The sequence below is a fragment of the Crinia signifera genome, chromosome 1, assembly GCF_055691185.1.
Source record: "Crinia signifera chromosome 1, ASM5569118v1, whole genome shotgun sequence".
Lineage (NCBI taxonomy): Eukaryota > Metazoa > Chordata > Amphibia > Anura > Myobatrachidae > Crinia > Crinia signifera.
Genome location: NC_139217.1, coordinates 130,181,854 through 130,253,942, shown reverse-complemented (window position 1 = coordinate 130,253,942; position 72,089 = coordinate 130,181,854). Strand labels below are relative to the sequence as shown.

The window sequence follows — 72,089 nt, the reverse complement described above, 5'->3', positions numbered from 1 at the left end:
GGGGGTCGGAATTAGCGGGTCCCATGTTATCCTATAGGGAATCTTTCCAGCTTTGCCTGGCAGTATCTCCGGTTCCCAGGGGGCTAGAGACACGGGGCTGGGCTCGTTGGAAAGCCCCATCCCTCAGCTACCAAATGGGCTAATGGGTGGTCCGGTGCACCCCCGGACCACCCCCTAGATTCGCCTATGGTCAGAGGAACAGTGCAGGTGAGTGCTATGAAGTGGACTTTGAAGGGGGAGTTCGGAGAGGTGGACATTAAAGGCAAAGTGAGTACTATGACGTGGACAGTGAAGGACAGTAGTGAGATCAGGTGGACAGTGAGACCTGTTGCTGGGCCCCCTGCAGGCCAATGTACAGTCTGTAACCCCAGATAGCAGCCCTGGTCACACGAAACAATGAGTAATCTGCTGTTCTGCATTAAAAATATGCCAACAGATTTAGAGTTGGAATGTGGAATCTTAATTCAGTAAAAGGTGAAGCTATCCAGTATATATGTTATTTGAGCAAAAAGCAAGAAGTATTTTCTATGCATGCACAAAATAAAAGCATTTTAGCATGGTTAGGCCAAGAACAATTTCTACCCTTCAGATGTATTTGATCCTAACTGGAAATTAGTTCTATAGCAGCAAAGCTAATTCACTATTGTGTCAGGGAGACTCCCTGCAGCACAGTGCACTATGTTTTTAATGATCTATATTATATTTGACAGAATATTAAGCTTGTGATCATTGCAAGCAATGCTGTAATTGATGGAAAGATAAGACATGAAAAAGCTCTGTACTGTAGGTTTGCAAAGTTTGCAGCTCCTGAATAAAGCTGGTAAACACCTATGCAATCATTGGCCAGATTACCTGATATCAGGTGAACAGGTTGACAACTGTATAGGTATGCATATAGACCCTTATTCAGATCTGAGCGCAGTACAAATTTGTTCTCAAAATGGGCAAAACCATGTGCACTGCAGGTGGGGCAGATGTAACATGGGCAGAAAGAGTTAAATTTGGGTGGGGTGTGTTGAAACTGAAATCTAAATTGCAGTGTAAAAATAAAGCAGCCAGTATTTACCCTGCACAGAAACAAAATAACTCACATAAATCTAACTCTCTCTATACATGGAACATCTGCCCCAACTGAAGTGTACATGGGTTTGCCCATTTTGAGAACAAATCTGTACTGCAATCAGATCTGAATAAGGGCCATTGTACCATTGCAGGAACAAATGCTCCAGATGTCCGCAACTCTGAGATACGCACACAGATATTGCCAACAAAGAAGTCCTCTGAGCTACAGAATGCAGACTTAGGGCCAGATGTATTAAGCTTCAAAAAGTGATAAAATGGAGAGTGATAAACAATAGCCAATCAGCTCCTACCTGCCATGTTACAGGCTGTGTGCAAAATTCTACTGCAAAGTATAATCTCCCTGAAACTAATTTTCAAAAGTAGGCAAGTATGTGATAATGTGATAATGTAATAATATACTGGGAATAGCGCTTAATGTAATGTGAAACTTTACACTGCGGAACCTTCATTTAATTGAATTCGGCCCAAAATACAGTATATACAACATCGCAGTAAAAAAATATGTAAACTATGGTTAGTATTAGAGATGTGTGGATTTCCCAGATCTGAGCCCGCACGAACGTCACTAATTCCGCGCGGGCAAAACGTCATTGCCCGGCACCGGATTCTCGTGAGATCCGGACCTCTATATAACTGCGAGAATCCAGCGCCATTTGTCTCATGAGTTAGGAGGGTTAGGGTTAAGTGTGTGCTTACTGTGCAAAGCTTTGTTAGGTTAGGTAGGTTAGGGACCTGTCTTTTTTTGCTAGTGGGGCGACATCCAGTGCCTACTAGTGCCACTGTCTGCTCTTCTCTCTGGTGTGTGCTCTGCACTGCCAGTGGCTGCCAGCCCAGCCAGCCACTTCAATCAGTGTATGACTGTGCACTGTTGTTAAACTTAACCACTTGTATACCAGTCTGCTTGTGCATCTGCTGTATAATACCTCCCTGCTGGTGTATTTACAGCCTTATCTAACTAGTAAACATATTCTCTGCTGGTGCATATACTGCAATATATATAATATCTCTCTGCTGGTGCATCTACTGCCGTATATATAATATCTCTCTGCTGGTAGATCTACTGCCATATAAATAATATCTCTCTGCTGGTGCATATACTGCCATATATATAATATCTCGGTTCTCTTTACTTAGTTGGGCGCCCGTCGCGGTCATCGCGGGTACATTTATGTCTGGCCGCGACGCGACCGACGCGATGCCCGCGATTTCCCATTGAAACCCATGTTAAACATGGAAATCGTGTCGGTCGCGTCGCGGCCGGCCATAAATGTGCCCGCGATGCCCGCGACGCGATGCTCCCGATTTACCATAGGAATCAATGTTAAAAGGCGCGATGGACCCGATTTTACTGTTAAATGGCTCAATGGACCCGATTTGGCCATAGCAATCAATGTTAAATGGGCCACAGAGCCCATTAACCCTTAAATGTCCCCCCAAATTTTTAACGCCACCCACGATCCACGCCAACCCGAAGCGTGGCGAGCGCAGCGAGCCCGCGAGGGGCGGCGGTACGCGTCCTCCGACCTTTTCATGCCCTACTATCCACTAGGGCGTGGAGTGAGAATATAATAGTGTGGCGAGCGCAGCGAGCCACCGTGCCCGAAGCGTGGCGAGCGCAGCGAGCCCCGCAAGGGGACGCGGATACCTTCACAGTTATACGCGTCCCCTCGCGGGCTTCACAGGTGTCCGTGGCGACGCCGACACCTGTGAAGCCCGCGAGGGGACGCGTCTACCTGTGAAGGTATCCGCGTCCCCTCGCCACGCTTCGGGCTCGGTGGCTCGCTGCGCTCGCCACACTATTCTATTCTCACTCCACGCCCTAGTGGATAGTAGGGCATGAAAAGGTCGGAGGACGCGTACCGCCGCCCCTCGCGGGCTCGCTGCGCTCGCCACGCTTCGGGTTGGCGTGGATCGTGGGGTGGCGTTAAAAATTGGGGGGGACATTTAAGGGTTAATTGTGCCTATTTGGGCTCTGTGGCCCATTTAACATTGATTCCTATGGCCAAATCGGGTCCATTGAGGCATTTAACAGTAAAATCGCGGTCAATCAGCCTTTTTAACATTGTTCCCTATGGAAAAATCGCCGTCATCGCGGGCATCGCGGGCATCCCGATTTACCCGCGATGCCCGCGATGCCCGCCATGACCGCGATTTTTACCCCCGACGCCCGCGATTTCAATCGCTGGCGCCCATCTAGGTAAAGAGTACCAATATCTCTTTGCTGGTGCATCTACTGCTGTATAAATAATATCTCTCTTCTGGTGCATATACTGCCGTATATATAATATCTCTCTGCTGGTGCATATACTGCCGTATATATAATATCTCTCTGCTGGTGCATATACTGCCGTATATATAATATCTCTCTGCAGGTACATCCACTGCCGTATAAATAATATCTCTTTGCTGGTGCATATAGTGCCATATATATAATATCTCTTTGCTGGTGCATCTACTGCAGTATATATAATATCTCTCTGCTGGTGCATCTACTGCCGTATTAATAATATCCGTCTGCTGGTGCATACACTGACGTATATATAATATCTCCCTGCTGGTGCATCTACTGCTGTATGTATAATATCTCTCTACTGGTGCATATACTGCCCTATATATAATATGTCTCTCTGCTGGTACATATACTGCAATATATATTATATATCTCTGCTGGTGCATCTACTGCCTTATAAATAATATCTCTCTGCTGGTGCATATACTGTCATATATATAATATCTCTTTGCTGGTGCATCTACTGCTGTATAAATAATATCTCTCTTCTGATGCATACACTGCCATATATATAATATCTCTCTGCTGGTGCATATACTGCCGTATACATAATATCTCTCTGCAGGTGCATCCACTGCCGTATAAATAATATCTCTCTGCTGGTGCATATAGTGCCATATATATAATATCTCTCTGCTGGTGCATCTACTGAAGTATATATAATATCTCTCTGCTGGTGCATCTACTGCTGTATATATAATATCTCTCTGCTCGTGCATCTACTGCTGTATGTATAATATCTCTCTGCTGGTGCATATACTGCCCTATATATAATATGTCTCTCTGCTGGTGCATATACTGCAGTATATATAATATCTCTCTGCTGGTGCATCTACTGCCATATAAATAATATCTCTCTGCTGGTGCATATACTGCCGTATATATAATATCTCTCAGCTGGTGCACATACTGCTGTATATATAATATCTCTCTGCTGGTGCATCTACTGCTGTATAAATAATACCAGTCGAATCTACTGGTGCATATACTGCCGTATATACTTGCACTACAGTGGTGCTGTCCTGTGGTGTAATATATGCATCTGGTGCATCTACTGCCATATATATAATACCTCTCTACTGGTGCATCTACTGCCGTATATACTTGCACTCCAGTGGTGCTGTCCTGTGGTGTAATATTTTGCATAACTCCACAAAAATAATGGAGATCCAAAATATGAAGAATCAAATAGGTAAGGATGAAGGGCTGCTTCCTCCTACTTCTGAATCTGCTGCAAATGCAAGTAGTAATGATGACATAGACGATGATATGCCATCAATGTCTTCTGCCAAGGCCGATGTCCAGTGTCAAAGTACGGGGCATGTAAAATCCAAAAAGCCATAGTTCAATAAAAGGAGGACCAAAAAAAAAAAATTCAAATCATTGGAGGATAAACGTAAAATTGGCAATGTCCCATTTATAATAGTAGCAAAAAGGGAATTTGGAAGATAGCCCTCAAAGGTATTTAGGTATAAAAGTGAATAAACCTTATAAAGATAAAAAATGCACAAAGTATCCAAAACCAAATAACACTCGTCAGAGATCACACAGGATTGGTATACAATAGGCGGAATGGATGATCCAGAGTAATTCATCAGATTCTCCCCTTATTCTGTGTACAGGATAGACATAATAAAAAGCAACATGGTGCAGATCAATAAAGTATAAAAGGTTTTAATTAAGACAACACACTTACAAAGTGGTGACTTGTATAAAAGCATAAAACAGTAGGTCCAAGGCAAACAGCAGGCATGTAGATGTCAGGAGAAGTCCTTCAGTCTGGGTCCCTTGGTCCGGAAACAAGGGGGGCTAAGTCCAGGAAACTCCACTGCCACAAACTTTGACCAAGAAGCCACACTGTCCATGTAGTACAGGATACACGCTTAACGTGTTTTGGAAAAGGGTTCCTTCGTCAGAAGCGTCAGAACCCTTTTCCGAAATGCACCTTTGGCTGCTGGTCAGGAGATTGTTATCTGAACGGGACCGTGGCATGGCCACAGCTCCTCCTTCATTTTCCCACACCCTTGGCTGCAAGGAAACAGCTGCGATTTCCCACACAACCCGCTGGCGGGGATGCAGGGCAGGCAGGAGAGAGTTTGGACATCTGGTCCAGACTAAAGGACCTGCCAACGATTGTTGACATGTCCACTGTCGCTGCATTGGATGCTGTCACCATTGAAAAAATGGTGGAGGATTACTTTGGTGACAGCATCCAAGTAGACATGTCAGACAGTCTTTACCTGTACTGGCAGGAAAAAGGCAGTTTGGAAGCCACTGTACAAACTGGCTCTATTTTACCTGAGTTGTCCCCCCTCCAGTGTGTACTCCAAAAGAGTTTTTAGTGCAGCGGGGAACCTGGTCAGTGAGTGTCAAAGGAGGTTGCTTCTGCAAAATGTGGAGAAGATGATGTTTATAAAAATGAATTATCAATTATTCAATGAAGACCAGGAATTGCCTCCAGAGATCATAACGGAACCTGTGATTGTGGAATCCAGTGGAGACGAATTGATAATCTGTGAGGATGAGGAAGTACACACTGTAGGGGGCGAGGAAAGAGAGTAGGAGGATGATGAGTGACAATGATATCTTGTCTTTGTAGAGACAGTTTATACAGGGAGATATGAATTGGTTTTTTTGTGTGGGGGCCCAAACAAATCAATCATTTCAGCCGCAGTTTTGTAGGCCCTGTTGCTGAAATGTTTGGTTTGTTGAAGTGTGCATGTCCTATTTCCGCAACATAAGGGTGGGTGGGAGGGCCCAAGGACAATTCCATTTTGCATTACCATTCATTAATCCCACTGCTGAGAATCATTTATATGTGAGATAAGTGGACTCATCATTAATCGCATACAACTGTTTGTGCTCAAGTGTTAATAATCACAGAGCTGAGCAATCCCACTGCTGAGAGTCATTGATTGCTGCACAAATTGCCCACTGCTCCTCGGCTGGTGGTAAACACGATCAAGCCAGATAGGGGTCTTATTGGATATTATACTGACAAAAACTGATATACACTCGCAGAACAACTCAGTGCTGCACGCATCACCCACTGCTCCTCGGCTGGTCGTCGCCAGGTTATATCTGGTCAGAAGGTTCCACTCCTTTGCAGCTCCGTAGTGCAGGTATTGCATTGCTGCACGAATCGCCCACTGCTCCTCGGCTGGTCGTCACCAGGTTATATCTGGTCAGAAGGTTCCACTCCTTTGCAGCTCTGAAGTGCAGCTATTGCATTGCTGCACGAATCGCCCACTGCTCCTCGGCTGGTGGTAAACACGATCAAGCCAGATAGGGGTCTTATTGGATATTATACTGACAAAAACTGATATACACTCGCAGAACAACTCAGTGCTGCACGCATCACCCACTGCTCCTCGGCTGGTCGTCGCCAGGTTATATCTGGTCAGAAGGTTCCACTCCTTTGCAGCTCCGTAGTGCAGGTATTGCATTGCTGCACGAATCGCCCACTGCTCCTCGGCTGGTCGTCACCAGGTTATATCTGGTCAGAAGGTTCCACTCCTTTGCAGCTCTGAAGTGCAGCTATTGCATTGCTGCACGAATCGCCCACTGCTCCTCGGCTGGTGGTAAACACGATCAAGCCAGATAGGTGTCTTATTGGATATTAAACTGACAAAAACAGATAAACATTCGCAGAAGAACTCAGTGCTGCACCAATCGCCCACTGCTCCTCGGCTGGTTGTTGCCAGTTTATATCTGGTCAGAGGGCTCCACTCCTTTGCAGCTCCGCAGTGCAGCTATTGCATTGCTGCACAAATCGCCCACTGCTCCTCGGCTGGTGGTAAACACGATCAAGCCAGATAGGGGTCTTATTGGGTATTAAACTGACCAAAACAGATACAAACTCGCAGAACAACTCAGTGCTAAACGAAAAGCCCACTGCTCCTCGGCTGCACATTGTAAACACGATCAAGCCAGATAGGTGACAGCATAGTTATCCAGCTACCTCGGTGCAAACTTTTGCCCTAAAAACAATATTGTGAGGTGTTCAGAATAGACTGGAAATTAGTGGAAATGATTGTTATTGAGGTTAATAATAGCATAGGAGCAAAAAAAAAAACCTCTGATTTTAGCAGTTTTTATGCTTTTAAAAAAAAAAATCAGAACCCAAAACGTTTAGGGGGTGTTTTGGCAAAACCCATTAGAAACCTGAAGGTAATCAGAACTCAAAACGCGAAAAGTGGCCGGCGCACATCCCTAGTTAGTATTGTTTCAAAAATAGCATCTGAACAATTCTTGTTTTGATGAAAGCGCATTAATCTTCATATATGTCTGTGACTATTAGCTCTCAGCACCAACATTACAAATAATGACCCTACATGATATAGGAGGAGATGCATGTAGCCACAAGCAGCTCATTCCCCAAACAATCTTACATAGTACTGCAGTGCAATATTTATAGCCCAACTTATATGCAATGTCAATTCTTTGGCCGCTGATAAGTAGAATGATTTTAATTCCACCGTATTACATTAGGCTACAAATCTTAATTATATGAGCCTTCAAGGTCAAAGTCAAGGTTTTGTCATAAGTAAAAATCTAGGCTCATACTATACAACATATATAAATTATATGGCATGAGGATGAGGTGTCAGGATATACTAGATTTACACAGAAAAGCTTATTGATCAAATGTTATATAGCTGTGAGGTACTTTATTTCCAGAAAGCATGTGAGCTGATGTGTTTTAGCATGTTTAGGTGTGTTATACTAGGTTTCTACAATTTGATTATTTATTTTTTTCTACTTCGGCCTGAGTTTTTCCCATCTGTTATACTGGTACCAGTACCATATTTTTTGTGGAGGAAGCCATAGATTTGGAAATATGACAGAAAACATCCACGCAGAAGATAGCAATTGTTATGGTAGTGATTCTCAATCCTAACAGTGCACATTTTCCTGACCACCCAATAGATGTTCAGGTGTACTATCAAGCGTCACATTTCATAGATCCACTAATGGCATGGGCCATCAGAGGACTGTGTTTGAGCAATATTTCCTGATTCTAAGTATTGAAACCACCTTACCAAGATAGCCACCACCAGGGGCAGGGTGCAATGTGCCCCCCAGGCTGCTCTAACAGGAGTTTTGCTGGGCCGCGGCTGTCTTACCTCCACCAGCTTTCAAAATACTGCCGCCGTCTACAGGAAAATGGCCGCAGGCCCCCAGGGCTATGTGGAGGAGGGCGCGGCCACCTGTTCCTCCTGATGTCCGGCAGTGACAGATGCTGATGATGCCGCCTGCCCATGCGTCTGTAGAGGAAGTGGAACTTAGATCTGGCAGGCGGAGGACGGGGACTGTGGCCGCGGCCAAATAAGTACTAAGCAGGGTAGGGAAGCAGTGAGCCGCAGCAGCGGGGAGGGAGAAACATTTCTGCTGTTACCTGTGGTGTCCCCCTTTTAATGTGCAGCCTGTTGTGTCCTCCTGTTATTATGCAGGGGGAGCAGCATGTGTCATGGCATGATTATTATATAGGGGGAGCAGCCTGTGGTGTCCTGTTCTTTTTATACAGGGGAGCATCCTGTGTTGTCCTGGTTTTATGCTGGGGAGCAACATGTGGTGTCCTGGTTTTATGCTGGGGAGCAGCCTGTGGTGTCCTGGTTTTATGCTGGGGGAGCAGCCTGTGGTGTCCTGGTTTTATGCTAAGGGAGCAGCCTGTGGTGTCCAAGTATTATGAATCTTATGGGCCTATGCTCTGGACTTGCCCCAAGGCTAAAAGTTGTTCAGTGGGCCCAATTCACTACTGACCATAGAAGTGCGGAAATCACTATTAGACAATGTTTGCAATTCGGTGCATGTGTAGCGCATGCAGCACGCCCATGAGCAAAGTCTCAAACTGCAGTTGCATCCCAGCAGGATGTAATCGCATTTTGAGTGGTGGTGGAGGGCGATGCTGGGCCAGTGAACCAGTGTTGGGAGCGCAGTCTGAGCAATGCAGGGGGGGTCCTGATCATTTTCATGGCATTTCGGAGTGTCTGCGTAATATCACACGCAGTCGATGCAAACCAAAACATGGTGGCGCTGCGCCTGCCATTACAGCCGGGCTGTGCAGACACTGGGCTACCACAGAAATACAATTGCATTGCATTTCTGAGATGCAATCACATTTTTGGGATGCGATTGCAAGTTTAGCGCATCACAGGGAGTGACTTCACTTGCTGGGCGGCCTTGCCCTGTCCCGAGCATGCCCCAGCGCTAGACTACAGTTGCAGTTTTGCTTTTAAAGCAAAACTGCGACTAATGATGAATTAGGCCCAGTATCAGCAAAAGCTGAACCTCTGGGTACAGTAGAGGACAAATGTGTCTGGCAGATCTGTAAGTGTACAAATAAGTGTGTAATTCTGGCTGTACTGTATAAGCCATCTTTAGTGAAACACATACAAGTGTTCATTACACAAATCACTGACTATTCAACTGCACTCAATTGTCAATCGAAAAATGGGACCTCTGTGTACCAGGTGGATTTCCATATTTGTCTTCTTTGCATTTCTTTGTACAGTAGATAGTTGTGTAAAACACATAATATCATAAAGTACAACTAATTATATAACAATATAGCGCAATAATAGTGCCGCAGACCCTGCAGTGGCGGGGAGGTGCTGAGTAAGTGTGGGCGTCGGGGGTCTGCGGGGGATATTGTTATGCTTCCGCCTGCCAGGATCTGCCTTACCCCATCTGTGGCACTGGAGTCGGGACACACAGATCTAATTGTCTTTTTTCCCGGTGCTCCTACTGACTCCTTATGAAAAACACTTTTCTAGCATCCTCAAAAATGGCCCGCTGTAATGGGGTGGCCATTTTGTGAGAGATGTTTTTCATAAGGAACCAGGAGGAGTGCCGGGAAGCAGACAAGCAGATCTGCGGGTCCCGCCACAGATGCGGAGGGGGCAAGGCAGAGCGGGGAGGGTTTTAACTTTACTGGAGGGGGGGACGCCAACATTTTCTGGCGAGGGTCACAAAATTTGGCGTTACGCTTGACTTGGGAAACATAACCAATCTCCAACATCTTGTGAAATAATATGAAATGAAACCAAGGATTTAGTGCTTAATTGTTATAAATTCAATGAGTTTAGTGGAAATGTATCATTTTTATATAGATTGTGTATGTATATAGGTTATATACAGAATTTCCTCTGCCCATTGCTACAAAATCTGCTCCATGTATGTTTTTTCATACGTACATATACGTATATATATATATATATATATCATAACATTAACTTCACAAAGACACAAAAAATGAATTGACAATAAAATCATCACCATTGCACCAGAGAATCCCTTGTCTCTTTTCTTTGTAGGTTTGCCTTAGGCAGGTGGCACTTTCTGGCTGGTGCTGCAAAGTGATCGAGCGCTACACTTACCAGGAAACAAGAGTTGCAGATTAGAACTTCTTAAAAAAATCTGACAACTGACTAGTGACACTGGCATATAAGGAAAAAAGGACAGCAAATGATGGATAAATCAATCAGCTCAGAGAGTATAGAACTGTCATAGAAATGAGGCCACTCTAGTGATCAGATCAGATTCTGTGGTGAAGAACGCAGACACTTGACATGCAGTAGAAGTGAATTGATTGCCAGGCCTAGTTTATGCTGCTGGGTAACATAAAAATGACCTACTTTCTGGCTGCATGGAGCTTTTATCCATGCCTTCAAATCTGTAATGAATAATGATCGTTACCAGCTTTATGATCTACATCGCTTTTATCAAATAGAAGAAAAACAGGAACAACCCACCCATGACCTGGAATCTGGCTGCCAATATATTTTAGACCTCCCTAACTGTTTTCTACAGATACATTCAGGCTTTCTGTAGTGTGAGACTCATATATAGCTTAGGTCTCAGAGTGATCGCAGTTGAACACAGCAGCTTTATAGCAAAATCAATAAAACAACATTACCCCCTACTATTTGTGTTTTATTTCTTCCCTTATTGATCTTATCTGTACCACCATTCATTCTCTTTCTTTGAAACCAAACCTTACCTTTATCTCCACAGATTCTTTAAACAAAATAATTGAATTATTGGTGCTCCTCAGCTGCTGTAACAAAATGGCCGCCTATCTTAAAAAGAGGTTAAAATCCAAAACACACATATGTAACCGCTGTGCCTGCTGCTGATTCTAAGCAGCTCAGTTCTGGGGAACCCTGCAGTCAAAAAATTAGGGAGTAAGAAAATCAGCAGGGTCTCGGCTGAAGAAAAACCAGTGTACTCCTGCTGAATATTGATTGGGTTAAATGAATCCCGATTTCAAGTTTAGCTCCTATTACAATGCATTGTCCCTGGAAAGAAGGATAGCGTGTGAAATAAAGTCAGGGAGAGAGAGAAGGGAATAAGTTTGAGGCCAGGCTGAATATTTGAACTGATAAAGTGGAAAAGCAGAAAATGTCATTGCCTGATTGCAGTAGAACCAGCTGTGACGGAGAGAACTTGAAAGATGGCAGAGGAGTATACACAATGACAGCCGAAGCTTTGTCACACATCTATATTTTATAGCTGTATCAATTATGCCAGTTTTTCCCTCTCCATTACAAAGACATTACAGATTTAACTTATTGCATTCCTAAATCACACTCACCCTAACAAGATTGAGTACATCGGAACCCTAACAATCTCTGTCCCTCTCAGGGAGAAAGACTATGGATAAATAACAATGAGATGTCCATCTAAAGTCAAAATGAAATTGAATTCTTTATAAAATATTTATCTGCCCTTTGTTTCGCATCTCCTCCAGCTTTTCCTTTCTTCCCCATTTTCCTGTATTTCTTATCACTACTTCTCTGTGTGTGTGTGTGTGTGTGTGTGTGTGTGTGTGTGTGTGTGTGTGTGTGTGTGTGTGTGTCTCAGGTTCTCAGCTGCTGCCAAGAGATGTAGCATTTTCCTTGTTCAGTCTCTTCTCTGACATCCAGTGCTAGGAGCCAGCTGAAAACACAGCATCTCCCTCCAAGCCTCCTCCTGCTGCTGCTGCTGCTGAATTCTCCATGTACATTTCCGCCAGCAGCAGCTGCCCTCCACTTTCTCTTTATCTGAAACACACACCGCAAAATATATTACCTACCTAATAGGACCTGAAATGAACAAAAATACACAGATGAGAATACTTCCATAAATTTAATAAAGTCAATGAAATTGCACTGTAAAAAATGCCAGCAACATTTAGCTCAATAGACTTCAGATGTGAGCCTGGAACAGCGGCGGCTAAATACCGCTCCAGACCTTCAAACACCGGTGCTACGTCATTTCAGCGTTTCCATAACAGAATAAATGCCTTTAATTTTCAGCTATTAGAGAAGCATTTAATATGTCAGGGGATCCTGGTTTACCTTTGGAAAATGTACAGGCAGCTCTGCAAGGCTCAAGATAACATCACTCTCAAGCTGTTGTGTGTTTTCCCATGTTTGCTCACCTATAACCCATATTAATATCCAGCCTTGGAATGCTTGCTGCATGGAACACTGGAGAATATTAGGTGTAGGTAGTGAGACATGGCAGCTGTGCTCAGAGTCAGGAGCTAGTCATGTTTTAATAATGCAGCGTTTGTGTAGTCATGCTCAGCGCTGGTGTGTTATTTCCGAGAAGTGGTCTACTCATGAACACTGCACTTAGATACTGTATATTTATAGCTCCTGGGAATAAGGGAAGTGAAACATTGTAACCGTAAGTTATCAGGTGCCAGGCACAGATGAAATGTCATTTTCAATGAGCTGATCGTGTGGAGAGAAGGCTGCTCTCAGGGACCCATCCGAACTGTATGCAACTGATATAGTGTACTGTGATGTTTAATGAGAATATCAATGTCTCCATAGGTGCACAATTGGCCTGTGTGTGGCTTATGCTATAAAAATGAAGTCAATATTTAAATTGCTAACTGTAATAATTGCCTAGCTATGTTGTACTGTCAGGTACTTTGATATTGCACACTTGGATAGTTATGCGTATTGTAAAGCATGGCCTAAATTCACCCTCCCTAACCAAAAGTTACTAACAGCCAACTTTTCATGATTAGTCTATTTAACACATCATTTAACACAATGGTGCTCAATGTAATCTGAACACGATGTTTTGTACTTGAATAATACAGCTGGTAATTCCGCAGGGACTCTGATAATAGGCCTAGAGAGGAACAACTTAGACCAATGAACTAAAAATGCACAGACATGTCCAGGATGAAATGTAGTTATAGTGTGTGTGTGTGTATGTTTGTGTATATATATATAGAGAGAGAGAGAGAGAGAGAGAGAGAGAGAGAGAGAGAGAGAGAGAGAGAGAGAGAGAGAGAGAGAGAGAGAGAGAGAGAGAGAGAGAGAGAAAAGGTGCCTAGACTCCAAAAATATACCAACTTGTGATAATGTCAGACACTCTGTAGTAGCTGTACAAAAAAAAAACTAGTCAACAATAGAGATATATATATATATATAGAGAGAGAGAGAGAGATACACACAAATATCCAAGAGGTTGCCGTGTCAATAGACCATCTAGAACTTTTTAGATTATTTGACAATGATCTTTACAATAAATAAAATGCAACTTTCACATCACAAAGTTTTTCATCGCAATGTTGGCAAGTATAAAACAGATCCATATAAATTATCAGTGTCTACTTCATACATCTGATTCAGTGTGTTTGACAATCACAGATACAATTCTGAATCCCCTCCTTATGCAGATAGGTGAATCAATACCCAACGTGTTTCGTGCTAAGACTTCTTCAGGGGTTCGAGTTCAAATGTACCAATGGAATTTAATTGTGCCCTTTAATCAGACATTGTAGTATCATGAGATTTCATAATGAGGCCTTAAACATAAATGACCATAGAAGTCCACTTAGTCATAACGGGTGTGTATATGAATACACTAACCAATCACTCTGGACATAATACATGTAAAAGTGACAAAAACATCACCAAAGCAGCAGTCCTCACTGGTGACTCCACCGGGAAGTGAAGACATATAGGGCTAAACACATATAAATCACATTTAAATCTACAAAAAAAAGGAGAATTGCAAAGTTGTTCGGGCATTAGTAAACATTATAAAAAATAAATTTGCAGTTGGACAGGTTTTTACCTCACTTTTTACTTCGTGGCACTACATTGATGCACCACACTCTGCAGGATCCTTGTGGTTTGTGATTTTCCAGGGAGGCTGTCCATGGTACTGACAGCATCTTGTTTTGAACCAGCAACCTGCAGAAAGAAAAAGCATTCATCAGTATTAGTTAGGTGAATCTCAATGTAGGCCATAAACCAGGTGTTCCCAATCTTTTTAGAATCACGGCACCCTAGAGTATCAGAATTTTTCTGCGGCACCCCTAGGCCCCCCCAAAAAATATATTTAATTAAGTAGATTGTGTTTATATGTACTTCTTATGGTCAGTTTTGTGGTAAAGGGCAGGATTTGCTTCATATTCACAGTTCATCTGTTCAAATGATTAAATGATAGAGATTGTGTAAGGAGAAATATTAGCAATATAAATATTGAATATGCTATTTAATATTACATTTTTCTCTCTGGCTGCATTACATACATATACAGTAGGAAAGACCTATCATATTAGCACATTTAGTATAGTTTCCTTAATTCAGCAATTGCATTTTTTGCATTGCACACAGCAGCGTGTGACACAGTGTGTATCTTATATATATGTTGGTGTGTCAGATGGCACAAGTCATCCATACACACAATAAATGTACAGACTGTTCTAAAACGGTGTCACTGAAAGGCAGCTAGAGGAATAGAGATTTTATACAGAGACTGTGCTCAAACAGTTTTTACAATAGCACACACCACCTACATTTCTCTACACAATGGCCAGTTTACTGCTAGATTTCCTTGGGGAATTGATTTTTTTTTCAACTAGAGGAAGTATGGTGTGTTAAATTTGTGACCTGAAGCAGGGTAAAAAAAAAAAAAAAAAAAAGCAAAGTTAGTCAGTGGGGAATCATTTGTAACACCTTTTTCATTTGTCTAGATGCTGCTGTTTTAGATCTATCACCATATAAAACAGTTATCTCCCAGGATTGAGTTCTTGGCGATACATCAGTCTTACCCATACAATTCCCTGTGGAGGTACGGACCACGCTGTGATTTTAGTGTATTGCTGTACGAAGACTTTCACATCATTCTACATAAGGGAACGGCTAATTACATGTAGTGCCCTAATTATCAACCTGTAATTGTATTTGAACTTCCTAAATGATGTAGTGGTTGCATGGGTAATGGGAAAATCCACTTGTCTCGCCTGTACAGTTCACTTAGCAATATATTTCTTTTATTTTTGCTTCTTTCTGTATTGGGGAAATTAATTAATCAGTACATGACTACACAGAAGTATGTTAAAGTACAAAATGTTTAACATGATCCTAAAAAACATTATTAGAGTGACAGTGTAACCAGGGCCGGCTTTAGCATTAGGTCATTTTAGGCTGCTGCCTAGGGGCTCCAGCATAATCTGTGGGTGCCCCTGAGTCTTAAAAATCACAAAGGATGACTCTGATGCTGTGTACACATGCTTCCATGTCATTTTTATATAGTCCAAATCGAATCGAAAATGACACTGAATGGAACGGTGTTAGTTGGCTTCAATGCAGATGGGATACCGATGCACAGCCATATGGCATCGGGGTCGAAAGCAGAGATAGACTTACCTGGCAAGTCTATTTCTGCTTCGATCTGCCAGATCGAAGGTAGTTCAATGCAGTATCCCCCCTCCCTCCCTCTGTCCGTCCCTCCCTCCCTTCTCGCCGATGCCGGGACCCGACCTCTATCGAATCAGTATAGATGGCAGCCAAGTCGAAGTGTGTGTACACCACTTGAGAGAGACATACTTGTTGAAAATGCGTGTGTTGAACTTCAAAGGTGCCACCGCCATACTTTCACCTAAGGTTCTGGAAAGTCAGTATTGGTGTGTGAGAGGTGGAGAGAGCAGTAAGCTGAAGTTTTGCTTACGGTGCCCCCCCCCCAAAAAAAATTGCGCCATCCCTGAGTGTAACTTGATGAGTCATAAGAACTATATATGGAAATTACATAAGTAGGAACAGCGAAAACAATGTTATATGACTACATATGCTGAGAACAGGGGGGTGAGGGTGGCACTAATGTAGTGTAGGCACTAATTCACCTACACTATCCTGTAGGCAAATTAGTGGGGAGTTCAGCACTCAGCAAGCCTGTGTCCAAGGTTAGGGCAGGTTTACAGTCACAGAATGGACGGAGCACAAGTACAATAAATAATGCCAAGAAAAGAGGGTTCTGCTCATGAGAGCTTACTGTACATACTAACCAAGAGAAAGGCCCTTATTCTGATTCACTTGCAAAGTCAAAATCCTTCTCAAATGGAAACCATGTGCACTGCAGGTGGGGCAGATATGCAGAGAGAATTAGATTTGGGTGGGGTTTGACTTCAAAGTGAGATCTAAATTGCAGTGTAAAAATAAAGCAGTCATTATTTTCCCTGCACAGAAACAAAATAACGGTACTTATGTAGTATCTGGGCTGCCGATTTCTAAATCGGGTCGGATCGGGAGATCGCATCGCATCGCATGCGACCATGCGATTCGATGCGATGCGATGCGATGCGATGACCCGATTTTTCCATAGGAATCAATGTTAAAATGGACTGAGTCCATTTTAACATGGAATTCAATGGGAAAAATGGGTCCTTTTCATACCCCTACTATCCAAGTGGGCATGGAGTTGGATATAAACCTGTGGCGAGCGTAGCGAGCCACCGAGCCCGAAGCGTGGCGAGCGAAGCGAGCCCCGCGAGGGGACGAATACCGTCCCCTCGCGGGGCTCGCTTCGCTCGCCACGCTTCGGGCTCGGTGGCTCGCTACGCTCGCCACAGGTTTATATCCAACTCCATGCCCACTTGGATAGTAGGGGTATGAAAAGGACCCATTTTTCCATAGGAATCATTTTAACATTGATTCCTATGGAAAAATCGGGTCATCGCATCCGATATCGGATGCGATGCGATGCGATGCGATGCGATATCGCATCGCATCGCATCTGATTGTATGCCTTAACTTAAGGCATACAATCAAAAAATCGGCAGCCCAGATACTACATAAGTACCAAAATAACTCATTCAGATCTAAATCTCTCTGCACATGTTACATCTGCCCCCCTGCAGTGCATCTGGTTTTGTCCATTTGAGAAGGAATTTGCCTTTGCGAGAGAATCAGAATAAGGGCCAATGAATGGATGTGCACATAAGGCAGCTGCTGCATGTATAAAATATTCTAGAGCAGTTTCAGGTAGGGGGGAAATGGGAAGCTGCTTAGTGTCTTTCTCCCAATACATTATACAAAAGAATACAAAACTAGTGACTTACAGTACACTTATGTTGATCAAAAGTCTAGTCAGGACAATATGTCTTCAACGGAAATTGATTTCTGTTCTTCTGAATTCACACTTAAAGCAACTGGTACTTGTAGAAAGTGAATGAGTGAACATGTTACATTTAACACTTTAAGTGCCAAATTAATTTGTTAAAATAGGTGTGAAAATTGCCAATCAAACATTTTTAATCATCATAATGAACTGTATTGTTACCTTACAGGAAATATAATCTTTTTTTAGACTACTTTTTTTTATTTGAAATTACATTAAAAAAGTGAGTGATGCTGTCATTTTTAGCGGAAATTCTCACAGAGATGCTGGCATTCAAAGATTAACAAGGGTTATTTATTAATACATAGCAGGGGTTGGGCATGGTATCCCGGTGCTTAGAATAGCAACAATAACAAGACCAACACTGGCCTCCTGATGCTATCAAGCTCAACACCTGGTGGATAAGTATGCTTTCCCTAACCCTAACCCTCCCTAACCCTAACTTTAACCCTCCCTTACTGCAGCCTAACTCTAACCTCCCCATCACAACCTAACCCTAACCCTTTCCCCCAATTGCAGCAATACCCTAACAATCCCTCTATTGTATATCTGTAAACTCCCAATGCCTAACACCCCCACCCACCCCACCCTCAAACACACAAACACACACACAGAGTCTTACTCTTACTTTTCTGGATGTTGACTGCTGGGATTCTGATGGCTGTCATGATACCGTTCCTGGTCTTCTGGCCACCAGTATTCTAAGCGTTGGCATGCCAGCTACATCTCCATAACAGAGGTGCCAAAAATCTATAGCATAAATTTACTGCTCACTAGTTTACAGTATATACTTCAACACTGGCTTTCCCTTGCAGACTAAGGCCTAAATGTACAGTATTAACTGTTTCTTTTACAGTGCGGCAAGTTCTGTTGTGCTGAAAATAGGGAAATAACTGGTTAGATACAGACTGTCAAAATGGTAAGAAGACTCGGCTCACAAGCTTATAATCTAATTATACGTGATGATCTCGCGGGTGGAAGTCATCACAGAAACTGCCGCACTTTACACATTGAGCCCCATTGGCTGTTACTGTACAGGCTGATAAGAAGCCAAAATTACAGTATTAATAACTTCCTATTGGCCCTTCTACATACACATTCTCAGCAAACAGCAGCCTAAAATGATGAAGGATTAACCTTTCACAATGCTTTAATACAGTTCTAGTGTTCATGTGGAAGCAACAGGTTAGAGCGCAGTCAGTAAAAAAATTTGAAATTCTGGTTTAAGAGACACACATGAAAAATATGGGTAACAGTACATCCATCCCAAGGGGCCATACATGTTTTTGCATCTATACATGTATCCATCCATCAAATATTATAAAGACTTGAGCAATCTGTACGTGCACCAATAACCAAGAGAGCCAGAGAGACAAATGCATCTGTGGGAGAAAGCAGAAATATTTTATATCACAATTCTTTACCGACTTTCTCCTCTGGGCACAAGTAATACCCCTTTTACACCAGTCCTAATAACCCTGGTTCTTGCATGGGAGCGCACAAAAACTGGGTTTGTAGGCAGTGTAAACGCTCTGATCCAGGTCATGGGACCCGGGATTTCAACTCAGCAAATGTTCTGGTTTGAACACGGGTTCAACTCAGATTGGGGTGTAGTGTAAATGGGTAACCCAGTTTACACTACACCACAACCCGGGACCCATTCACTGCAATGGAAAAGTTGGCGTTTCTCCTCTGGGCCGAAGTAATACCCCTTTTACACCAGTCCTAATAACCAGGGTTACACCAGTCCTAATAACCCTACTTTCTCCTCTGGGCACAAGTAATACCCCTTTTACACCAGTCCTAATAGCCAGGGTTTGTGCATGGGAGCGCACAAAAACCTGGGTTTGTAGGCAGTGTAAACGCTCTGATCCGGGTCGTTGGACCCGGGATTTCAACTCAGCAAATGTTCTGGTTTGAACATGGGTTCAACTCATATTGGGGTGTAGTGTAAACGGGTAACCCCGTTTACACTACACCACAACCTGGGACCCATGCACTGCAATGTAAATGCTGTCATCTCCCAGCGCCAGCTCGGGCCCTGCCTCCGGTGGCATCACCCGCCCGGCATCATGCCGGGTGGGGATGCCGTGTTAGAGTTGGTCAAAAGCACAATGCCACCCACAGATTGCTTTAACCAAAATATATAAATAGCAGAACTTTTCACATTAACTGTGGAAGTGCTCAGCCCCCACAGCACGCAGTACTGTATGTATCCATTTGGTACTATTAGCAATTTCACTAGCAAATAAACTGGATAAGTGGCTTTTACTAGTTTCATAAACAGATCCTTTAGTAAGCCCCATATTCACATTATACATCTATTCTTCACCAGGTCTTAAAGCTACTTATTTAAGAAAAATATGTTTGAAAGACTCCGGTCTGATAACTAACTGAGCTGTCATGTGCCCTCAGCTCCATCTGTAAAACTTCAGACAATCAAGGTCAGTAACACTGCCGCCACGTACATGAAGAGCGTTGCAGGTTCAATGGGATTTTGGGGGGCTTGGATCAGATCCTGGTGTTCTGTTTTGGCACTGGATGTCAGAGTCAAAGATTAAACAGCCAGGCTGTATGTAGAACATACACACTAATTAGATGAGATTGATCACTTGAAATCTGTCATCCAATGTATTGTAGAGTGATTTTTATGCCTGCACAGAGAGCCCAGAGAGATCAGGAACAGCTAAATAGCAGCTGTTTGTAGTTAGATGTTGCACTCAGCCTGTTTCAGCACAAACCTCTCCTGTTACCTCTGTCACCAGCCACAACTTCATGTCACATTTTTAGCAGAGAACAAACTAATTAAAATACAAACAGCATATCATCATTAGCTGGCATATTCCTATTCCCAAATCCAGGTTTGCTAGCACAGCATCGGTTACCTGTAGCCCGTTCTTCAGTCTAGCATTAGCTGTAAAGCAACCTGCCTGACCCACACCTCTAAGGATCAACATTTACACATCTTGACAAGTGAAATTGTCATTTTTTTTCTGTCAAGGGCTAACACTATATCCAATCTGCCAAGGATATAGCTTATGGGTTTTCTCTATGTTACCATACCAATTCTGTATTCCTCTACAGAACTAGCTGTTTTGGACAGTGAACACTGAAGGCTTTAGCCTGTGTGTATTTGAGGCAGACATTTTTTACATAAGGAATGAGGGAGATGCTAAAATGTGACTTTCATTTTATCGAGACTGAAACTTTATTTCTAGATAAAAAATAATAATCTTACATGTAGTTGGTTGGAAGCATTATGAACCCTTTATTGCGTATGGGATTTATGATCAAGGTCTCACCTACAAGTATCCCTGAGCGACAGCAGAATCGCAGAAAAGCAGGAGGAAATATTCCAAATGACTCTACTGCCATCTAGTGACCGCTTGTTGCAAATTGTTTTCAAAAGCATTGATCAAAAAAAACAGCCTTTCCCATTTGTAAATTACATTTTACCTTTCAGTTTATGAAGGCAGCTCTCATTTTGATTCAAGCTCTTCCTCCCAATTTCGTTTCACCTAAATTAATTAATTCAGTACAACAACTTAACGGTAAAATATGTCCCCTGGTAAGTAAATCACACAGCCCCCTGGCAATGAGGTTGTATATAAACCACAAAAGGACCTTCTTCCTTTTATATTCAGTCAGATTTCATGAAGGCACGTTCTTATTAAGTATTTTCCACATTTCAAAGAAATTACAAAGGTTATTTTTACCCCAGTTTTATGCAATCAACGCTGTACTGCCCAAAGAGATTTGATGCAGTGTCTCAGCCTACTCCTCAGGGGACACCAGCCAGACAGCATTTTAGGAATATTTAATGAATTACTGAGGACACGTGTACTCAATTATGTTATAAATGCATGAGCAGCTGGTCATTGGCAAAATGACTTGATTAGAGAACTTGAAAAAAATGTATTTTAGAACAAAATACATTAATCGAGCAACAGAGTTGAATATTTTAGAATTAATATCATAAAAATGAGCCAAAGTAGGACTTTGTATGAACAGAATCCATTCTTTGAACAGTATGTCATGTACAGTATAATGTCAGAACTGTGGCATAATCTTCATATAACTTGGGGGGGGGGAAATAGAATTATAAGGTTATAGGCCAGATTCTCTAAGCTTCAAAAGTAATAAAATGGAGAGTGATAAACAGCCAGCCAATCAGCTCCTACTTGCCATGTCACAGACTGCTTTTGAAAAATGTCAGACAGGAGCTGATTGGCTGGCTGTTTATCACTCTCCATTTTATCACTTTTGAAGTTTAGAGAATCTGGCCCCCTATATCCTTGCAGTGGTGCCTCAGGTTGGTGGTCCAGGACCAATTCAAAATATTTTTGGTCAGTGTAATTGGCGAAAGCAGTGCTTGTGGCTGCCAATAATAAAATATGTGAACAAACAGGAGTCAAATCTTTTCCATCACTACATTATATAATATAACCTAAAAATGACATATGGATACAAACTTTTAACCTGGGGTGCCGTGGATAAAATTGTGATACTGTTGGGTTTCTTGATTCAAAAAAGTTTGCGAACCACTGGCGGCATTCTTTTTTCACAAGCAGGACTCTCATCTTATCATATTACTCATAGTGTAAATATAGTTTCACCTAAAACCTCCTGCTGCAGACCAGCCTGTATGCTTTCAATGTTCTTGCCAGAATGCAGCACAACCGAATTAGATAATACAGTTGCTGGTCAGAACCCCATAAAGTAGTTTGATCAGCTATATTAAGCTTACGGCATATTACATAACTCCAATGTTTACGGGGTTTTTTGTGGAATAGATTTTAATGACTGTCTATAAGCATGTAAGCTAAGTGCTGGGACGTATCTACAATAATGATATTAACAACTACCGAAGCGTACAAAATATACATTCCATTACAGCCAAAACTCTCATTCAGGCAGCTATGTGTTAAACATTAGCTTTATTTAGGTGGGTATAGCCAAAGGCGAGATGACATAATTATCAGTTAGAGGAGAACAGAAATAAGGTACTGGATATATCTCTGGAGTAGGACTTTGGTTGTTAATTACACACACTATTATCTTCCTGTCTGGTGTGTGCAATCGTAATGTATATGTGATGCAGACCAGCAAGATAGGCTATGGAACACATCTAAAAATAGCTTCGCTCGCAGTAACGGATTCACGTAATCATTTGTGGAGAATATAACACCATATGCAGATAACTTGTACAATATGGGGTTAGCCAAGTTATCGGTGAGTTTATTAGTGTAAGCTGCACTTGCAGCACTGCCAGGTTAGTGAGTTTTTGTTTGCAGCAACATGGGGCTACGAACCAGAGTGAGATTAGGTAGCAAGGGGGGTGGGGGAATTGCGGTGCTGTTGCTAGCATTTCAACACCGCTGCAATGGCAACTCGCCCACTTAATTGGATTGAGCCCTATATAGACAAAGCTACAAATATGTTGGGAAATCTTTGGTTACTGATTGCCATAGAGTGATCTGGTATAGTTTGGTCTGGATGTCAAAAACACCTGATATACTTTATATGTTGAGAGGACATGTATATTACATGTGCAAATATAGACACGTATGTACAGTACCTCCCATCTTTTGCATACACTGTGATATCCAGAGAGTGCATGCATGGGGCAACACAGATGGTGTAAGGGCTAGCATTACTACCTCACAGCAGTGAGGTCATGGGGTCGATTCCCACCATAGCCCTAACTGTGGAGTATATTCTCCCCGTACTTGTGTGGGTTTCCTTCAGGTACTCTGGTTTACTCCCACAATCCAAAAATATACTGGTAGGTTAATTGGCTTCCAACAAATTAACCCTAGAACGTCTGTGTGTACATATGGTAGGGAATATAGATTGTAAGCTCCACAAGGGCAGGGACTGATATGAATGATCAACTGTTCTCGGTACACTATAGGTACGCGATATAAATATCTGCTAATAATAATAATAATAATGAAGTATGGTTATACTTCAGAGGCAGTAAGCTGCCCACAGCTCCTTTGCCCTCCTCTGAAATACCATTCAGTGCTCGGCACACCAGTGTAAGATGTGTACGACACCTATTAGGAGATCCCATCACTAACATGTCATGACATTCTGGTGACATCAGTTGGGAGGCAGGTAGACACAGGCTGTTGTCATAGAAGGCGAAGAAGCAATGACATTGAAGACATAAAGACGACCAGTTAGGAGCTGATGTTAAATGACAACATCTAGCATGCTAAGTAGAAAAGAGTAAATGATGGCAGCGCTCACCAGTAGCAACTAGAAACTTTACTGATCCAACAGCTGTTCCACATGACCACGAGGTTACACCATCAACCTTAGTCAGCATCATTAAAGCTGCCAGTTGCTCCCTATTTCCTGGAACAGTCTGTTCTTGGCAATGTCCCTGTACTTTAATAAAGAGCAAAAGAACAATAGGATTTCTATTGTTTTGGATGCTGGATGTTTTTCACATTTCTTACCCTGTGCTCTATAAATATTACTCACTGAAAGTCAATATTTAAATAAAATGATGCTCCCATAATGCAGCATGGGGAAGGGTTCAGTGCTAGATTAAAAATGATCCCCATCCCAGGTCAGAACACTGCTGTCTTCCCATGTACAAAGAATCTGGCTGCCTTTTTTTTTTTTCAAGTATTAAATAAAGGTAAACATCTAATTATGCTGACAGGTGTGTTCCAGCAATATGGCTTAACTACTGCTGTCCTGGCCTTCTTTGGGCTGTCATGTGTAAACTTATAATACAACATTGGAAATATAAAGGCATCGTATCATAAGTAAAGTATGTCTTGCTGTCAGTGGTGAAACTTGTGATTGTTCGGCTCAGGTGCAAAAATATACTTTGGGCCCCCTCAACTGATCCATCCCAAGTTCATAATATACCACACATGAGTGGATTACAATGAGAAGCAGGGAGTGTCATAGAGAGGCACAGAGGGACAACGGGTGTTAACAGAGAGAGGCAGTGGGTGACAAGGAGAGGGTGATAGTACAATCACACAGATACAATCACACAGATCTACACACAGTCCTGTGCTATGTGGGGACCAAGGAGGATGTATCATTGTGGGAGTGGGTGTTTGAAAGAAGTGTGGTACTACACAGACGGTAATCTTCCTGTCCTCTGGGGAGGCCTCATGCCCTATCCCAAGATGGCCACTGAGTTCACTATTGAGAATATGCAAGGGCCATCTAATTTCTTTACTGTATATGACTATGTAGTGACATGGTGGAAGACAGAAGTCTTAGATCCTCTGAGAGACCTTGTTAACTCCTGCCATAAAGCAGTACACTGATGAGCTGTATGAAACCCCAATCCTCATGCACATGTTACAGTGGGTACAGCTGTACCTATTCTCAGTCTGAGTCATCCACTTTTATGTGCCTATATAACTGCACACTGAAAACACAGCGGCCACTGCCCCATCTGTGAGAGGAGGCCCTGTCCCCCAGTCCTTTCATCAGTTTGTAATATAGGCAAGTAGGCTCCGACAGCACCAATTACACTGGGCATGAGCTGTCTTTAATTCACAGACAGCTGTGATTCAGGTAGAATTACCGCTCTGTGAATTAGAGGCAGAATCATCAGCACTGACAACTCCTCTATCAGCCCGGCTCAGATAGCAGACTAATGCGGCTGCACACACATAAGGTCAACCCTGCCTCCCAGAGGTAAGGGGCAGGTTCCTCAGGCAGTGAGGCCCACCCTGCTCCCTTCGCTGAGCCAGTCGTATGAATGGCTGAGCGGTGGAAACTCATTGCTGTTCTGGGCAGCAGTGGGCCCCTTAGACCCCAGGGGAATCGGTGCAATACATCTGCTGCACCAATGTTAGTTCCGCCTCTGCTTGCAGATATATAGGAAGAATTAGTGTTTCCAGTATAAAACACTCCAGTTCATACTGTACATACATACAGTTCTACATCTACAAAGTATCCTCACTGTGGTACTTTCTTTCACTCTGCAAATAAGACAAAGTGGCAGGTCCGATGCATGCAGGTTAGGTGCACTCAATGATGGACTCGCAGGTCCAACTGCTGTATAGACTGCATGAAAAGAGGATAGTAAGCAATGTTCTAGCCTTGATCTGACCTATATACGTAATTTTTTTATACCATATATAATTCCTAGGCTTGACTAACATGCTAAAGCCATTTACCAAGTTCATATGTATAGTTAGACAGAATCTAGTGAGAAAGTTTGTAGGTTGACCATGTAGGATTGATGTGCAATGCAGATGTGTCCTGTTATATCCTTGTAGCGAATCACCGGCATTGCAGCAAGGATGTGATGGCATAGCGGGGAGCGGGCATTCGCTTGCTCCTACTGTGCCTTTGAAGTGAATGGGAGCCAGCTCGCACATGAACCCACCTCCCATTCACTTCAAAGGGACCCGCAACAATGAGAACAAGCAGGATATATTGATCAACAATGTAACACATCTGTAGGTCGACAGGTTCAAAAGGTCAACCTGACCTTATTTGTTTATTTTGTTCAACTTTTGCTCTTCCATCCATAAATACTGCGATTGGGAACAGTAACCATGCCTGAAGCGTGGTGAGCGAGGCAAGAGCACTAGGCTACATGTTTACACAAGGGAGTGCATTATTTTGTTTCTGTGCAGGGTAAATACTGGCTGCTTTATATTTACACTGCGATTTAAATTTCAGTTTAAACACAACCCACCCAACTGTAACTCTCTCTGCACGTGTTACTTCTGCCCCACCTGCAGTGCACATGGTTTTGTCCATTAAAGGAGTTTGCTTTCGCAAACCAACTTGAATCACCCCCTAATTGTGGTCACAGGTGATGGAACATACAAAATGACACTCAAAAAAAAAAGTGTATATTATGGAGATGTTAAAGCAGTATTGCAAACACTACATTAACAGGCCTGGCATGTACATGGCATCCATATGAGTGCTTATACACTTTTTAGAGACTTGCAAAGATTAGAACTGAATAACAGACTGATCCACCCCTATTAGGGCATGTTAGTGAGGAACAGTTTTTATCATATTAAAAGTACTGTAAAATACCATCACACTGATTATGAAACAAACACTACAGGAGCCTACCGCTGTGTGTTATGAAAGATTTTGCTAGTTTTGTTGAAGACAACAGTTACCAGTGGCGTATTTATATTTCAAAGTGTGTGGTACACACTGACCACTGGGTCCAGGAAGGGGGACAACACCGTACACTCGCACTTATTTCTTTAATACTTACTGGCAGCCATTTCCCCAGCATGTCATGCATGCACAGTAGGCAGATCTCAGAGAATATGTCTGCCCATGCACATGCACAGCGCTAGGGTCTACTAGGGACCTTAGTGCCAGGGGCATATTTATAATGAGTGCAATGTGCATGGGGCACACAGGCCCCTGAGTCCCAGGGGAGCCTACACCGCACACACTGCACCCATTTTTGAATGCTTACCCTCTGGAGTCCCGCAATGCTGGCCCCAGCATTGCTTTACTCCCCATAAAATGGCTACCATGCCATTTTTCTGGAGACTTGCGCATGCGCATTAGGGTCTGACTGCTGTAGTGCTGTAGATCCTGTGCTGCTGCAGCTACGGAGATTACTGGGAAAATGACGACCTCACCATTCTTCCAGTGATCTGCACATGTGCAGTAGGGTCAGACCACTCTAGTGCTCAGACCAGCATGGCGCCACGCCAGTCATGGCAGAGAGGAGGCTGCAAATTGACCTCCTCCTCTCTTATAACGCCTCTGCCTATTGCACAGAGTGTAATGCACTGCCGGGAAAAGACCATGGGGCCTGGACAGAGACACACAGATCCCCTCCTCTCTTAATATGCCCCTGAACGTTGCTAATATTTGTGTATTACACTGTACCACAGTACTCCTATGTTTAAGCATAATGTTTGGTCAGGTCATGAAAATAACTGCTGGCTTATTTGACTGCTAAATGTTCCCACTAATATATGTGTGCACCAGGAACCTACCATTTTAAGTAATAATCACTCAAAATTGTAGATTTCCAATAACCAATAAGGGGTCAGTTTAAGGGAAAAAAGGTCACATGGGAGCCGCATATTTGACAAGTCCATATACATGTCGGGTGGATCGTTTCAGGAACATAAATCCACTCTGTAGTTGCATTTATCTCCCGCAAGCAATCAGCTGGATATGTACGAGGCTTTCACTGAAGTAACAAACTGCGATCAATGACAGTAACAAAAGAGAGCAACATCCTAGGAACCCTCTGCAATCTCTGGAGTATTTAGCATTACGACAAGTAGTTTGTGGCTATTTCGACATCCCTGTTAACAGATGCTGTTAGCATCATCATTATTGCTGTCTCTTTCCATGTTTAGCGTAGCCGCAATTCTCAGATGGCTGCAGGAACGAAGTTGCCTTTTTCAGGGAAAAAGCCGGAACTGACCTGTTATTCAGTTTTCCCATACTGTATCTCCAGGTTTTGCTTGTTTTGTGTTTTTCAGGCAGCTACTGGGGTTGTGCTGAGTTTTCACAGCAAACAGCAGTGGGTGGACAGCTGATAAGGATTACAGCCAAGGCTGAAGCAGAAGGTCATATCACCCTCTTCTGTCTCCCATTTTCGCAGAGATTAATTGTTATGCTTGCAAGTGGTTCACACAAGTAACTGTCTATTATTTCACAGGGGATGCTGCTGCAAGGAAACTACATTCAAGCTTCTTGCTGATTCTGTATCACCAAACCCCTCATCTCCATTACATGAACAGGCACTTTCTGAAGGTAAAGGGACAGCGAAGGGCAGAACGTCACTGAATTTACTTAAATAAATATATTTAACAAAACAATATTCTACCGCTCCTGTTTGCGTTCCTAAATTGTCAAAAGAGAGAACACGTCTGTTAGACTGGCTCCATATACCGATTCCTGACTAGTCACCAGGGTCCGGAGCACAAGGCTGCGAGCATGCAGATGGCTTACTGCTTAGGGAACAGGGAATAAGAGAGCAGTAAACACATAAAGCCGCCACTTCTATTTCCAGTAGACATATAAAGAAAACCAAACAAGTTAAACAGTGGTGTACAGGGAGCTAGGCAGATATATGATTGTCAATAATGGAGTCGGGAAAGAACAATTGCCTTTAGAAATGTAATTGGCTGGTGTTTCTCTGGGGTCCGTGTTTGCTTTCCTAGAGGTCAATGTATAGACAGTATGGTATGGATTTTAGTAAAACTGCACTTAAATGAATTTTACTTATGTACAGTAGATTTAATAATACCGTTCATAGAAGCAAGGAATACAGCATTTGGGACTGAATAGTATAGTATAAAACAGAAATCCCCAAAATGTTCAACCAGACATCTGATTGGGCACTCATCATCATGTGATACATCTGTATATGCTGTAAAGAGAACAGCATTCTAATGACTTTCCATTCAATTACTTGTTTTCATTATATTGATGCTGCTGAAACTATATATAACTAGAGATGTGCACCGGCCACTTTTCGGGTTTTGGGTTTTGGGTTCTGATTACCTTGAGGTTTTGGGTTCTAATGGGTTTTGGCAAAACACCTCCTAAGTGTTTTGTGTTTGGATTTTTTGGGTTCTGATTTTTTTGTTAAAAAAGCATAAAAACTGCTTTTTTGCTCCTACGCTATATTAACCTCAATAACATTCATGTACACTCATTTCCAGTCTATTCTGAACACCTCACACCTCACAATAAAAAATATGTTTTTAGGGCAAAAGTTTGCACCGAGGTAGCTGGATAACTATGCTAATAGTTATGCTAAAAAGTTAGATATACGGCAGTATTTATTAGGCAGTGAGCCCCAGACCAGACGGTAGATACGGCAGTATTAGGCAGTGAGCCCCAGACCACACAGGTAGATACGGCAGTATTAGGCAGTGAGCCACAGACCAGACAGGTACGGCAGTATTAGGCAGTGAGCCCCAGACCACACAGGTACGGCAGTATTAGGCAGAGAGCCCCAGACCACAAAGGTAGATATACGGCAGTATTTATTAGGCAGTGAACCCCAGACCACACAGGTAGATATACGGCAGTATTTATTAGGCAGTGAGCCCCAGACCACACAGGTATGCCAGTATGAGGCAGTTAGCCCCAGACCAGACAGGAGATATGGCAGTACTACTAGGCACAAGACAGGTAGATAGATACGTCAGCAATACTACTATTGTGCACCAGCAGAATTTATAATAATTAATTATCAGGTACTGCTTGGCAGTGGCACACGTCAGTGCACCAGCAGCATGTAATTATTTTTTACAGTCCCACACAGCACAAGTATTATTTTTTAATTAAATTAGATATACCTGTAGCAGCCTAGTATGTACTAGGTAGGTAGCACTGTCAGTGGCAACAGTGGACTAAGTAACTAAATAATACTGGCAAATTCAGTGCAGGCAGCACCAGTGGACTATATAATATAATTAATTAATTATGAATATATAATATAATATTACAGCCTGCACAGCACCAGAGGTACGCCCCAGCACAGAGGAGACAGTAGTACTACAGGTACACAGTTAGACTGTTCTCCTAAGCAGAGGAGAACAGAGTACACAGCAGCACTGAGGGAGACAGCCCCAGCGAATAAAATAATTAATTACAGCACAGCACACCAGAGGTAGACCGCACAGAGGAGACAGTAGTAGTACTACAAGTACACAGTTAGACTACACAGCAGCACTGAGAGACAGCACCAGCGATTGCAAAATATTGCGCTCAAGGTCAACCTCAAGTTTAAGCCCCAGCAGCAGCACCAACACACCCTCTCCCAACCCACTACTTGACTGGAGTGAAGATGGCGGGCGCGGCAGCCGCTTATAAAGCCTCGCGAAATCTGACGCCGGGAGATGACGTTCTAATCACGCGGACGGACCCGAGTCAGGAATCTCTGAGCGCTGCTCGGAATCGGGCTCGGAATGATGACGTCCGTGGGGGCTCGGAGCTCTGAAATCCGAGCCCGCACATCTCTATATATAACTGGTATGTTTGCATGGTTACCTGTTTGTACATGACCTCAGTATTTTCGCAAGCAGGACTACTACAAAAAGGTAAATGTGGAGTGTGTGTGTATATGTGTGTGTGTGGGGGGTGTGGGTATGGATGTGAGTGTGTGTGTCTTTTAACCATATTTTGGTCAGTAACAGGATTTGACAGCTGTGGTATAATTTATAGTTGCTTTACTGTTATCTGTAGTACTGTTTATAATTCAAATAAAAAAGGGAAACTGGGTTTTGTACTAGGAATGGTAGCTCACAATCAGTTTTCAGCCATGTTAGAATCCAGATCATAGTGACCCTTGCTTTGGGTCACCACCTAAAGGTTAAGGATCCCTGAAATACAATGAAAAGTCTTAGGTGTGTGTTTGCTCTCTGGCAGGATACATATGGAATTGGCCTGAGATGAAGGTAAGGAGTCAGAGAAGATGTATCAGGAGTTTTTTTTTTTATTGAATATGTCATTTCACTTGAAAGAATGACAGGAGGGAGAGGTCAAGATCTGATATTCTTGGACACTTTGTAACTGAAGGAATAAATATTTCTATTCTCAAACAAAAGTATCCTCTTCATGGTTCTATGATAGAAGCCACAGAAATGGTCACAATGCAATATCGGGGATATCAGGGGGCCTAATTTAGACCTGATCGCGGGACAAATATGTTCTCAAAAAGACAAAACCATGCTGCACTGCAGGTGGGGCAGATGTAACAGGTGCAGAGAGAGTTACATTTGGGTGATTTATTTTGTTTCTGTGCAGAGTAACTGCCCCCTAAATGGCTTTGTCTACCAATACAGGGAAAACGATATAGTATAATGAAAAGTTGAACAATTACTTTTTAGACTCCTGCTAATTACTGTCAGTCCCTAATTTAAAATAAAGCACCACTTGCTCAAGTTTTAATAATGAATCCTGACAGTATTTAATAAATATTAATAAAGTGCATTTGATACATTGCCAGAGTGATCCACAACCTATGGTTTGCTGCTGCAGACCCACGCGACCTTCTAGGCTATTAGTTGCCCCCACAGATGCCGTATGTTCACATGGTAATACACCCAATAATTAAGGTATTACATCTGCTGCATAACAATCAGTATTTCCTGCACATGCACAAGCAGACAGGGCCCCGTGATATGTCTGCTGGACATCTGATAGAAGAGTAAAGGCAGTTTGTGAGAAGCAGTTGTCCTGTGTCAAGTGTGAGAAGAATTGCAATGGCGGCAATCTTGTGAAGTGGAGACATCAGGGCTGAGAGAAGACATTTTAAGATTAGAGTGACAGAGACTTTAAGAAAACCCTTTGGGGTATCAGTGGGAAGCAGAGTTGGAGGTATAAAAAATAAACTAAATATAAACCTGTACTTAGCAGTCTTAATTTGATTACCTCCTTGCAGGTTTGAGAGATTTCGCTGCACCATGTTCTTCTTCCTGTTCCCGGCCCGTTCTTCCATGACTTCATGATGCTAAGCATGTGGAATGCGTGGCTGGCCCAGGCTAGTACATTGCAGGTTTGTAACAGGAAATCAATAAATAAGATGTATGTTAGTACAGGGTAGATGTACAGTGTTACATGTGAGGAATGTGGCACTACATGGATTAGAGGGAAAATGTTTTACCAAGGAGTAGTGAGGATGTGTTACAGGGAATTGCAGAAGAATTGTATTACTACAGTGTACTGTAGAGGAAATTTTATGCAGGGGAGGGTGGAGGGAAAAGTGCTTTGTAAAAGGTACAGGGCACATAGATTTGTTCCTGCACTCTCACTTCATAGTGCAGCAGAACTTAGGCAAAGTAGGAAATGTATTGCAGAAAAGGAGTGAAGGGGAAAGTTTGTTACACAGGTGAGGGGCACACATTACCATTTCAGCAACTCCACTTGTTATGGTGGGTGGAAGAACCTTTAGTAGAAAATTATTGAAGAATGAAACATCACTAGTTCACTTCCACTCATGTGCGGTGGAAATTAATTAACAGCCAAGCACAAAAAATAACTTGTGAACCATTGGGCCTCTGCCATCAAAGGTAAAACTATTGGTAGCAAATCATGAATGGTTGCTAGCTATCATTGGTTAATTGCACACCCTATAAGGGAGGAGAAAATGTTTTGTACTGGAGGGCAATGTAGTGGAAATGTGTTACTATGGAATATGGGGAGGAGGTTACAGGTGAAGATGTGTTACAGAGGTAAGCAAAGTAGGCTCCACTGGGAATAGCTAACCAAGAACCATCCCAAAAATGTGCCCTATCCTATAATTTTCTCTAAATATCTCTCCCCACAAAATAAGATATAGTTTATGCAGGAAAACACAACACATAGACCTTCATTGTGCCTAGCCCTCATTTACTTAGAAAAAGCAGTTTCCTTCTTTCTCGTACACTGGCACACTGAAGTGAAGGCTCCCAGTATTAGTATTGTTGATCAGATAATTGCACCTGAGAACAGCACCTCTATTTTGCTAAACAGTCTCCTTAATGATGAGCACACTTATAAGAACTTCTAAGGTAGTTTCTGCACAGTTCAACAATAGTAATACAGCCCAAATCAGCGACTCGTGAGGTCATTTGCAGCTGAGAGGGACATGGAGGTTCCTGCCATCTATATCATAATATTAGCAACACAGTAGAAGCTGCTGGATCTGAAAGAATGGTGGATAGAAGTACAGCTGGGCAGATGGGAGAGGCATTGCGGAAGCTAGGAAGTTATAGTATGTTATCTATTATACACCTAGCTGTACTGCTGTTTATTTACATACACTGACTCCAATATGAGGTATTTCTCAGACAGTTATACCCCTTTCATGAAGAACTTGTTAAACGGTATTTTTACTTTTTTTTCCATTTCAAAACATTTATGGCTGCAGTGGGAAAGCGCCAGAGTTGATTTACCGGTTAAAGATAACCGGTATTTCAAAACATTTAAAAAGCAGAGTCCTACACGTTTCAGAGACGTTTTTTATGCAGTGAGAATGGCTCTGAAACGGTATTTAGTAAAAACAACAGATTACAGACCTGTGATAGGCTGTCCCCTGCATTCTGCCTTGAAACGCGTTCAGGGGATTAAACGGGTTGACTGATGTGAATGGTACTTAAACAGTATTTAAAACGGTAATCTACTGCAAGGTGAAGGCTCAGACCCGTTTTAAATACCGTTTAAAATTACCATTTTTTTTAAAGTTTTGGCAGTGTGAAAGCGCTATTTGTGATCGAAGCACTTGCTGAGGCGAGTGCAGATTTCCCACAATTGTTTATAACATCCCTATTTATTAAGAGGAGTGAAAGCTTTCATCAATATTAACTGCATTGTTCACCAGAGATGGAATTTTTTCTTTTTATTGAAAGGCTGGTGGTGGCTATTGCCGGGTATCACTAGTAGTAGCTATCATTGGATATCTCTGGCAGAGGCTGGAGAAATCTATTTAACCCTGTGAGTGCCAAGTGACTTTGTCAAGATAGGGGTGAAAATTGCCAAGCAAACATTTTTATTCATCATAATGACCTGTAATGTTTACCTTATGTATGAAATAGAATCTTTTTTTACAAAACATTTTTTTTATTTTTAGCGGATATTTTGCACATCCCTAAAAAGAGCTGTTGGCACTCAAAGGGTAAATAAAAACATTTGTGCGCCAGCAATGCATCACGCAGCTGTAACTGAGAAGCAGGGTGAAACTGCAATAGAAGATCTACATTATTATCACCCAGGCTAAATAAAAAGATTTCTTACCTAATACAGTATCTTATATATTATTTACCTCATATTAGTAATGAGTGTCCTTAGTAGCAATATTAAATTAGTATTGAAAGTTCAGTGCTAAATTATGACATTTGATACCACCATTTATGTTTATTACACATGGACATACTGTAATCAGAATACAATGATCTGAGATGCATTATAAAACGTATGTTGGAGCCAGTAGCCCAGGGCGCAAGGCTACAACATGAGCACAGAAATGTATAAGTCAGTGGTGCAGATGGGGCCTTGGCATTAAGTGTAGACGTGTGTGAGAAGCTGCCTGCTATAATGAACCTGCAGAGATACCTTTGATGTTTATTTAAAACTTCTAGGAGTACGAGGTGTATTTTCTCTGAGATTTGTTGGGAAATTCATCAGCAGCATTCCTGGCATAAATTGCTGGCTGACAGAGCCCTGCTAAGCAGTGACTCAGCAGTGGGTGGGATGGCGGCAATCCACTTTTGCTTTACTGAATCTCATTCGGGTGATTTTCAGAAGAGTCTTGCAAGGTTAACAACCTGGCACAGCTTACAAATTTGCTCAAAAAGGCATTGAATATGGAGCTTTATTGGTAATTATTTGTGAAGAGACTCGGTACCATTCATAGCAGAAGTTTACACATGATCTCACAGCCAGTTCTGAATTGTTCTTTCTCCCTGCTGCACAGCCATAGATATTCCCATCTGACCTCCCTGAACACCAGCAACAGGTATAATATGACTGGCACATCATGGTGTGTTTGTGTGTCAGATGTGGCTTTGAAGAAGAAACAGAATTTCTACTGGTGTTTTACGGTGGTAATAACTAAGGGCCTAATTCAGGTTGGCTCACAGAAGCAAAATCTGTCTCTATTGGGCAAAACCATATCCACTGCAGGAAGGGCCAGTGCCACCACTAGGCAGCTTTAGGCATTTGCCTGGGGCGCAAGCCACTTGAGGGCGGCAGTTGGGAGCAGCCACTCCCCCCCCTCAGTGGAGCCTGGTGAGCAGTGCCGCAAACCCCCCTTCCTCCCTCCCTCCCTCCAATGGAACCAGGAGCAGGTATGCAGCGGGTGAGCGGCGGGGCTGCCGCACCCCCCTTCCCCTGTGCAGGTGAGCGGTGCCCCAAACCCCCCTCCCTTCTCTGGAACATGCCGGATACGGCCGCAGACACCCCCCCCCCACTCTGCAGTGGAACGGCCACAACTCACACACACACCCATTGAACAGAACAGGTCGGTGGCTGCAGAACGCCCCCCCCCCCCCCATGTAGCATTCCCCTGACTGCAGGTGGGGCAGATGTAACAAATGCAGAGAGAGTTACATTTGTGTAGGGTGTGTTCAAACTAAAATCTAAACTGCAGTGTAAAAATAAAGCAAGTATTTACTCTGCACAAAAACAATATAACTCACCCAAATGTAACTCTCTCTGCACATGTTACATCTGCCCCACCTACAGTGCACATGGTTTTGTCCATTAAAGAAGGAGTTTGCTTTTGCAAATCAGCCTGAACCACCCCCTAAATTTCTTTACTGTCCTGAATTGCCAAGAACAGCACAGAGCAGTAAATGTCTATGACACCTTCTAAACTTGTATTTACTTGATTTGGTTACACCGGGAAATAATAACATTTTGGGGAAAATGTCCTAAAGTGTCTTTAACTGAAATAAGCATGCCTGCAACCTGCATTCTACTGTCCACAATACCCTAAGCAGATGCTTTGTGGGACTGGGTGTGCCTTTGTGTTTTATCATAGAACTGTACTGTTTTGCCTATTGCCATTTGAATCACCACTTAACTAATTTAATTGTTTTACTGAAATGAATAAGTCATAAGAAAAATATGACTGTGAAGTTTCTTTAAGTTATACTAGTACCTGTTTAGTATTTCTACTACAGATTGAGTATCCCTTATCCAAAATGCTTAACGGATAACGGTTTATTCCGTATTTCAGAATATATTTTTATATTTCAATGATGTATTTTGAAGTATATTGCATTTATGCTGTATAAACACATCAACCACATGAAATACACAGAAATATCATTGTCTTGTATATATTTAGTGCCAGTTATATACAGCGGTGTAGCTAGGTGCCATGGTGCCCGGAGGAAGGGCATATTTCGCGCCCCCCCCCCCCCCCCCCCCAACCCGGTAATGAACTGGGGGCGTGGCTAACGGAATCTTCTGCTTTATACAAGAACCTGTAACGGAATCTGCTGCGCTATATAAGACACTGTAACGGAATCTGCTGCGCTATATAAGACACTGTAACGGAATCTGCTGCGCTATATAAGACACTGTAACGGAATCTGCTGTGCTATATAAGACACTGACGGAATCTGCTGCGCTATATAAGATACTGTAACGGAATCTGCTGCGCTATATAAGATACTGTAACAGAATCTGCTGCGCTATATAAGGACCTGTAACGGAATCTGCTGCAATATATAAGACACTGACGGAATCTGCTGTGCTATATAAGACCGTGTAACGGAATCTGCTGCGCTATACAAGGCGCTGTAACGGAATCTGCTGCGCTATATAAGACGCTGTAACGGAATCTGCTGCGCTATATAAGACGCTGTAACGGAATCTGCTGCGCTATATAAGACACTAACGGAATCTGCTGCGCTATATAAGACACTGTAACGGAATCTGCTGGCGCTATATAACAACCTGTAATGGAATCTGCTGCGCTATATAACAACCTGTAATGGAATCTGCTGCGCTATATAACATGCTGACAGCTGTAAATAAATAAATATATATGCATATAAAGATATATACAGCACAGCAGGGCAGCAGCAGAAGCCAGAGAGATTCACTCTCCCTCTATACATATGCCCCACACATGATGCCCATTATACATACTGTATGTCCCACAACGTGATGCTCCATTATACATATGCCGCACTCCGTGATGTCCATTATACATATGCCGCACACCGTGATGCTCCATTATACATATGTCCCACACCGTGATGCTCCATTATACATATGTCACACACGATGCCCATTATACATGTCCCACACTGTGATGCTCCATTACACATATGCCACACACCGTGATGCCCATTATACATATGCCACACACCGTGATGCTCCATTATACATATGCCACACACCGTGATGCTCCATTATACATATGCCACACACCGTGATGCTCCATTATACATATGCCCCACACCGTGATGCTCCATTATACATATGCCCCACACCGTGATGCTCCATTATACATATGCCCCACACCGTGATGCTCCATTACACATATGCCACACACATGATGCCCATTATACATATGCCCCACACGTGATGCTCCATTATACATATGCCGCACACCGTGATGCCATTATACATATGCCCCACACGTGATGCTCCATTATACATATGTCCCACACCGTGTTGCTCCATTACACATATGCCCCACACCGTGATGCTCTATTATACATATGCCACACACATGATGCCCATTATACATATGCCCCATAACATGAAGCTCCATTATACAAATGCCCCTTAGAATGATGCTCCATTAATCATATGCCACACACCGTGATGCCCATTATACCTATGACCCACAACGTGAAGCTCCATTATACATATGCCCCACACCTTGATGCTCATTAAACATATGCCACATACATGATGCCCATTATACATATGCCCCACAACGCGAAGCTCCATTATACATATGCCCCACACATGATGCCCATTATACATATGCCCCACACACATGATGCCCATTATATATCAGTGAAAAGGGTATGCAGGCTAGAGTCACAGGCCGCAAATTTACCTACTGTGCACACAGTTTTTAAAAAAAAGCCATTGTGGGCATGGCCCCTGACCAGTGCCATATCATGGAGATGTAGCAACCATGGTTCCCGCCTGTTACCTGCCCACGAAGCTCTTCCCCGCACTCTGCCCGCCCACCACGGCTATCTGCGGCAGCTCCAAGCGTCCTGCACTGCAGCCGGTTCACCAGAGGGATGAGCTGCTCCATATACCGGTCCCCCGTCATTCCCACTGTCCCCGGGCGCTGCTGGCTGTGGCAGGAAATGCGCACGCCGCTGCTGCTGAGGGTCACGGTGCAGGGCTGCTGGTGCTGGGGGGGAGGGGGGGGGCTCCCGGGTCCTGGGTATGTAACCCGCGGCCATAACTAATATGTCAGGCCGCCGCCCGGCCCCACCGTCCGTGACGCTTGATGGCAGGGACCGGGCGCGCAGGGCAGGAGGCAGGCGCCGGGCATGACAGCCGCCGGCGCTGCACAGCACATGCTGCTGCCCGTTGACTGCAGTGGAATCATTTGTGGAGGGGGGGCGGGCCGGCGGCGCCATTCGACCAATCGCCGCCCGGAGCATGAGCTCCGGTGGCTCCGCCCTCCCTACGCCTCTGGTTATATATCTGGAGTGGAAAATGTTCAAAAACCTACACTGAGAATGGGAGGAGCAAGTGATGTAGCCAGAACCACAAGGGTATGCACAGCCCCTTCACTATCAGCATGTGGAATACCTAGAAATACAATACAATAAAGTATGGTCAACTGTGTGGACAGATAGACTACTGGTGATTATCATGCTCTTATAATTATGGGCCTGTTTTTATGTGGAGGCCAAGAGCTTTCCGTAGCTCCATCCATCCCATTGTTAAACTGGCCCTGCTCTTCCCCATGAACGAGCATCAAAGTACGCTAAGTTGCATACATAGTCATTAACAACTATTCTCCCAGACGGGAAATGCAACTTTTTAGAATGGGCACCACTCCCCCATCCCATCTGCTTCCTAGTGAAGCAGACAGGATGTGAAGTAATAGCTGCCATATAATGAAGGAGGCAGGGCTTAATCAATTGCATCATTTAGCCCTGCCCACAGTCAAAGGATACACATTCAAAGGACTCACAAAACTCTAAATTTATGACAGTGTGTCTGATTGGTTGCTATGAGTCGCACTGAGTTCTGCATATGCTGCATGTGACAATTCTGCATTGCATTGTGCAACTTGTGCTTATGAAAAACTAAAGTTGCAAAATGTGTCCTTGTAAAATATAGGACATCTGTGCTTCTTTTCCCTTGCGCTGGTCAGATCCTCCTATCAGCAAGAGCGATCTGCTGCGCACTCATCACCATTACCTTTCCATAAATAAAGCCCAATGAAGGCACCAACATATTTCATGCAAATCTCTGCGACTTCTACACTCTGCGGGAGACCGCAACCCTTCAGTGTTCTGTGTTTGTAAAGCAAAACATTAGTCAGGCACCAGCAGCACACAAAGGCCCGTTGTTAAATATGCAGGAAATGTTTCAGTCGGTGTAACTTGTAAAGGAAAATGCATTGTGGACCCTGCTAATATCGGATTCAAATAGCTACATTTCAGAAATAAACGCAGGATAAGTGCTGTGCCATCTCTGATACCTCAAACTAGAAAACGTACCATTTTATATATATATAAGCCACATATGAGTTATTTCCTTTTAAGTATGTCAAGGGATCATTACATACAGTAACTACTTTTCTCATTGTCAACAGAAGAACACAAGGATCATTCTATTGTTCTATAAATAAATCTTGAGCTGTCCCTGCTCTGCACAAATTGAATCCAGTATATATGCAACTGGGGCCTAATAGAAAGCATCTAGCGCTGGAATACGGATGTGCATCATCTCGTATAACAAATAATAGAGGTAGATTTATGGCGTGATGAGCTGGCGAGAGGTATTTTGTCACAAAATGCACAGAGCTCAATTCAATCTTCCTGTGCTCAAAAGTAATTTCTTCATGATTGTCGCTGTGAAGGGGGTTGGCCCTTAGCAAAAATAAACAGAGATAAAATATAGGGAATATAATATTTTTTATACAGCATAGACACTCTCTATGTATTTCCTGTATATGAAACTCAGCCCATTCAAAAATATATTGAGTTCACTTATGCCATTCTAATCTGTAATTCACTCATAGATCAGTTGTGGATCTGCATTGCACTCATACACGTACACCAGTAGCATGTTTCTTCCGTAAACTTCATTCTGTACCTTTGAGAAGGGCTCCTGTGATTTGTGTATTGTTTGTTTAATTTTTCTTTATTAAGATTTCTAATTGATGCAAAAGTGGAGGTAATATATGAAGCAGAAAACATCCACCGCAAAATGATCTTTTTGGCTGCAGTTACACAAGTATGGGCCTAATTCAGAGATGTTTTACATACTTTGCGATATTTGTTGACATAGCCCTCCTATGTGACATAGTATTCAGGTCCATTCGGAGCTCTATTTTTTCCAAATGTGCATGCGCTGGGAGCCTCGATGACTGGAAGCTCTCACCAGAGCACCAATCACTGAACCCTGAGTAGGAGAGTATAATTTTACACAGCCTGTGTGTAGCACTGCCAATCCCGGGATCAGGATCGGCGGGTTCCCGGGATTTGGGGTATATTTGGCTGGAATTTCAATCCCTGGATGTACGCATGTGCATTTCATCCCTTTCTGTCGGGCAGCGTTGAGCACCAGCAGTGCCCCGCTCAGCCACTGACCAGAAAACATGCTGTATGGAAGCCACGCACCAGCCCGCCCTGTCTGCTGTGCCTGCCAGTCCCCAAAGTCTCTGTCCACCAGCCTCCGCACGCCCACTCCACTGTCCTTCAGTCTCCGCTTGCCTGCTCCACCAGTCCTCACACTCCCTGTCCTCCAGTCCCCATACGCCCGCTCCGCCGGTCCACACATGCCCGTCCCCGCACTCCTGTCCGCCGTTTCCCACGCACTGACTCCGTCGGTACCCACAAGCCCTGGTTCCCCTCACTCCTACTGCGCTGATCCCTGCACACCCACTCCATCATCGGGGGAATCCAGGAGTCCTGGGATTGAAGAAACAGCCTAGGATTGGCCGTCCTACCTGTGTGGCCATCAGAAAAACATAGCTGATCAAACTTGCCAGGTCCCTTTGCCAGCTGAAGCTGGGGTTACACAGGGCTCACTACAGTGGGGGTTTTACATATTTTTTTGTTTGTTTGTTTGTTTGTTTTTTAGTAAACACAGACAGATTGCATTGGAAATGCAAACTACTTACTTAAAAAATATGAATTAATGAGTTTTTGAAAGCTGAAAAAGCCCTTTAATACATAAAGAAGATACTAACATAATATAACAATAATGTTAATAAATAGGCTCATGGTCTTGGGAGCTGGTGATACTTTTGTAGAATGTATAACCTGGTTTTGAAGTGCTGAGGTGATGGGATGGCCAGATTCAGTGGCGTAACAATAGCCCTGCAGACCCTGTGGTGCCGGGGAGGCGCTAAGTAAGTGAGGGCGCTGTGGGTCTGTGGGGCTATCGCTGTTCTGCACTGCTGCCAGGACCTGCCTTACCCCCCAACCCCCCCTGCTTGCCACCACCATCGCCAGGACCAGCAGGTCTACTTGTCTGCGCTGGTCCCAGAACTCCTAGTGGCTTCTGCTCTGCCTCTTAATGAAAAAATGTCTGCCTCCTTACAGCAGACACCTTAATAACGGTCTGCTGTTAGGGGCAGCCATTTTGTGAAGGTAATTATTAATTAGGAGCAAGTCCAAGAGGAGCGCCGGGACCTCAGACAAGTAGATATGCGGGTCCCGGCCACAGACCAAGCGGCTGTGGCAAGCAGAGGAATAAGGCAGGGCTGGGGGGGGGGGGCTGCCTGCCGAAATTCTGGGTGGGAACTGCCTGTCTGCCGCACGAAATTCCGTGGGGGGGAGGGGGCTGCCCGCCGAACTTCCGGCAGGGGGTTGCTTATTTTGTAGTTACGCCACTGACCAGATTTGTGGTACCACTTCAAAAGATGCTAAAATAGATGTATCTGTATGGTAGAGTATTTATTTATTTATTTACAGTTTCTTATATAGTGCAGCAGATTCCATTGCGCTTTACACCAGTAATAGCATAGCAGTCCCACCAAGTTACAAGTCCAGAAGGGAAGCTAAATGATACATAAGTGTCTTAGCGGGTTATGCGTGTAGAACTTAAATATAATAGGCTTGCTAGAGTACCCACATTCCCCAACTCTGAATCTATCATAGAGAGATAAAGTACTGAACAATCAGCTTCTAACTGCCATTTGCAGGCTGTGTTTCAAAAATGATAGGGATTGATTGGTTGACACTTTATCTCTCTGCACACTTGATAGCTACCCCTTATATTCACTAACTTCTCCCACAAAAGAAGGACCTCCAGTGACTTGAATTGCTGACCTCTATATCGGTTTATGTGTCATAATGCCACAGGGAATTATATTAACATGCATGGGATTATCTCTACATAAAGTGAAAAATATCTTCTAGCATGTTCCAATTTATTCCTGCAAGAAATATTCTATTCACTACTGAAATGTTTTGTTTTATATGACCTGACCCCATTTACCTCCATTTGACCCTTACAAATCAGCCCACCAGGATATTAGTAATAAGTGACACAAGTAGAAAAAACACATAGGCATTTGAGTTATTGATCTATGCATGTAGCTATTACTTCTAAATTGTTGCATTTTAAATGTAAATTATATAGTCATTGTTTTGATCTATTTTCATTGGGATCACGTGTAGAGATGTACAGATAGTGCCTAGATATGCTTAATACATAAAGCTTGAATGTGGTTTTCATATTAAAAATTAATACATTTACTTAAAGTAGCAATCATTGACAACTAGAATCTTTTAAATAACTTGTTGTGGAAGCATCTTGGTATTTTATTTTCCTTAGTTTATTTTTCAGCTTGCTTTTAATGAATGATTTTGCTGTTTTTTTGTCCCACAATATACTGTGAATACTATGGCAACCACAGTCATATGGAAGATCAAAATGTGAGCAGAGAAACTTTAGAAAGCCCCCCCCCCCTAAACTGTATCTACACTTAGACCTTCTCCCCTTCTCTCCCATCTGACATGACATAGGGCTGGATGTACCAAGCAATGGCAGCTCATCACATTTGTACTAAGATAAGAGCTGCCCTTTGCAATCACCACCAGTCCCTGGACGTAGTGACTCATTAACTGACACAGAGGCAGGAGAGGATAAGAGGTGACCAGGTGATGTGGTGCTGAGGGCTGAGGCCAAGAGGTGGTGAAGGGCTGCGAACCCAGGTAAGGGCGTGAGTGGAACCAAGTTCTGGACTCTCTGGAGGGAGGCACTCACTGGTCTGGACTATCTGGAGGGATACACTAGCTTGTCTGTTTATTTATAGGACAATGAATCAATGTGTGTTTTATTTAATTTTTCCAGTGAGAGCAATCGTCAAATCAATGGGGTGACATTCTATGCTTTGAGATAAATGTGCATGTTTTTTTAGCGCACCACATCGCCGCTATTCGCACTTTTTTAAATCGCACTTTTCAGTCATAATTCGCATATTTAATGTGATGCGCATTGGAGGCTGAAAAGTGCGAAGAGGTGCGATTTGCGGCGAAGTGGTGCGATTTTAAGTAACAAAATAGTGTGAGTGCTTCCGCCGGTCATGTGCGAGTTTTGGACCAACCGGAGTGCGATTTACAAAACTGTCTCCGCATCACTAAGAACCCCCCAACCTATTGGCCCACCTGTGTCCCCTCCATTATGCATCACACCCCCTATATAAAGGGGCATTGGCGCCATTTCACTCTTTGATAGGAAGTAAGGAGCATGGAGAGGAGCAGTGGCAGTGTGAGTACAGGAAGAGGTGTTGGTGGCAGAGTGAGGAGTGGCAGAGTGAGGAGTGGCAGAGTGAGGAGTGGCAGAGGAAGCAGTGGCAGAGGGAGCAGTGGCAGCAGCCAGCCAAGTGGGAGAGGCAGCAGTGTGGCAGGCAGCATGGCCACAGCAAGGGTCCGCTGGCATCCCCATCCTACAGCCAGGACCTTGACCATACCCCACACCAGCTGCAGGAGGGCCACATGTCAGAGGTGGAGGAAGATGGTGGTGAGGAGGAGGAAGACACTGGCATGGAGGAGGAGGGCTACATGGCTGGAGTTGAAAATGAGGAGGAGGAGGAGGAGGAGGAGGTGGAAGCTGGCCGCACCAAAAGTGGCCGAAAGGTCCGCTTTTCATATGAGGAAAATGAAGCACTTGTCCGGGCTATCCTGCCAGTGTTTGACCGTTTGCTTGGCAAATCTCACCACAAGACCACTGCACAGCGCAAAAGGGCTATGTGGAAGGACATGACCCATGCGGTGAACGCTGTCAGTCAGCACAAGCGCCTGGTCCGCAATGTTAAAAAGAGATTTAACGACATCAAGAGGCAGTTGAAAAATAAAATGGCCATGGAGTTGGAGGAGGCCACCAAGACTGGAGGAGGAAGCCCCACCACTGTGTGCTACAATTCATATGAGGTGAAGCTGAAGCGCATCATACCCCCTGAGGTCCTGCCTGGCATGCACGTGGCAGATACCGATAGGCCGCAAACGCCATCCAGAGCTGGTAAGTGTGACCACATGCAATCTTAAACATACATGCCAATGTATTAGAACTGTAATGTTCACTTGTATTGTTATGCTAAGTAAAGTGCTGCTGTGGAACTACATAGTCCAGCAAGGTCATGCACAAGAAATTGCATGCTCCTACTTTTAAATTGCTCATAATGCTGTGCCTTGTAGTTCCACAACTGCTCATATTCATTAACACTGTAACAATCTTTCTAGCATCCTAACATGTATGTGGCCAAAAACCCAGAGGTGTACTGGTGGTTTAGCTGCCATGCCTACATACCACAGATTATCCAATAGTTGTCATGTGTACAATAGTTTAATAATAATCTTTCAAAAAAATCTTTGGCTTTAAACAAAAAAAAAGGTGGTGAAGAAATAATGCAGTCCTTATCCATAGGGTATTGTCCATTATTGTCATTTCAATGCATGTTTGCAGAAAATGCTTAGCCATAGCAAGGTCCATAATGCCTGCCCATCATTCCTTGCACAGATTGCCCATCCCGAAGTGCTCACGCATCCAAGACCAGAAGGCCCGTTGCTGCAGAATCTGCGGAAGCAGGTAAATGATCCAAAAAAACGCCATTACACATACAGTACACACACCCATGTCACATGAACAATATCTCACACTACATTTATCTCCTGCTGCTACATTGCAACGGAAATGAATGTCATCTGAGCTAGGCATGTGACATATTATTCATGTCAATGTTACATGCTGTATCGGGGTACATGTGTAAGTACATAACACCCCTAGGTATGTGCGTCCAGCATCTCAAGCCCTATGTAAAACAGTATGGACGACAGTGTGGCCAATATATGCATCAGTACTTACCTCTTCATCTGTATCCACAGGTGCTATACAACTAGGGTCCAACCAAACAGATTCTTCAATACTGGTCTTAGACAAAATGGACATCATTCTTGATCCGGTCGACACCTTTGCGGATGAGGAAGAAATACAGACCTCGTCACAGAGTGATCTTCCCCCAAGTGGGGTGTCTCCCAACCCACCCCCACCCACCCACACACCCCATACAGCAGCTTCTGCTTCCCAAGTAGCTAACTCCTTGGTTAATTTCAAGGACAAACAGTTAGAATTCATGGCCTCCCAAAGCCTCCAAATAGGTAACATCCAGGGGTACATGCGTGACACCTTCCTTCAGTTACGCAAAATTGCACGTAGTGTACGGGTAGGTGTAGGCACTCATGTGCGCATTGCTAACAGCATTGACACCCGTTTTGCAGAACAAACTGCTGCTCTAAGGGAACAGAATAGGCATATTGGCAGCCTGGCGCAAAGTATCACAGCACTAACCCAATCATGCACAGCGCAGACCAATGCCTTACTAGCTATGCAGGCCCAAATACAGAAGCTGGAAGCCAATGTGGGAGGTGGCGCAGCATCAACCCTCAGCAGTGTATCCAGCACCCCAATAAGTGGCTCCCCCACTTCCCCACCCCGTCGGAGTGTTAGGACCCATGGTGGGCTTGGTGCAGGGTCTAGAAGTGGTGTAGGGGTGCCTGATGCTGGGAGAAGGTAGCTGATATATATGTTTGTTAATTTTGTCAAATCCCAAACATCTTGTAACATGCCCCCACAGTTGTTATTTTTCACCTGCCAAAATGCAGATTGCTTCTAAAAAAGTAGACAGAAGTAAAAATGTCTAACCGCATACCATTGTGTTTGTGTCTTTTTCTAAAAATCAATTAATGTGTGAATTATAACATATTGTAATGGTATATGACAATGGGATTGCACTAAAGTAGTGTGGGGTAACTCCTTGGCTGGCAAAGGTTGTGGATCTACATATTCCAGCAGGCTCTGACACTCATGGTTTGGACTGTAATGGTTGTAGTGTGTCTGGGCATGCTGGCACATGCAGTTCCACAACACCAGTGAGCCATGTTTCACTGCAAACTTCATTCATACATGTATCAAATGTACTTACAAGCTAGATACCAGCAAGGGATAGGTCAGCACCACCATGTGCATCCGTTGGGCACTGTGTATTAGGTTAAATGTGGGTGGAAACAGATGGTATTGGTCAATAATTTGTTTATGAGTACACTTACACCACAGGTACATTTTGGAGTACAGGGCACATGTGCTTACCAGAAAAGTAACGGCTGCTGATGTATGTCCGCCACAACTTCTTTATAGCAAGTAACACTTGAGTAAAATGCTTAGAGAAAGTGGCCTGTGATACCCCCAAGGCCCATGAGGTCACAGACTGAGTGGAGCCTGTGGCCAAATAGTAGAGGGCACACATTAATTTGTGCTGGACAGACACTGCATAGTTGGCTCCCCCAAAAGGGTCCAAATCATCTCTCACCTGCTCATATAAGTCCAACAGGTTAATGCGGTTCAGCCTAAACATCCCCACAACCTGTTGATCCGAGAGGGAGTCCAGGTACAGGCGAGCACGATACATACGTGGGGTACGCAGTAGTCGGGGGGCTACCAGGATCTGTTGCGCAGCTTCCTCCCTCCTGCGCAGCTCCTCCAAATGGGCCACATCACAGATAAGCAACTCCAAAATAGTCTGCAAAATCTCCATGTTTGAAACCCTCACAGGTGTCCTTAATGATGTTGGGGTTTATGTAGGGGTGTTTGTGAGTGAAAATGAGGGCACCTGTGGTGAAATTAACCATGTGTGCACTTGACCAAAATGAGTTCTGGGCCAAATCGCCAAACAGAACCTGGTCTGAAATAAGTGCGATAATTAGACACCTAAAAAGTGCGATTTGCGAATGCGCATTGCATTAAATAAGCGAGTTGTAAACTTTTCTATACGAAAACATCTGGATGCGATAAAAATGCGAATTAATCTCGCACTTTTGATCCGCATACCTTAACGCACATAATATGCGATTTCAGTCCCTTAGCGCATCCCATTAAATTGGCGATTTGACGGGAAAATGCGATATCGCCATTTTGTTGTCTAATTAACGCCAAAAAACGCAAATCGCATCCCATAGAATGTCACCCAATGTGTTTATTTACTTTCCTGTGGGGACCAATGTTTGTGTGTGGTTCTTTTTTTTTTTTTGTCTGTGGAGGCCAACGTGTGGAGTTTTTATTCTATTGGGGCAAATGTGGGATTTTTTTCTTATTTGGCGGTGTGACTGCTTTATATTTGTTTCTTTTCTATGGAATAAGTTGATTACTATAGTAATTATTTTTTTAGGGTTAACAAAATAATTAATGAATAGGATAGAGGGTCTCATTTTTTTAGCAGAGGTTGCTCATAGACCGGGAGCTGATTCTGCAGGTGGCCATATTTGTTTTCTCCCAGATTAATTTTGTAATTAATTTGCAGGAGGATAGCTAAGAAAAATGATGTATGTTTGAAATGTACTTGACTAGCAATGTACAGAAAAAAAACTTTTTACAGTATGTGGCGATTTAAATCCTTAAATCCCTGTAATTATACTGCTTTGATATAAGTCTTACCACTGGGAGTCCAAACATTTTATTTCTACAAACTGTTGAAAATTAAATAAGAGCAATACATGGCAGCCAAGATTTAATTTAGTATCTGTATTGAGTTCCGTTTATAATAAAACTATTTATTCTGGATTGTAAAATAGAAGCTTTTATGACTTCATTTTTTCAGCCTCAACTATTTCCATATATTTTTATGATTGTTACTGGCAGATCTTTAGACTCTCCTTCATGCTTCCGAACAATGCTACTTATTGTTCAGCCCTTTTTCTCTTGTACTTTCCTGATGGAATACCCAGTATAACTTACTAATATATTACATTTCTTTACACTCATTGTTTAATTTAGTAAAGGTTTTGCAGTTGGATAATAGGAAGGAGTGTGTGTATATATGTATATATATATATATATATATATATATATATATATATATATATATATATATATCCAACCGCGACTCTGGCACCTTGTTCCCAATGTTTGCTAGCTCCGGTGCCCTCCTAGGTGAGGGAAATTTTCCACCACTTGTATAGGTTCAACAATGAGGCTTAATAATAAACTTTTAGTGATCAAGAAAAGTATATCAACGTTTTATCAGGATATCCTGAGTGCCGCCTCGTTATTGGACATATATATATATATATATATATACAATGCAGGGTTTCTTTTCCAAAGAAAGGATTTGAAACGACACGTCACTGCAGCAGAGAAACACAATCCTTTATTCCAGCCTCAACGGCTCGTTTCGGGGCATAAGCCCCTTTATCAAGAGGTATACGAATCAGTTACATCAGGCAGAGTATGACAATAACACAGAACCTGTTACCTTATTTATATGTTCAATGTAGGCGCCAAAAACTTACTAATTGCCGTCAGGTACGGTACAGCTGCAGCGGGACCGGCACCAGTAGATGACGTATGCAGCTCCCACCTGCCTCGTCATCTCCATGGATACCAATCACGCGTCCTGAAATGCTTCTGACAGCGCGGCTCACACCCGCGCCGTCATAGTAACAAGACGCCGCTCAGCTGTTACCCATCCACACGGGGCAAGTTATGTGAGCAACCAGCCATCCGTGTTATACAATGGGCCCGGCTTCAGCAGTTAAGCTGCCTACACGGCCCAACTGTCATTCCACAGATTACTTATGCTCTAAACATCGGCTGCCAGTGTTCAATGCACCTCAATTATATCATGACTGTGGAATACTCCAAACGTTATAAACAATTCTACCATAGTGAAAACATACAAGACATTGAGTTATAAAGCATTGAGTGTACATACATATATTTACAAAAACATAAATACAGAAAAAAACAATTTACAGAAAAAATTGCAAACAAGGTGAATCAATAAATCCAATGGGCCTAGAATTTGAAGTAACCAACCCTCAATCCGGTAAGCCCCTGCCCCACCCGGACGCTCTCACCCATCCGGTAGAACAGTAGCAAAAGTCCGATTAGAAGGCGGGTATCCCCCCATCCAGGCACCATGAGCAATTGATAGGAAGGTATAGGAGAGGATAATGAAAAAATACCCATCGAAAACAGATAATCAATAATCAATAATATAAATCCATAATCTTCTTTCTAAAACATAGAATAACATACGATTAAAAACATACAGATAGTAGCAAAAATCAATTCTTCATTGGAAACTTAAACATTACTTCACAGGAAAGGGATGACTTAGAGTCCCTTTGCACCAATCTACATGAAGGTACTCCATACAATTCGTTCGTTCAAGCCATTAGGAGCCACAGTATTAAGCCTATGGATCCAAGTGGCTTTCAACTTTAACAATCTCCTGACCCTATCCCCACCCCTGTTGGACATGGGGACGTGGTCAATAATTTGATATTTGAGTGAGGCCAAAGTATGTTGACATTCTTTGAAATGAATGGCCACCGGTTGGTCAGCCTTTTTACCGGCCAATGCTGCTTTAATGGCCGACCGGTGCATGGCCATTCTTTCTTTAAATTTACGAGTTGTCATGCCTATATAAAATAAGCCACAGGGGCAAACAATTCTGTATATCACAAACTGCGACTCACAGGACAACACATGTTTGATGTGATAAATCTTAGAAGAATGTGAATCTTTGAATTCACTCCCAGCAATAAGAAAATTGCACGTCGTACAACGAGGACACTTATAGCATCCTGGCTTTTTGTAGGACGTATTACTTTGTTCTATACCAAATCCTGTTATGTCCGTGTGGACTAGTATATCACAAAGATTTCGTCCCCTGGTATAGCAAGTTAAGGGGCGTACATTTTTAAAAACAGGCAAACTAGTGTCACTGGTCACTATGGGCCACAATGCCTTACTGGCAATGGGTATGACAACACTTGATGTGTCAAATTTAGTGATGAAAGGGAACACAGAGGAGGGGGGCTTAGCTGTCGGTGTTAATAGGTCACTTCTATGTAATCTTAAGGCTTTATCTTTGGCTTTAGTCAGGACCTTATACGAATAACCTCTCTGACGAAATTTGTCGATGATAATGTCGAGTTCATCCTGCATCTTATCGTGGCTACTACATATTCGCACTGCTCTCACCATCTGCGAATATGGGAGGCCACGACGCAATGCAGGGGGGTGATGACTGCTAGCATGTAATAGGGTGTTACGATCAGTACTTTTTCTATAAAGCTCAGTACTGATCACCCTGTTGTTTAGTGTAACAGATACATCTAGAAATTCAATAGTAGACAGACTGGATTTAAAAGTGAACTTAATGGGCGTGTCCGCCTCATTAATTTCACTCATCATGTCCTCAAACAGTTGTTTACCCCCATTCCAAAACATAAATAAATCATCTATATATCTACAGAACGTCCGGATGTGCTGGCTGTATCTATGGCTAAAGAAAAACTTGCGTTCAAATTTGAACATAAAAATATTGGCGTAAGCCGGAGCTACCGCTGCGCCCATAGCACACCCGGACGTCTGTAGATAAAACCCTCCATCAAACAGAAAATAATTCTTCGTGAGCACCAGCTCAAGCAGTTTCAAATACAGATTGATGTTAAATTCAAAATCATCTAAATCCAACAAAAATTCTTGCATGGCAAGTAGTCCCTGTTGATGTGGGATGGACGTGTACAAACTGCACACGTCCATCACACACATCAGGGAATGATCGCAAATGTCGTCAACATTAGTCAGTCGATTGAGAAAATTGGTAGTATCTTTAAGAAAAGATTGTTGAGATGACAGGTGCGGCTGAACTAACATGTCCAGGAGCTGGGAAATAGGTTGGTAGAGACTCCCCCTGGCAGAAATAATTGGTCTGCCAGGGGGGTCCACCTGGTTTTTGTGCAATTTCGGCAAAGAGTAAAGCGCCGGAATCACTGGATTCTCTACCTTCAAAGCTGTTGCACATTTGACATCTAAAACACCTTCTAGCACAGCCCCATCAATAATAGAAAAAAGCTCACGTTGAAACATTTTTGTGGGATCACAGGTCAGTTTTCTATACACATTTTCATCCCCTAGTTGTTTGTATAACTCTTTTCTATAATCAGACACATTTTGTATAACTATCCCGCCCCCCTTATCGGCGGGGCGGATAGTTATAGACCTGTCCTTACTGAGTGACTTCAACGCACTCTGTTCAGCCCTCGATAAGTTACAATGAACAGGGTGATTAACGTTGTTAAACTGGGTCATAGAGTCATCTAACAGTCGGACATACGTCTTAATCGATGCATTAGAGCTAGATGGATCAAATTTAGAAAGATGCTGACTACGGATGAATGCACCTGTGATACTGGTGTCAGATGTGGACACAGATCCCTGAAAATGTTCTTTCAGCCGCATGTTTCTACTCAGTTTATGGATATTGCACTGCCACTCAAAATTGTCATGGGAATTGGTGGGGACAAAAGATAATCCCTTACCTAGAACCTTTTGTTCAATCGGTGAGAGTGAACGGTCAGATAAATTAAATACTAGGTCCTCTTCGAACCTCTGGCTCTTGAAGATCCTTTGGTTTTGTCCACTTCGGCGGGTTCTTTTATCCCGCGTCCAGCTCTTTTGCGGGTGGTTACCCCTAAAGGGGGGCGACCTGTGGACGGATCATCTGATTCAGGCCAGCCGAAGTCACTATCACTGTATGAGGAGTGCCGGTGCTGTTCAGGTCTACCTCTACGACTGCGCCAATTGCTGTTATTACGCTGTCTGTAGGTGCGTCTGGAGGGACCCATTCCAGAAACCCAGCGGTACACAGTATTATCTTCATAGTCTTGTTGGACTGTATGTAACTTAGTCTTTTTGAATTTTATCAATTCAGCCTTGTAATTTTCGCATTGGGATTCCAATTTCTGCCACAACTTTTCATGTTCTTTCCCTTTAAGCACGGATTCATGCATAGTAGTAAAGGCCTCCAATTTCTCACGAGTGGTTTTGAGTTCACGCCCTGCTTGCTCAATTACTAAGAGCATCAAGTCGAGTCCACACTTATTCAATACGGCTATCCACCGTCTACAAAATTCAGGGCTGGATCGGCCTATAGTTGGTACATTGTGGCAACGGAACCCACGTGGGATTAATTTATCCCGGTAATAGTCAGATAGTGACTGACCGTGTTGTAAAAAGTCAATCTCTTTCTTCCGCATTTTCTGCAGGCGAAAATAGATGTCCTCAACATTAGGGCTTGAATCAGTAGGCATTTCACCAAACAACATCTGAGCAGCATCCTCAGCAGTGAATGATAGAGTCTCACCTTTAGGTAATATCAAATTTCCAGAAGAGAAGGTACTTTCCAATCCTCTATCTGTTTGTGAATTGTCCATCTTGCAGTGTAACTGTCTGGATCCCGGCAATAATCAGGGATATTGATGACTTGAAACAAAAGTAGGGGTGCCTTGTCCCTGAACAGAAGGCCACCAGGGTCTTCTTGGATACAAACGGATATGGCGGACCAGCACTCTCCTCAAAATTCAGTAAATAGGGCTGCGTGCCTTTGTCAAAGTAAATACAATGCAGGGTTTCTTTTCCAAAGAAAGGATTTGAAACGACACGTCACTGCAGCAGAGAAACACAATCCTTTATTCCAGCCTCAACGGCTCGTTTCGGGGCATAAGCCCCTTTATCAAGAGGTATACGAATCAGTTACATCAGGCAGAGTATGACAATAACACAGAACCTGTTACCTTATTTATATGTTCAATGTAGGCGCCAAAAACTTACTAATTGCCGTCAGGTACGGTACAGCTGCAGCGGGACCGGCACCAGTAGATGACGTATGCAGCTCCCACCTGCCTCGTCATCTCCATGGATACCAATCACGCGTCCTGAAATGCTTCTGACAGCGCGGCTCACACCCGCGCCGTCATAGTAACAAGACGCCGCTCAGCTGTTACCCATCCACACGGGGCAAGTTCAAAGAATGTCAACATACTTTGGCCTCACTCAAATATCAAATTATTGACCACGTCCCCATGTCCAACAGGGGTGGGGATAGGGTCAGGAGATTGTTAAAGTTGGAAGCCACTTGGATCCATAGGCTTAATACTGTGGCTCCTAATGGCTTGAACGAACGAATTGTATGGAGTACCTTCATGTAGATTGGTGCAAAGGGACTCTAAGTCATCCCTTTCCTGTGATGTAATGTTTAAGTTTCCAATGAAGAATTGATTTTTGCTACAATCTGTATGTTTTTAATCGTATGTTATTCTATGTTTTAGAAAGAAGATTATGGATTTATATTATTGATTATTGATTATCTGTTTTCGATGGGTATTTTTTCATTATCCTCTCCTATACCTTCCTATCGATTGCTCATGGTGCCTGGATGGGGGGATACCCGCCTTCTAATCGGACTTTTGCTACTGTTCTACCGGATGGGTGAGAGCGTCCGGGTGGGGCAGGGGCTTGCCGGATTGAGGGTTGGTTACTTCAAATTCTAGGCCCATTGGATTTATTGATTCACCTTGTTTGCAATTTTTTCTGTAAATTGTTTTTTTCTGTATTTATGTTTTTGTAAATATATGTATGTACACTCAATGCTTTATAACTCAATGTCTTGTATGTTTTCACTATGGTGGAATTGTTTATAACGTTTGGAGTATTCCACAGTCATGATATAATTGAGGTGCATTGAACACTGGCAGCCGATGTTTAGAGCATAAGTAATCTGTGGAATGACAGTTGGGCCGTGTAGGCAGCTTGACTGCTGAAGCCGGGCCGATTGTATAACACGGATGGCTGGTTGCTCACATAACTTGCCCCGTGTGGATGGGTAACAGCTGAGCGGCGTCTTGTTACTATGACGGCGCGGGTGTGAGCCGCTCTGTCAGAAGCATTTCAGGACGCGTGATTGGTATCCATGGAGATGACGAGGCAGGTGGGAGCTGCATACGTCATCTACTGGTGCCGGTCCCGCTGCAGCTGTACCGTACCTGACGGCAATTAGTAAGTTTTTGGCGCCTACATTGAACATATAAATAAGGTAACAGGTTCTGTGTTATTGTCATACTCTGCCTGATGTAACTGATTCGTATACCTCTTGATAAAGGGGCTTATGCCCCGAAACGAGCCGTTGAGGCTGGAATAAAGGATTGTGTTTCTCTGCTGCAGTGACGTGTCGTTTCAAATCCTTTCTTTGGAAAAGAAACCCTGCATTGTATTTACTTTGACAAAGGCATGCAGCCCTATTTACTGAATTTTGAGGAGAGTGCTGGTCCGCCATATCCGTTTATATATATATATATATATATATATATATATATATTCTCCAAGAAACCGGCGTCACCCCAGGGTCTTTGTGTAATAATCAAGTGAAGTTTATTCCTTCCACGGTCTACGCCGTTTCGGGTATTTAACCCTTCGTCAGGACCAGAGGATATCACAACAAAAAGTGTTGTGATATCCTCTGGTCCTGACGAAGGGTTAAATACCCGAAACGGCGTAGACCGTTGAAGGAATAAACTTCACTTGATTGTTACCAGTAAAGCCCCGGAGTGATGCCTGTTTCTTGGAGAAAATATTTGTGGACATTGCACCACTGGGAAGGCAACCGGGCAGCAGCATTGCATGTTAAGAGTGGGGAGTGCCGGACACCCACACGAAATATATATATATATATTCTCCACACAATGGTAGAAAGTGATCTGCACACCAATTAGTAATTCAAAGAATTTTATATACTGCATAAAAGCAGAAAAAAAAACAGTACTGTTTTCCTTCATGCTTACAGTGAGCCATTAAAAATATAAGAATATCAGCACCTCCATTCCTGGCGCACAATCACACTGATTTTTTTATTTTTTTTGCTGCTACTCAACAACAATTCTTTTATTCCTCCACTTTTTATTCTGCTCTTTCCCCTTTCATTTCCGAACATAATGTGCTCATTTTTCTAGCAACGAGGCTCTTTTACTTTCCTTGCAGTTTCATTTCGCTGGTTCATTTCCTAGTTATTTGGCTTCTCTTGTCTCTGCTTTTCTTTCATTTTCCTGACCTTTTATTACATTGGTATTTATATATTTTTTTTATCTTCCTTTTTTCCACTCTTCAGTAATTTAACTTTTTTAATATTTGCCCCTCTTTTTTTATTCTAATCTATAATTACTTTGTTACTGATTTCTTTCTGACTTCTGATATTCATTTTAGTTTCAATTAATTAATGACTATTTTAGACGGCTGCTGTTTAAATACGCATCCTACCACTTCCATTGCAATATAATAAAAATTAGCTTTTAAACTGAAATTGACATTTATACAGGGACATGATATAACAGCCATACTTATATACCTTTTATGTCTTTCTCAACCTTCTGCCTTATAGGTGAGTGAAAACTAATTATAACTAAGCCAAAACCATGTCTTGAAAATGATTGCCCCTTTAAAAAAAATTACGTTTGTCCGGCATCCCGCATGGCCGACGGACTTGCACAGCATTACCTCAGAACCACTATGGTGGTTATTCAATATGTGCCGATATTTTCCAATGGGAAATATCGGCACTTGCCTATTAAATGCTGCCATTTCCGACAACATAGAATGCAGATTCTGACAAAACAGAACTTGAAAACAAGTCAGATCTGCCTTATCGGAAACGTCAGCGGATTGATGAATTCATGGGCATTTTCTGACAATCTGCGGTTGTTTTACCGACACACCCACTTTCTGACACTCGACAGCCGGAACATTGAATACAGGCTGTCAAGTCGCAGTCGAGCTGGGCGAAAAACCATGGATTCTGAATGTTGGGATGTTCCGACAGCCGATTCCAAAATTGAATACCCCCAATGTCTTCTACAGTACATGTGCAGTTTGCTAAAACTCTCTAGATGAGGTAACATATGGGCCTGTATGTGACTCAGAAATACTGTAGGCTCTATGTGCAGTGACTGGAGTTGTCTTACCATAGGATTTAGTAAAGGCATTTTGCCACTCTTGTTAGACTTCTTAGTGATCTTTGTCTGAGATCCTAACAGCTGGCGACAAAGCACATGCCTGATATACAGTTGGTCCTGTTCTTTCACCCCACAAGGTTGTGTCTGGACGGCTGTTATCATGTAACCTACCACACTGACCACAACATGTTATAGTAAAGTTCAACTAAATCTTCTGGCACTATGAAATGTTAATAAATAAATGTGCTGACATGTTAGCAGTTATACAAGTAGTCAATGAAAGTACTGGGCTAAAACAAAAAAAGATCTTTAAAGTCCCAAGGCACAACTGGAATCCTTGCTGCTGCACCGCAAACAAGGACCACAGGAAATCCTCCAGAGAATAGATGTAAGGGATGAGAAGTGGTGAGTGGCGCTGGATTCAGTTCTCAGATGCTTTCAATGAAGTTTTCGGAAGTATTTTCAACGTGATAGGCTCCTTCATTCTGGCACTGGCACCCCTCCCATCTACCCTCAGGTGTTTTAATTAGCACAGGTTCCTACATTGCTGACTGCATGTTAATATGGGCTCTATTTGAAGGTAAGACCTAGATAAATTTATATAATGTGTTAGTATTAGAAATGTTAGGGACCCATCTAATGAAGTTCACCTGGACGCGGTGGATGGGCCCACATATTTGCGCAAATGTGTGCTAAGAACTTCAATTATACTCCATGTTAATTGTAAGAGTTATCAAAATTAGGTACTTATGTAGTATCTGGGCTGCCGATTTAGAAATCGGATCGTATCGCATCGCATCGTATCGCATCGCATGCGACCAAATCGTATGCGATGCGATGGTCAAGATTTTTCCATAGGATTCAATGTTAAAATGGTCTGAGTCCATTTTAACATAGAATTCAATGGGAAAAAGGGGTCCTTTTCCTTTCCCCACTATCCAAGTGGGCATGGAGTTGGATATAAACCTGTGGCGAGCGTAGCGAGCCACCGAGCCCGAAGCGTGGCGAGCGTAGCGAGCCCCGCAAGGGTACAAGGAATACTTTTTAAGAAATATGCGTCCCCTCGCGGGGCTCGCTTCGCTCGCCACGCTTCGGGCTCGGTGGCTCGCTGCGCTCGCCACGCTATATAAAATCAACTCTATGCCCACTTGGATAGTGGGGAAATGAACAGGACCTTCTTAACATTGAATCCTATGCAAAATCGTATCGAATCGCATCGCATCGCATCGCATCTGATTGTATGCCTTAAGGTAAGGCATACAATCACAAAATCGGCAGCCCAGATACTACATAAGTACCCAAAATTATTTTACTATCAGTGTTCTTAGCATCTAGAGTGTGCATCAGTATTGTTCTCTTTTCCTGTATGGTACTAGAAGCCTTAACTTGGTAGCACCTCTCATTATGTTTAAAAATATGGTGTGCAGTCCAGTCCCCCCCTCTTTCCCTTGTTAGTGATCTTTGTCTGAGATCCTAACAGCTGGCGACAAAGCACATGCCTGATATACAGTTGGTCCTGTTCTTTCACCCCACAAGGTTGTGTCTGGACGGCTGTTATCATGTAACCTACCACACTGACCACAACATGTCATTATAGTAAAGTTCAACTAAATCTTCTGGCACTATGAAATGCTAATAAATAAATGTGCTGACATGTTAGCAGTTATACAAGTAGTCAATGAAAGTAATGAGCTAAAACAAAAAAAGATCTTTAAAGTCCCAAGGCACAACTGGAATCCTTGCTGCTGCACCGCAAACAAGGACCACAGGAAATCCTCCAGAGAATAGACGTGAGGGATGAGAAGTGGTGAGTGGCGCTGGATTCAGTTCTCAGATGCTTTCAATGAAGTTTTCGGAAGTATTTTCAACGTGATAGTATATGTAAAATATAAAAATGAATATGGGTGAGATAGTGCTCAGGTGAAAAACGTGAATGTGATTTTTCAAAGGGATAAGTGGGCGTACCCAACTCACAAGAGAAAGGTGTAGGTAAGTGCATAAAGGTTTCTTTAACGGGACTCCGATGTGATGAGATGGATGGAACCTATCAAATTTCTAGAAGATGTATATTCAGGTGCGTACCATACTCACACAGCATAAAGCCGTGGCCCTCTCATAAAGGTTTCTTTGTTTTTCTGAAATTTCTTGGGATTAATTTTCTCCAATAGAGGTTTAGCAGATCTGGGTTAACTAGAAAGGTCACTTCCTGTGGGTTAACTACGTCATCAATATCCAGAATTACCTATTGATGATGTAGTTAACCCACAGGAAGTGACCTTTCTGGTTAACTCGGATACACTCCATACTAATGGTATAAAACTCACTCCACAGTCACTCACTCCACAGCCTTGATATAGACAGCAGTTACTGTTGAAACATGTTGGCGAGGAGTGATTCACTGATATCCTGTTCTACTACATCGTTAGACATATGGGGTAGCGGTAAGTGGCCACTTTTTTGCCTCACCCAGGTGCCTTACAGTTTGTTATTGCTTGTTTTTGCTTTTATAAAAAAAAAAAAAAAAAAGAAACCCTGTGTTTCACTAAGTGGAGGTCTCTTCCTTCTGCATGGTTTTCACGTTTACTCCAATGAGAGCAAAGGAAGGAAACCCTAGGATAGACCTCTGAAAGATACCTTTATAGCTACCTTTATATGTTTACCCATGTCCCCATATCTTGTGCGTAGGGTACGCGCATTCCCTTCATAGTAGGGTCACCTTACCCTTTTTCCATACAGCACCTTAACACCAAATAATGTTGTCATGTTTCATGATTTATTGATCTGCTCAACCTCTGTTGTAGAAAATTAATCCCAAGAAGATTCAGGAAAACAAAGAAACCTTTATAAGAGGGCCACAAAAGTACTGAGCTGATCTACAGGATGAAAAGGAACTCAATCATACACAATGCTCCATCTAAAAGTTTTGCTTATCATTCAAACAACAAAAAGGATCACATTATCTAACATTCTCCATGTCCCTGAAAACAAGGAAGTAATTAGAATGACCTTTATTTGAGCAAAATGTGCTATACGTATATACCAGGCTTTCTTTTTTTAATACATTACTGACCATAATAATATTAATTAATAATCATAACAATAATCCTATTAATAATAATTAATAATTAGGTCTCTGTAAAAGGCACTGGGTCATTGGAGGTGTTCCTGGTTAGTAAGAGATGCCGATGAAATTCATACCTGAATACAATAGGAATATCACATATGTAGTGGTGATAACACAGATTATATGTGTATCTGTAAAATGTTTATATTTCTATTTGCTATCAGTCCCAGACATTTCCCTGCCCATAAAATCCCCTCAATGTTTATTTTTTGACATTCAGAACTGCAGGAATCCTCACTACAAACATTTTTTCATTTCCATACAAATAGAAATGTCGGTCACTATGTTTTGAGCTGGCTGAAAGTTAGTTTCCATTCCTTTCCTCTTCCCTATCTGTGATGAGATGTGGCTTTTCAAATCTTAGTGACTTTCATTCCTGATAATCCATTACAAGAGGAGTAGACATCCCTCTCGCCATGACAGCAAGGAGTGGTAACTGAATATTTATGTCAGAGTCGCATATATCTCATCACAGTATAAACTGTACAAGGTTGCTGTTGGCATTAGAGACATACATTTGTTAGTCACACTCTCTGGCTGTAAAGTTTGATTAATTGTGGCAAAATAAGAAGATTTATCTCAAATCATGTTTTCCAATTATAAATGTATTGATTTTTGTTGTAATAAAGGGGGTATGTTCCAATGCTGCACCTTATGTTATAACTTTATCATCTACAAATCCTCCACCTTGCTCATTACCTCTATGCAATTACTATTTCTTACCATACCACCATGCATTCTACTTTTAATTTCCTGTTTTTTTTTTTTACGTATACATGAATCAACCTAACAACAGCAACATTGCACAGTGCCCATTAATTCACCAGCCAATCACCTCCTTCCTGGTTTCCACCTCTGCTCCCCATATCTGTCCATTTTATAATCCTTAAATGCTAAACGAAGGACAAATGGGCAATTAAGCATGACGGTATATAAATCTAGCTTATTCCATCTTATTCCATCAATAAGTTACATTTCTCTGTAGGAAACCGTAACCTATTGTGCTAACAAATATCAGTACATTTAACGGAAAATTTGTTTTTAAAAGGATTATATCCATTTTTATAGAAGTATTAGGTCAACCAATCATGTAAAAATGAAATGAATAAAGTTTGTCAACATTGCGGCAGCAATTATGTATATATGCCCACAGTCACAAAGGAACCATTTACATACATACCACAAGTGAGCCAATCCTCTAATCCTTACATATTAAAGTATATTCAGTAAAATGGCGTCTATTAAATCTATGAATCTAAATATACTTTTTTCTCAATATAATAAAATGTACAACATAGAGAAATTACTAATACTACTGTCAGATAAAAGCCGGGCTTGGATGCTGGTGTTCCAGCTCATGTACCCCCTTTCACACTGCAGACAGTAAAAATTTGGACACATTACTTTGCCATGGCAAATATATGATTATATTCTTATTGGAAAATCTATATGCAGTGACGGATTTCCCACTTTTACATAGCCACCAACTCCCAGGGCGTCTTATGAGCTTTTCACACAGTGAGTGGCAACTTTAAAGATCATTTTCATGGCCTCTGCCCATCCAGGACTTTCACAGTGTCATGTATCTGCAGGAGCGCTCCTCCTCTGCCGTAGGACTGCCTCTCTGGCCAATGGAGGATGCCTACCACTTAGCCTTACAAAAATTGTAAAAGTAAACAAATGACAATTGAGTTAATCAGGAAACATAAGATCATCCACTATAAATTTCACATGCAGTAATTGCTCTTTTGAGGCTGACATCATGGTCACAACCAGTGGCGTTTTTTTTATCTATGAGCTGCAGGATTGCAGCCTCCCCAAGTAAAATCCAACACGGTGCTCCGCCCTAGTGAAGCCAGATGCAGTTCGTGAGATTGCACTGGCTTTACTATGACTGGCAGTGACTTCCTGTTGTAAGTCTGACCTGCTAGTCACCGGTAGTAAAGGCAGTCCCATTGTGAGGTGTTCCTCCCTCCAGGACTGCCAGTCCAGGCTGCGATAGGCAGAGAGATGGCTTCCTGTAGGAAGTTGCTCTCTGCCTCGCCGGGCAGCCCTAGTCAGCTTTTATGGGCTGCAGCTGAGGCAGCTCATAAAAGCCGTAGTTCTGAGCATGCAAAGTACTGTTGCCGATACTGCACATGTGCTGGACCTGGCACCTGCCATTGCATTGTACAGGTGCCAGGACCCTGGACAGCGGCAGCAGCAGTGGCATGGTGTGGGACCCAGAGGCGGGGAGCAGGTCTCAGCGGAGTGGGACCCGGTGACCCGGCCAGTAGCAGCCCCTCTCCAACAGGAACCACCACTGATCACAACCCCAAGGAATTATTTATTACACAGGTATACCAATGACCATATCACCATATAATCAATTGTTGAAAAATTGATAAAGCCATTTAATATGGCAAAATGTGTCAGACACCTACCTACTGCACTATCTAGCCTTACTTGGACTCGATCCAAACCAGCCCCAGACCTAATATTGCTCCAGTGAAATCCAGAAGCTTGGAAATGTACCACTAAATCCACCAACAGGACTGGCTCAAGCACAATCAGAGACAATCCACTGTACACTCTTGCTTTTGACCATTTTGCACACCACAGGACATGAGGCTCAGGAGCATCCAAATACATCTACTCGGTTGGTAGACGGTAATAACTGGACAGTCCTTACATCACCTACTAGGGGCTTTTTATCAGTGCAGTTAACAATTTTAATTTTATTCTAAGTGTATTTTATTTATTATTGTTCTTAATTTTTCAGCACATTTTTCAACAATTGATTTTATTGTTATATGGTCATTGGCATACCTGTGTAAAAAAATTCCAATTGTGAAGTCAGTCCAGCTGTTATTATTTTATCTAGGTACAAGCGGTGCTGTCTTTTTTTGTTGTTGTTGTAAAAGGGCCCTTGAAAAATAACCTAGGTTGAGTGACCCTGGAATCTGGTAGCTACTGTACCAGAGTCAGACCCAGGTAATGGTGCAGTACAGCTAAACCTGGGTTATTATTACAGCTCAACCTGTGTCATCCAACTCAGATTTATGCTTAAAAGCTGCTGATTGGTCAGCCTCAAGGGAGTATCTTTGAGTGATATGCAGGGCACACCCATGTTCATTGTAAATAGGGTTAAGCTCAAAGGTGCAATGTAAACAGGCTCTGACCTGGGTTGGAATCATGCCCAGAAACCAGGTTTGGATCTATGTCTTTGGAGGAAAAGTTGTATAAGTGAAAGGTTTTGTTTTGCATTAATTCAGAAATTATTTTAAAATATTGGTTACATTATATTTAAATGTCTCTCTACTAATACATCATGCACACAGTTTTGCTTGTAACCTAATTGAAGTTTTGGAAGAACTTTTAGTCTTATGTGGCTATGCAGCACATGATCTTCTCTAAATCATGTACTGCATCAACGATTTTATCAATTTTCTCTGAATTAATTTCTTGATTAATGAGAAGCTGATGCACAGCTAGATTTTGATTGGCAATTAGACACTGCATTTGTTTGCTAGGAACAGCAAGCATTCTCTTCTTTTCCTATCATTTTCCTAATGTCCAAGCATTTCATTTTCTCCAAGTTAAAGAGGAAGTATCACTTTTTATTTTAACCCAAACTCGCCATTTCGGGTATATGGATTGGGTAGCGTTCATTATGACAAATACTCTGTAGTAAAGGTGCCCATACACTAGTAAGATTTATCTTCAGATCTGGCTGGTTGGAACAAAAACATGGTTATGGATGAGTGACAGTTTGTCAGATTTCCAGCATTTCCAAGCAAATGGTCAACTGCAATTTGTTCTCATCCATAACCATGTTTTTGTTCCAACCAGACAGATCTGCGTGTGTATGGCCACCTTAACCTGATAAAAGGTGAGTACTGTATATGGAAAACAATGTCACAAAATTCACTTCCGGCCATGCAATGCTCGGAATTGAGGTAGCCTCATGTGCTCATTACGGCATGATTGCGGTTGGTGCTGAGGGTTTTGCTGGGTACCTTATGTGTCAGAAACTCCTGTACCATGCAACCAGTACATCAGCATTTTACAAGGAAAAAAATACATATTTTACTGTTAGCTATAATAGTTCAGTTGATGTGGTGCTCTTATAAGGGCAGCAAGCAGCTTGTCCTATGCGATCCTTACTGAATGAGGGCCATAATTCATGTTCCTAAGGAAGGACAAGATCCAACCTTATTTGCTAGGTACAACATTCTTGGCTACTTATTAAAAATACAAATTGCAGGGAGATTACATCTATGTGAGTGACGCTGAACAGGGTGTGCACTGCTCTGTCTCAGAGATGAGCGTTAAAGAGTCAAAACAAAAAAGGCATCTCTAATGTTTCATTATTTTCCTTATATATCAGATAGATAATGGGGTAGGTGCAAGAACCATGTGCAGTTGTCACCGTGGAAAGAAATCTGCAATGGTCACAGAAAGAGCCTCCAAAGATAGCTAATTGCTCTCTAGTCCATTAACAATGTATACAATATGTTTTATCAAAAGCAAGACTATTCTTTAAACATATGATGCATCTACTGTTTTCTGGTATACCAATTTATATTAATGGGCACAGTGGTGTAGCATTAGCGAGTGGAAGAGCTGTTAATACTGGCTGGTGAGCCATGCAGCGCCCACTGCTGGTGGTGAGCGTGTGGAAGAGCTGTTAATACTGGCTGGTGAGCCATGCAGCGCCCACTGCTGGTGGTGAGCGTGTGGAAGCGCTGTTAATACTGGCTGGTGAGCCATGCAGCGCCCACCTGTAGCCAGTGTTTATTCAGATTCCATGTGGTCTAGCGATCTGCATGTAAATCTGCTCAAAATGTTCATCCAATATTGGCTGTTGCCTAGGAGACAGATTCAACTTGACCTCTAGCATCTGTCAGGAAAGCACCACATGTACCTGGAAGTGCCAGGAATGCTTGCACTGCTGGTAGAAAGCTGCATCTTCTGCCCAGAAAATGAAACCTCTGGCAACGAGCATGGAACCCAGAGCATGAAACCCCTGACCACAAGCATGGGACTCAGAGCTTAAAATCCATGACAATGAGCATTAAACCATTGGCAACGAGCAGATAAGATAAAAGTAATTAAAAGCCTTACTGTGAGGCACAATTTCTAAGGCACATTATTGTGTATGGGGAATAAAATTGTTACAGGGGCATAACTGTGTGTGGCATAATGTGTAATGGGCATTACAGTGTGTGGCATATTGCATAATGGACATTACAGTGTGTGGTATATCACAGCTGATGGCATGCTGATATATGGATTCTATTTACGTTGATGTTATGACTCATCTGTTTGATTTGTGGTTGATATGATTTTAATGCATATCATTAAACATTCAATTTTAGTAAACCTGTTGACACTGCTATGGGTCCAGGAAATTTAAAGAGGGGACTAATAAAACTGATATAGGACAGAGGCAGAGACATGGAGAGTGGGGGCTCAGGGGTAAATTACACTAAAGGACCCACCCATAGTAGGAGCTAGATACATCCTTTGGGCAGAGCAGGACTAAAAATCACAATATCCCTGAAGATAGTTTTCCTAAGTAGGCAAGTTTGCCTGTAAAGCAACATATATGCCCTGCAATTGAGCACAAATTTATAGCAAATCAGTACACACTTAAGTAGGAACAAATCCCCTGTTCTTCATCCCTCATTTAGTCACACAGTCTCTCGTGTTGCCGTCAGTGTTTGGGAGAGTCATGGACATTTTCTTCTAGCACACAACCACCTTATTACACACTGTACTGAATAGAGACTGATGACATGTTCTCAGCGCTGAGCGCACCAAACCCGACCCTTAGGGAGATGGGAGTAAGGTACATCAACACTATTTCAGGGAGAGTAGGCAAGCTTGAGCTATATATCTCTCCAGGATTTATTAAGGGGAAAATGCATCCAAAACCCTGAAAACTGCCATTTTTGTACTTTGGGCCCGATTCAGTATTGATTGCAGAAGTGCAAAAATTGCAAATAGTGTGAAGTTTCAAAATAAGATTGCATCCCAGAAAGATACAATCACAGTTTGGATGACAGCAGCGGTCATCAAAGGAATGCGGTCTAGCGCAAAAACTCCCATTTTCGGCACTATGGGGGTGTGTCCATTTATTTTTATTTAAATTTGAATTCACCTTTTAATCGGTGTTGCTAATTAAGTACAATATTGCCAGACAAGCTTCCTCTTAGTTTATTCATGGCAGAAAGTGACATGGAGTTAAATATGCATAAGCCAGAGTCATTGGCATGCTTCTATTGTCACTTTAAAGATACATTACCTGTAGAGTACAATAACTATATGAAGTGTGCACCGGACACTTTTCGGGTTTTACAAAACAGAACAAAGATAGTGAAGCGCCCCACTGTTGGGAACAGTCAATATAAGATGTATAGCTACACCATACCATCAGATATTGTGAAATGAAATGTCCATGAATCTCCTTTTTCTCTTACTTCCGTGCTCCACGAACATAAAAGAAAATGGGACAAAAAGATTGTACCAAATGTATTATTTATTATTTATTAAGTTTCTTATATAGCGCATATATATTCTGCAGCGCTTTACAGAGTATAGTTGAACATTCACATCAGTCCCTGCCCCAGTGGAGCTTACAATCTATATTCCCTACCACATGCACACACACAAACAGACATTCTAGGGTAAATTTTGTTGGGAGCTAATTAACCTGCTAGTATATTTTTGGATTGTGGGAGGAAACCGGAGTATCGGGAGGAAACCCACGCAAGTACGGGGAGAATATACAAACTCAGCACAGTTAGAGCCATGGTGGGAATTGAGCCCATGACCTCAGCGCTGTGAGGCAGTAATGCTAACCATTACACCATCCACACTGCCCATCCTTACTGCCCATCCGTACTGTCAGTCCTAAACTGACAATTGAAAAGTCCTTAAATCAAGGGATGGATGTTATGGTTTTTCCCTTTTGACCAGGTGCTCTTCTGTATATTTTAAGGTTCACCACGTGCACTCAAATGGAATGTGAGCTTATACAGTATGTATTAAATGGGGATCATACCTATCAAGGTTTCTTTGGGAGAGCTCTATTTCACATACACCCACACTTCATGTAAGGCCTCCAAAGGTGCTTACATGTATGCTTACTTTATTCCAGGTGGATTTCCATACAGTACATGAAAAAGAATTGTGTAGCTTTTCCTATGATCTTATGAATGGTTAGAAAAAGAAGCTAGAATACTGTACATGTATAAAATAATCCAACTGGAGATGTTTCACTGACATGTCCTCACGCAGGACACTCTGACACTTATCTACGCTCAAGCGGTGCATTGGATTGTGAATGAAGTTGAAGTATTTTCTCTTGTTATTATTAAACAGAGGCACATGCTTCACTTGCAATCACAAGGCAATTCTCACTTCTGGAATCAAGACTGCCTTTAAAAGCAAAGAAAAAAAAAGAAAAAAGAAATTGGCCTTGCTAAATCTGTCAGCGAGAACAGACCCGTGCTGCAATCCATGTCTTGCTGAGGCATGCCCTATGTCAAGTGCTGTATTGTACTTCATACCAATCAGCACTGTCATTCACGTCATCATGCGTGACATAAATGCTACACCGCACTCATATGGCAGCTTTCACGTCATGCCAACAGTCATATCATGTTAGAAAAGTATTGGAACTCTCTGACAAAGTAGAATTAACATTACCTCAGTCTGATGTCCTTGGCTGGAAGCTTTTTAAGTTCATTTTCTGTGTCTTCAAAGTGTACTGGATCTGATAAAGGACATCAGCAGCTGTAAATCCTCTCATCAAAGAGACATCGACTTTTTAATTTTACAAATGCGGCTCTTTGTCTCTGTAAGCAATAGAGAGAATTTATTAGTGATCATACACTAGAGACCTCGCCCTGCTACTTGCTCATCTCTTCTGGTTATGGCCGGATTACGCTATCATCTTTCCTGTATACATTTTCCCGCATTTATTTGTCTCTGTAGACAAAACACTGCAGAAAAAAATACAACCTGACTCTAAACTAATTTGGTTCCAATAGGTTTTAACATCACATTTGTCAATGGGACTCATGTTATTTTAGACTGACTTATTGAACGTGTACTACAAAATAAAGGTATTGTTGACCTGGTGATGACCCTAATTTGCTAGTTTGCATGTACCCTACCGCAACGTTTACTAAAAATGCTGCTTTATTTTTCTGGCTTCAGAAGACAAATATAAAGTTACACAAGGGCTTAAAACAATCACATAATGGTGGAAAACTAATTTGAATACAGTTTACTTATACAAGCACAATATAATCCCATTAATCTTATTTATGATCCAACAACATGCAAAAATAATAATTTATTTTACGACCCCAGAAAATGTAGTGTATTCGGAGGGACGTTTCCTGCTTTGTGGAAGGGTGCATATCCTTTTGTCTAGGAAAGCAAAGAATCTGGTCTCATCCATTAATGGAAAGTATTTTGCGCCTTCTAGTGCAGCAGGAGACTACAAATCTAAATGCAATTTCAGTAGGGATGGCTATCGTCCATCGGTGATTCATAATCATCAAAGATTTATGGCTGATGTAGAATACTTTTGACATCGGTGGTGGAGAACCAGATGGTTTATCTACAACATTGATGGCATGGCATATTCAATTATTTTTCTGTTTAACAAGGTGCCAGGACATGAAGCCTAGCACTACCCCGATATGCGCAAAGCTCTACCTCTATTTTTTGATTTGCCCATTGGTCAGTCAGTGAAAGAAATGTGATGACCATTGGTTGTAGAAAACATTGTTTGTTTTCCATTACATACAGTAGTTAGCAGTCATCGATGGTCACTTACCATATCCCCAGCAATTGTAATTATCAATGGTTACCACACCGATGGACATCCCTAAATTTCAGCACTGTATTATCTGCTTCTTCACTGCTACTATAGTCATAAATTAGGCAAACAAGATGTGTTTTAGAAAAATAAAGTTTAAAAGAATGGAGACCCAAGTTAGCTAGCACCGGTGATGGAAGAAGATGCCACATAATTACAGACACAACACATACTTCCCAATCATCTTGATCTTTCCACTTCTGTACTTTGTCATATATGCCACATGCACAAGTAATATGCAATGTGCGTTATGTGCAGTGTAAATGGTATGCAGTGTGTGTGTGTTAGTGATGTACTGTGTATGTAATATGTGTGATTTGCAGTATACAGTCATTGTGATATACTGACATGAAGTGTAAGCAGGGCCGGCCCCAGCTTAATTTTTTTGTCAGCAAATATAGGCGCCCCTCCAAAATGCATTATGATAAAGCAAAAGGGATGAGGTCTCACAAGGAAGGGTCGTGGCCACACAATAGTATCCCCAATTCAAATTACACCATACAGTAGCACAATCACAATGCCCACAGTAGTTGTTCACATAATTACACATAATGCTTACAGTAATGCAGCTTACACATTTAATGCCAAACGTAGTTGTGCCCCTTACATAATGCTCACTGTAGTTATTTACACAACGGGCCTGATTCTGGTTCTCTTGCAAAAGTGGATTCTCTCTCTATTGGACAAAACCATGCGCACTGCAGGTGGGGCAGATGTAAGATGTGCACAGAGAGTTAGATTTGGGTGGGGTTTGTACTTCAAACTGATATCTATATTGCAGTGTAAAAATAAAAGTAGCCAGTATTTACAAAATAACTCACCCAAATCTAACTCTCTCTGCACATGTTACATCTGCCACCTTCTGTACACATGGTTTTGTCCATTAGAGAGAGAATTTGCTTTTGCAAGTGAACCAGAATCAGGCCCAATGCCCACAGTAGTTATGCTGCTTACACACACAATGCCCGCAGTAGTTATGCTGCTTACACACACAATGCCCGCAGTAGTTGTGCCCCTTACATAATGCCCACAGTAGTTGTGCTGCATACACACACAATGCCCACAGTTGTAGTCCATCCTACACAAACAATGCCCACAGTAGTAGTGCCCCATAAACAAAATGCCCACAGTAGTAACATTGCTGACACAACACCCACAGTAGTAGTGCTCCTTACACAATGCCCACAGTAGTTATGCAGCTTATAAACATAATGTCCACACTAGTTGTACCCTTTATACAGTGCTCACAGTTGTAGTGCCCCTCACCCAATGCTTACAGTTGTAGTGCCAATCACACAATGCTCACAGTGGTTGTGCCCCTTATACAGTGCCCACAGTGGTAGTGCCCCTTATACAGTGCCAACTGTAGTAATGCACCTTACACAGTTTTCACAGTAGTAGTGCCCCTTACAGAGTACTCACAGTAGTTGTGCCCCACTGGTGAAGCCCGCTCCTGCTTCTGCCAACCTTGCACAGCTCATCATGCTTGGCACTATAGGAGAGATATCATGACATCTCTAACTTTACACACTGCGGGAGCCAGAAGGCAAAGCTCAGGAGTGAGCTCCAACCTCCATCATGTGGCTGCTGTCAGGCTGCAATTCTGTGGAGACCTACACACAGAGGGGTACTCAATCTGTGACGATGTTTCTCGACAAGGAAAATATAGGCGCTCATCTATTCAATGCTGTCGTTAACGATAGCATTGAAGGCTATCAGATCCATCTTTTTTTAAATTCAGATCTGTTTTGTCAGAAAGGCTAATATACATGTGTGATCTCTGTTTTACAACCGGTATATTCATTTGTATTTTTTTACGCATGAATACACCATTGAAAGAACACATGCGGTATGTATTTTACCATTCATTTGAATGCTTAAAGATACGTTTTTCTAGAACACAAGCGCAAAGGAAGTTGTGCAGCTCAGATATCTACAAAAATCAGTTTTTGTCAATCACCAATAAAATATACGAATGTGCAAAGAGAGTATTGTAAACACCAATAAGCGCTACTTCCAAGACAAAGTGAAACCATATATTTAATTTGAATGGTAAATCCAAATTTGCTATCCAGTCGTATGCTTAATACGGCCACTAATTCAGCATAAAATAAACCTGGAAAATACTCCTAATGTTCCAGGCATATTGGGCTTAATCCTGCATGGATCATTCAGAACCATGCAGTCTTCCATGTGTATAAAAAGAATAAATATATAATAAAAAAACAGTGTGCAGAACCTCCGCCTGGCAGTAACCAGCCCTGGCTCATTGAGCCTGGTCCGGTTGCAGAAATACAGGGGGTGGGAGCTAAACCAGAACCATGTTCTTGACGCGGTTCTGGTTCCCAAAATACGGGGGGGGAGAAGTAGAGGATACCCCGTATTTCTGCAACCAGCATCGGGCTCAAACAGCCAGTGGTGTCATGCCACAGCCAGTGGTCCTGCTGCCATAACATGATCACCCTGGCTGATCAGCCTGCTTACCACCTACTCCGGCGTACATCCCATCCTCTTTGTCCATAGTAGGCATCCACTGGTGTAAAAAATAACAAACAGCTGACCCGAACCCAAACGAACATGAAAAGCCGCAAGTGTTTACACATGCAGTTCCTACCCGAAACTGAGGGATTCCCCGGTGACGTCATTCAGGAGCAGGGTCCGTGGTAAATCATAGACATCATGATGAGTATAACCTTGCAGATCTGTTATGTGTGAAAACTCAGTTGCTAATGCAACTGCATCCACCTCTGAATCAGGCTTATAATCATTATCAACAACTGCAGTGATTTTATAAGATACTAGATATATGCGGCTCAGTTCTCCATACATCTAAATCCAGCTAATTTAGTGGCTCCAAATTGAACCTACACTGGAGAACATCCAATCTAAATTGAGTCCCAGTTCGAATCTTTCCACAGTTTGGAATTCGGATGTAAATTCTGAACTTGAGTTTTGTATTGTGAAAATTACACGATTTGGATGTTTTTATTGATTTCATCACTTTTGTTTTTTTGGCAATAATAATAGATCTTTTTAAATCAATTTAACCAAAATCTAAGAATGATCTAAAACACATTTGGGGGGTTTTGCCAAAACCAAAACACTGTGATGAAGTAGAACAATAACCAAAACACAGGAGTTCACACATATCTCTAAAAGAAACTAGGTACATGTGAGTTATCCGGACGCCCGATTTGAAAATCGGGTCGGATCGGGCACATCGCATCGCATCGCATGCGACCATCGGATGCGATGCGATGCGATGCGATGCGATGACCCGATTTTTCCATAGGAATCAATGTTAAAATGGACTGAGTCCATTTTAACATGGAATTCAATGGGAAAAAGGGGTCCTTTTCA

General features: G+C 42.5%; 1 long non-coding RNA gene across 2 annotated transcripts; it reads right to left on the bottom strand.

The window, feature by feature from the left end:
* Positions 1-11,978: 11,978 nt before the first annotated feature.
* LOC146026520 (uncharacterized) lies at positions 11,979-67,676 on the bottom strand. 2 transcript variants are annotated; one of them, XR_014454475.1, is made up of 3 exons: positions 67,547-67,676; positions 14,459-14,577; positions 11,979-12,417 (listed from the first exon to the last, which is right to left on the bottom strand). It is a non-coding gene; the product is annotated as an uncharacterized LOC146026520 (long non-coding RNA). The 2 variants fall into 2 exon arrangements; XR_014454476.1 differs by lacking the exon at positions 67,547-67,676 and adding an exon at positions 18,414-18,509.
* Between the last annotated feature and the right edge of the window lie 4,413 nt (positions 67,677-72,089).